The sequence below is a fragment of the Hetaerina americana genome, unplaced genomic scaffold (assembly GCF_022747635.1).
Source record: "Hetaerina americana unplaced genomic scaffold, ioHetAmer1.1.p SCAF_9, whole genome shotgun sequence".
In the NCBI taxonomy this organism is placed as follows: Eukaryota; Metazoa; Arthropoda; class Insecta; order Odonata; family Calopterygidae; genus Hetaerina; species Hetaerina americana.
The window spans coordinates 52,699,027-52,771,115 of record NW_027287538.1 but is presented as its reverse complement, the minus strand read 5'-3'; positions in this window follow the sequence as shown (position 1 = coordinate 52,771,115).

Below are 72,089 nucleotides of genomic sequence, written 5' to 3'. Positions count from 1 at the left end.
GCATTGAACGATACCTCTTGAAACTTAGGGCAAAAACCCTCGATCCCCAAGAAGTAAAAGATTCGCATAGTAAACTCCTTCTAAGTAATTTTTGGCCTTCGTTAAATAAGTGCCATTGGGTGCAAGTTAGGAAACCAATTAGGTAAAGAGGCATTAATGTATAAACCGTTTGTGGAATAAAAATGTACGTTTAGGGCGCAGATGGAAACTCCTAAAAAGTGCGACCAATGATTTGACTTTTGTCACTTGAAAATTGAATTGTAAGTAATTATTAAATTAGCCTTCTTCAGAAACATAGCTCAGTTTTTGTAATAATGGAATATATCGTAGGTGCAGTCAACGAGGTATCCGTAAAAATTCCTTTGTTTAATTAATGAAATTCTAGTTTAGGTGTCATGCTTTTAAATACTATCAACTTATACTATTTTCTTAAATGGGATAAATTTTATACAACTCAATAATTTACTGTGCCGTCCAATGACGATCAAGTATTTTAAATTTAGCCAGATCAGATATTACAAGGATTAAATCTCAACAGTAACATGGAAACGTGTTCATAGGGCAGAGAAGGCCCTTTTTAACGATCCATTATTCAGCGGAACCGTAAACTTAATGTCCTTTTTATTGAGTGTATATCATTTCCACCCAGGAAAACATTTCATCAACTCGTCGCAACTGGTGTGACTTTGGTGTTATACCGAAACGCTATAGCAGTGTTTATTGTGAAATTCGCAAGTGCTGGGTTAGATGACATATTTTTTCCGAGTGTCGATGCGCGATCAACTTCAATTTATCGCAATTATCCACCAATTTCTAATAAAAAAGTGAGCAGGAAATTTGAAAATACTCTTAGAACACAAGGCGAAGAAAATGCAATGCAGCGGTGTTGACTTGCATTTTCCTAAGTGAGAATAATATTTATGAAATATTTTATTTTTTATTTTGTTTAAATATTATCCAACAGAAAACTAACCTGTATTCGTTTTTTAAGTCTGTTAAAGACTTTCTTGAAATTTATTTTTTCTTGAAAAGGATTTATCTCTTTTATGAGAAAAACACTTCCTTGTTTTGCATATGAAAGGAAGAGTTTTTTTTAATGCGAGCCCGATTTGAAATTCCTTTCGTGAAAATGTGATCACTGATGCGAAAAGAGTAAAACTTCTGCATGAACTTTGATGAACGGTATTCATATTCATTTTACTTGCAAAGCTGTTTGTAACGACAACAGAAGACTGTAAAATTTAAGCACTTAAAATGACCCCAGTAAGAGCAATTGGGTGATCATGAGCATCACTACCGTTTTCTGATTTAAAAAATTGTTATTGATGCCACAATAGAATTACTAACATTACATACGTATGTAAGTGAGGCGGTAGTGGAATATGAAATTTGCACTCATTTTATCAGAATACGAGACATGCATAGACAATGAGCTATAGCTCATTACGTTAAAAGAACATTAGGCGCTTATATATACAGATGTTATATGCCGTGAAAATATAACTCACGATTACCAAAACTTTCCTACAAAAATTACGTAAATATGATAGTGGTGGTGATATTAATGAAAATAAATATGTGGTCCTTTAGTATTCCACGTGAAGTCAACATACCTTTTAACGAATTTATAGCTGCATCATTTATTAATTTTTTTAAAGTTAGCATAGAAGTGTCCCCCGATTCGAACTTACCAAAATGTATTAAAATAACTCAAAAACTTTGGTAATTGCTCATAAAAATATTCCACATTTATTTGTTGAGTTAATAAAGGTTTTGAGTTCTTTAAAATCATGAAGCAGTTCCACAAAGTCACCCTTGAAACAATTTCCCTAATCAAAATGAGTTAATTTTTTTTATTCACCCTGAATTATTTCATTGTCATTTTCTGTATCTTACGCGTGATTATTGCTGCTGCTTATTTTACTGAAGTTTATATATATATTATATATATATATATATATATATATATATATATATATATATATATATATATATATATAGAGCTTGGTTGAATGAGCCTGAATATATTTTAATGGAATCAGTGAGCCTGACATGATTTCTATTTCCATCCATGTTCGTACACAAGTCCTTTATTTTAATAAAGTGTCGGTTTAGTAAATATAAAAATTGTTTAAGCGCATTGCGATCTGGAGATGACAGAAAATACGATTCCTCGCATTTATAAGTATGCGAAATTCTCCGACTCAAACTTAGTTGAAATCCACCCTATATTAAAAAATGTTTTGAGTAACCAACGATATTAAACTGGTACGCCCATGAATATTGAAAGTGAAATAACGATTAGCCATATCGGAGTTGAGGACAAGTTTCAGTTTCATTTCTTAGATTCTTGTATTTCTTCGTACCTCTCCGGGGCCTCTGCTTTGAAATATTATCCATGGCCACTTAGAGTTCGCCGCTCAACTCAAAAGTTGCTTATCTGCTACTTCGGTCATTATATTGAAATATAAGTGAATAATCGTATAAGCATTGCCACAGGTGTGACGATAGTACAAAGCCCCAAAAACGCGCTAGCAATTTTGTTTTTAGAATACGTATTTCGGTGGCATAACCACCTTGCTCTTTAGGGGGTACCCTCCCACTTCCCGTTGACTCTCCCTCCAAATATTCGCCCCCTGAAACGCCCCTCCGCTTCTGCTACATCTATCCTCCCCTTTTACCCATTGCTTAGTCTCATTCCTTCCAGTATTATATACATATATATATATATATATATATATATATATATATATATATATATGTATATATTTTATTAGGTAATCTACCAGTTAAGGTAGGTTTTTTGGATGGACACAGCTACTAAATAATACGTTTTGTGACTCCTAACAAAACACAAAATCCTGAATCCTACTCGACATCAGGTCCTTCTTCATCTCTGAGTACTTTCTTCCTCCCTTCATCCCGTCCAACATCCCAATCCTGTTCCTTTCCTTTCCTCGTTTGCCTAACATTCTCCCCTCAGTCATAGTCTTCAACATCCCACTGCCGGTCAATACCCCCTTCATCCACTTTTCCTGCCTCCATAGGATTCCTCTCAACAAACCCCTCTCTTCGCCCACCATACCAAGTACTTCCTCATTTGTTTTCTTCTCTGTCCATTTCACTTTCTCCATTCTTCTCCACAACCACATTTCAAAAGCCTCCATACTACGTCTATCCTCCTGCTTCAATGACCACGTTTCCGCGCCGTACAAGCTGCGCTCCATATCAAAGTTTTTACGAGTCTTTTTTTAATATCCTTACTCAACGTCCCTGTCATCAACTCCCTCCTTGTGAAAGCCTCTTTGCCTAGCGCAATTCTTCTCCTTATGTCCCTACTGCTTTGACCGTGCTAGTGCTAAACACTTTCGATATCCGTAAACTGTTCTACCTGCTCTAGTTTTTGTCCTCCTATTTTAATGTTAAGCTTAGCCTTTTTCTTTCTAGAAAATCGCATAACCTTTGTTTTATTAATATTGATTCTCGTCCCATACCTGTCGCACTGAATTTCCAATTCACTCAGCAATGCTTGCAGACCCTTGGCTGACTTACAAACTAAAGCTTGGTCGTCAGCAAACCTAACTGATTTTACGAATTCCCCACCTACCTTCATTCCTACTTCCAGTTCTTCCCATGCCTCTTCAATCATTTCCTCTACATAGAGGTTCAACAGAAACATTGATATGGGCAACCCTGCCTTACACCTCTTCCTAACACTGCCCAGCTGGACTCCCCGTTCCCCACTCGCACCTGAGCAGTCTGAGACATGTACAGGTTGCAGATTAGCCTCCTTTCCCTCCAATCTATTCCTATTTTCTGCAATATACTCATTAGTTTTTCCCAATTCACTCTATCAAACGCTTTTTCGAAATCTACGAAACAGGCAAATACCTCCTGGTTGTGTTCTATATTCCTCTCGATTAATAATCTCATTACTGCAATGGCATCACGCGTACCTCTCCCCTTCCTAAACTCAAACTGATAATTCCCTAAGTAATCATTTGCCCTACTCCCTATCCTTTTGTTTATAATCCTGAGAACAACTTTAGCTGCGTGGGATATCAAACTTATATTCCTGTAGTCCTCACATGATATAGGCTTTACCTTTTTCGGAATAGAAACTAAAACTGATCTCACAAAGTCTTCCGGCCAAAATCCTTCCTCATAGATATTACGAATCAGCCCACATAGCTACTTCCTCCCGCAGCTGCCTAAACATTTCAGTAGCTCCGCAGGACTGTTGTCTACCCCCACGGCCTCATTTAGCTTCATCTCCCTTAATTCCCTTTCTATCTCATCGTCGAGTATGCCTGGACCCAAGCTGTCTTCCTCTACGTCATGTTCCTTTTCTATGTCTAACTTTGTTGGTCAGAGTTCTTTACTATAAAGTTCTTCTAAATGTTCCTTCCATCTCTCTTGGATCTTGCCTGTGTCAACTATTATGTTACCCTCCTCATCTCTAACTGTTAGCATAGATCTTCCTTTCCTTCTTCCCGATAAATATATAACTTTGCTGTACGGCGCACCAATTGCACCCTTCCTCTGCCCACTTTCCATATCCTTACACTGCGTCTTCAATCATGCTTCCTTTGCCCTATTTGTTGCCCGCCTCAATTTAGTGTTTATTTTTTGTACTTCATTATGCCTATCTCTGTATGTACATTCTTCCATTTTCTCCTCTCATCCATCTTTGTAATCATCTCATCCGTGAGCCATGGTTTCCTAGTCCTTGGATACTCCTTCCTCATCAAACCATTTAATGCTTCTGCATTCCATTTTCTAACCCGCCCCCCCTGCCTTTCTTTGCCTATCTTTTTGAAAGGGACGCTACATTTCATAACAACTAAATTGTGGTCAGAATCCGCCTCCGCTCCCGGTAAGCTGTGCGAATTTATCACACTTTTCCTAGACGTGTGTGTAACCAGGATATAAGCTGATACCTTTCTGAGTCACCTGACATTTTCCATGTATACCTGCGTCTTTTGTGCTGTCTAAACCAAGTGTTGGTGATGACTAACCCCTGTCTCCTGCAGAACTCAACTGCTTTCTCCCCGCGGTCATTTCTCGTGCCTAAACCGTAGTCCCCCACCTCATCACCATCTCTTCCTTCGCCTATTGTCGCATTCCAATCCCTCATCACTATCAAATGTTTCCCTGCAGGAACACACGCTATATATTATTTTATTCTATAATTATCACTCCAGTAATCCCCGCTATCCTTCCATATCACCTCGAATAGACCTAAAATATATATTTTTCCCCTCCCCATCTCTCGCTTAACATTCTTCAGTTTCCCTGTCCTCATCATTGTCCTAACATTCCACGTTCCTATTCTAACTAATTTGGTCCTCTTCTCCTTCGTCCTCTGTCCTGCTGCTGCTGGTTTTCCCTTGCAAGGGTTTCGTGGGAAGACGGCCGCGGAAGTCTTGCCTCCCCCGCTACCGGGCACGACACACGGCCGATTGGGCCGAGCCCCGTAGTTGCCAGGACTCAAAATCTCTTTTGTGACCATCATATTTATCTTGGGGATGATAATTGAGGTGGTTTCCCGTTGCCTTCCTCAAGTGTTTTTAACGTGACACCATCACTTACTGGCCGCCCCACTGGGGTCAGACCCCATTGCAGGCGCCTCACGGAGGATCAGACGCTGCGTGGACTGCCTTCCGTCTGGCTTCTAACCTTGGACCTGTCCGGCATGGGTGGCCATATTAGGAGCAATTATTATTACTCCCGCCAGCACAGCTCTAGTGGTCATCGGAACGCGCAAGCCCTTCCACCCACGTCAAGGTTGTAGTCCGGGGAGGGATATATATATATATATATATATATATATATATATATATATATATATATATATATATATATATATCCCTCCCCGGACTACAATATATATATATATATATATATATATATGTATATTTAACATATGTATGTGTATATATATATGCACATAGTACATTAAAATAATTCAAACGAAGGAGCGAGTTGGCATTGGTCCACAAAAATAAAGAAAAACACGTAATAAAAGGACACTTACACGTATTCTGAAATTTTCGGAGGCAAGACCACCTTTCACTGCGGCAAGGATGGACAGGTTTTTCAGCAAATGCATCACGAAACCTTAGCTCTCCCGCCAGCCATGGTGTCATAACTCGATGCCCTATATGTTCTTTTTTCAAGAGTTTATTTCTCAATTGCTTTTGAGTTACAAGTTTTTATAAGTCATAACAATTGCTTCTATTTCATCTCCCAAACCCCTACGGCTTTCTTGTTCATTCTCGACGCTGAATTTCGACAAGCTACAATATCATCCTTTAATTTTTAAACGTGGTTAATTTTTCCATCACTCCAAAGATTTTGATGCAGCACGACTTATTGAGTTAGAACGCTTTTCTAGGTAATGTGCGTGGCTGAGTCCCGGGATATAAAACGTCCCTTTGGAGGCTTCCTCCGAGGAGGAGTTGGATCGATATATTTTCAGTTCAACTCTTCTGGAAATTCCCTTGAAGTCACGAGTGTGTCCTGGGGCGTGGGCCGTAGAACCCAACTATAGGACGCAAGGGAAAGGTTAGCTAGGCGGGTGCCACAGTTGAGCAGTGTCGTTGTAGTTAATGTTTACCCATAGAATGTTACCCTGAAATCCACCGCAGAGGAACGTTATCCAGACTGTGTGCGACTTAAGTGGGGGTGTTATCACGGAAAAACAAGTGGGGGTGAAGGAATCCATAAGGTAGAAAGTGCGCGGAGTCTCAAAACAAAATCTCTCCACTTCGAGTCCTATTGGTGGTTGCTCATGGCCCATTATACTCCAGGTCAGTGGTATTTGGTAGAAAAATATCCATCGTGGAATAAAGAATGCAACACGATTGAACATCTTGCAATAAGACTAGGTATAGGTCGATAAAATTACGTTAGAAACACTTTGAGCTGTTTTGCGCGAAAACTAAATACAAATCATACTCGTTACACACTGATGTATGCGGAATATCCTCGGATTAAATATGCTGGTGAGACCACAAAGTCATATTTATCATTTTTCACTCGCACAATTAGTGGCAGCCGTAGGAAAAATCATGGACGACAATTCGGTTCACCCTAAAGTAAAATGCTAAGGACCTGTCACTCTGAACGGTTTGTAACCTAGAACCTGCCACATGCCTTCTTAGTTACTTGCAATGTAACATGTCGACAAAGATGAAGCTACTTGTAATATTAGGAATTAACGATTATTACAAATGTTGTCATTAAAACTTGAACCAGCCATTAATCACATTAAAGGAAAAGTTACTGGAAATACGAAGAATATTATTTTCAAGGTTTAGATTTATAGACTATTTGAAGTAAATCATCAGAAGATATAAAACTGGACGTTGGAATTAATTATTCAAAATAGGAAAATGTGGGAAAAAATCGAGTTAGGGCGATTGCTGAAGTAAATCGTGGTTTTTGCCCTTCGTTTCATCAAATGGCGAGAATTTGATGTTGTAGAATAAATCTGATAGTCTACGTTTTAAAGTAGGTTTTGGATGTACCGCGACTGTGCACTCCTACATGTCTTAGCCTCACATAAGAAAAAAAAAACCTGACATCCCACACCAGTCCATGCCTCCATCTCATGCATAATAGTTGAAGCATCAAAAAGGACCACATGAATCAAAGAAAAAAGGTTGGTGGCAGAGGTCAACAAATTTCTCTGCTTTCTATCACCAATTCAATTCCACTGAGTCGATCTTTTCTGCCATCCTTGGATTTCTACCAATAACGTTGTCTTCTCCCTACCATGTCTAGCACTTCCTCTTTGTTTTCCTTACTTTCTGCGTCATCTTTTCAATCCTTCGCCACACCCACAAAGCAAAAGTCTCCAATCTACTCTTATCATCTTTTTTTGAAGAACAAGTTTCCGCGCTTCACAATGCCACCTTCTATACTAAAGTTTTAACGAACTTTTTATTAACATCCTTACTCAGCATCTTTGTCATAAATTCCTTCCTTTTTTTTTGAAAGCTTCTTTGCCTACCGCAATTCTTTTTCTAATGTTCCTACGACTTTGACCATTTGTCCAAAACCCTTACGAGATAGGTAAACTGATGCAACACCTGATCTAGCTTTTGTCCTCGTATTTTAAGGTTTTAACATAGCTTTTACATTTCTCAAAGACTTCAAAACCTTGGTTTTCTTGCGTTGATTCTCATCCCCACAAGCCCACCGATTTTTTAATGCGCTTGCAACCCTGTAGGCTGGCTGTCAAACTAAAGGTTGATGATCCGCTTTCATTTTCTGACTTCTACTCGACTTTCCTATGCTATCTTCAGTTCTTCCCATTCTTCTTTACCATTTCGTCTTCAGATACTTTGAAAAGCACGGGTAGTAATGGGAATCCCTTTCTAATCCCTTTTCCTAACACTGCCCATCCTTACTTTCCATCTGCCACACGCACCTCAGAAATTCGACGCATGCACAATCATCCCTTTTACTGCTATCTTCCATAATTAATTTATTAGTGGTTTTATCATATATTCTATAGTTTTAATTTTTCTTCTTCTTAATGATAATTCTCTTTATTCCGGATGTTATGTTTATTTTATTGAAGTAATTTTCTTTCCTTGAGATTACGTTTCTTTAATTTTGGTTCATATGCTTTCCATCCCTTAATTCCCAGATTTTCTTTCAGCCTTTCCTGATAATTTTTTATATGATGCGGCACTTATACCCATTTAAAAATGTCCTATCTTCCCTTCACTTGGCCAGATTCTTCCTCTGCAAGTCCTAGATTACTATTGACCTTCTACCCTGATGTTCCTCATTTTCTTCATGATCTTCCGAATTCATCTGCTATTTCAGTGTTAAGTTAGTTAAATCTGGTCATTTGTATTTCCTACTGTTTTTATCACCTCCGCTCTCAATATTTTTCCGCCAAGGATTCTTCAATACCCTTTCAACCTTAAAAATGCAAATGACACGTATCATTAACAAGTTAAATATATGTCCATATCTTCTCCATACATAATTTTGGCGTCTCTAATTATTTTAAACGATATTTAGTTTGAAGCCACTGACAATCTCCATGTGTTCCTTTTAATGCTGCTTTCCCAAAACTGTGCTTTCCTCTAAAAACAACAATTGTTAGCGGAATTGAATTCCATCTTCAGTTTCATTTTGTTTAATCAGTCTCGATTTTATGCTGTCTCTCGTTCTAGTCCTCTTGTTTTAACCCCACCAAGGTCATCTATTCTTATCCTGCTTTTTCGTAGTCAACATATACTATATATCTAGACGTCTGCACCACTCGCAATTCCATCAACTCACTTGGTAACTATAATTGTATGTTGAAAAAACAGTCAAATCACGCAATTGCGCGGAATCAGTGAAGTCAGGGAAATCTGAGTGATCTCAAAACGTTGAATAAGTTATGGAAAAATGTGAGAATTCACTTAAAATCACTGGCCCTCGAAATGTACGGTGTAGGATCGGTCTGAACGATCGATTATTGTGATTAGCCAGTGATTCTAATACGAGTGGAGAGTAAATGCAGCAACTGCGCATTTTTACTATACTGTGATGCTTGCTTTATTTTGTAAGTATTTTTTATTGAATTCCATGGCATTTTACATTTAATAATAACTTTACTCGAATGTTAAATGATATGTCGACATTACTGGAGGCTGCCATTCCATTGCCACAGGCTTTTTCTCGAGTCCCTACATATACTGCAGTAGATAGCGGCATTTCATATCTATTTGGATTCAGCATCAGCTAAAACGTCGATTGCTTTTATTTTTTTACCAACTCAATAAAAGTATTTTCATGTTTTTTAGACTTCCACTTAAATCTATCGTCTTATAACATATTCTACCTAATATAGTCATATTGTTGCACTTCATTAGTAATTTAAAAAATTAATATAGTATGCGGATATTCCAAGCATACGAAGTTTATTCATGGTTGGAGGCGATTGGAACTACATTGAGTATGAGTGAATAAAGACGCAAGTAAATTTGGTGATAATACTTTCCGAATTACGCAAATTTCTGGTGATTTTAATTTTCAGTTTCATCACCATGGTATAAGCCGCAAAATATTCAATTTTTGAGCCAACTAAAGTAATTATACTTCATGTGTAGTTCTTTTAAGTAAAAGAATCATGTAAATTTGAATTATCTACAAAGTAAACTGAATGATGACCTTTTTCAATTCGCACAAGGATGTTCAAACATATGCATCTGAATACTATGTAATTAATTGGAAATCCTATCAAAAAGGAGAAGAGATATTTTTGAAGAAAGTAAAACGGATGACAGCGTTGCACTTATTGAGTGTGAAATTTCGGAACTTTGAGGTGCATGTAAGACACCATTGCAGACACGACGCGAGAGGCTCGACACGAACTCGATCCATCACCACAAGTGATTCTAACAGTCTCTAATTGTAGTGAGCTGCCATATTTGACTCTTTCACCTCCCCTTCGACTTTTTCCGCATCTGTTGATGCGAATGGCTTCAAACATCATCCAACAAGAACGGGTATAGCCGTTTGAGATGAGCTCGGAAAAATTAGACGGAGGTTATGGAGAACGTCAAGAGACTGGTCATTTTCCCACCGTTCCTCCAAATGCACATTTTCAGAAGATGGGAGGGTGATGCTATTTACGACTTCACAAATTTTCTCATGAGGTGGAAGACATGGAAACTAGTGCGAGCCTGAGTAGATCGATCCATTGCCAGGCAGAGAGTACCAGTGAGTGACAGCGCATGTATCATATTTGTATATGTAACAGATATAACCATTTACGACTATCAGGAGCAGTGGTCTTTGGCCACTTGCAGCCCGTTATAACTGAGTTTGGCTATATCTATTTGGCCATCTTTGAACTTAATCTAATTCTTCAACTAACTCTTTCTTCAATGAATCCCAATTATCAGCTATTAGCATATTTCAAATATGATCTTACCTGTACAAAATAATACCTCTCATTTAATGTCTCATCAAATGTCCATAATAGCACAAAGAAACTGAGTTCCTTCAGGGCGGACCCCCATATATTTCTAACGTGTCCGCTCCAATAGGTTGTGGTTTGGGATGATACCCAATTACTAGTTGAGAATTGGTTAATTTAATCCTTCCTATTTTCTATCTAGATTCATGTTTTCCATTTATTTTTCCCCAAAAATGCATAACTTATACGACATTATTATATATAATATTTCCCACGAGACATTTTGCTGAAATTCAAATTGAAATTAAATGAATTTAAAAGGTTACTTCTCGGATTGGAATCAGTTCCCTTACGGACGGTTAGTATTCGACTATGAACATCAAATTTAAAACTTCTCTTGAGCTCCAAATGTTCATCTCCGTGAACTTTGAAATCAAAAATCACGTTGATATTTCCATATTAACCATAATTATAATATGGTCTTATGATTTGGGGCCAAGAATAATATGCCGAGGATAACATTGTACGACGTAAGGAACTCTAAAGCAAAAATAAAACCACTAGATTTTTCACGAGAAATTTCAGAAAGCATAATTATTTTTTTAAACATTGGCACTAAAATCGATATTCAGATTACGTATTATCAATAGTCTACCGGTTAAGGTAGTATTTTGATGAATCCACTGCTACACCAAGATCCACTTAACACGGCACTAAATATTTTAAAATCTTACATTACAACGAAGCATCTTTTGGGTACACATACTTTCTTATTTTCGTCGAATATACCTAAGCTTTTATCATCGTCCCTTTTTTATTCATCCCTCTGCCATGCTTATCCAACAGTCTCCCCTCAGTAACATCTCTGACACTCTTATTGCCATTCATTAGAGGGTTATTCCATGCGTACGAGGGCGCTCTCAGTAGACCGCGAGTTGGTTCACTCATTTGGGTTTAGCTGTTTTTATGCCTCGCTCTCGATCTTCTATGGGTAAATAAATGCTGAAATGCGAATTTAGTCATCGAAGCATTAAAAAAAATAAATTATGAAAACTTTTGAAATCTACAAATGTACATATAATAATTTACCGGAATATTTGAAGTAAACACTTACTAGGCTATATTTTACGACTGAAGTCATTTAGTACTTTTACAATTACTGCTAACCCCCTTGCTTTTAAAATATTATGACACGTAAATTCATTTATTGATAGCTGTCACTTTTGATCGAATGACCTTCCCTCAACGCCCTTATGTAAGCCCTCTTCTCTGTGTCGGGATAGTCACTTCTAGTGGAGTTTACAAAGATATGTAAGCTTGCCATCAGTGACTGCAGACAAGCCTAACTACTGGGACATGCTGGCATACCGCGTAATATTTTTTGTCACGAAAAGGCTCTGTCTTCAATGGAGTACTTAAAGATCAAAAATGAAGGAATAGGTTATCAAATTACGTCCTTCAACAATTTATCTTTACGACTGATAAATATTTGTAGTAATTAAAAACGATTGCATTTCATTTCACTTTCAAAGTACACGCATATTTACACCGGGAGAAATTTCTTTCATAGGTCATTACTTTAAATCGATGAAGAGATATTTAACTCCCGTAGTAATGAATTCAGGGTACTAGAAAAGTGTAATAAAAGAAGATCCAAAGGTAGATTCCAGAAATAAACTACAGTATCGTTTATTTTTGTGTCAAGCAATCGTTTTAGTTCTATAAAGCAAGTTTTTTATCCGTCTATTCCTATCTACTATTGACCCTACGCCTACATGATCTATCCGTTTTCCAATATGTTAACTCTGTCCAGCCTTACGTAGACATAAGAATGGCCTCGCGAAAGAGCTAATGTCGGATTTCTGTAGCTTGGTAAAACTGCTTTGCTCTTCTATTGCGTAAATAATTATAGTTCTAGCTCTTGGTATGAAGTGCTATAAAACTGACTGAGACCATTTCCACCGAGTATGTTAATGCAGCTATTCTTGGCGTTAATCATGTGAGCGAAAGAGTAATATTTATCTACCATGTTGATTTCCCAAACCATCTAGGTTTGCTTTGGGTCAGAATTTTTGACCTTGGTGGGCAATAAACGTGGCAGTAATTTACTATATTAGTTATTTTTTGTAATAAATGTGTCTGAAGTTAACATTTTGACTTGTAAACATGTATACTTTATATTTACTTTATTTTGCCCTTCAATTATTCCAGTAATATATTGTCATAATATCAAAAAACATGTGTGGCATTCCTCATTATTCCGGTGGGGGTCATTAAGATGTGGTATAATACTTTTAAAATGATATTTACATAATGACTGAGTCCACTTATTTTTCCCATACATGTACAGTCATTATTTTAATTAGTGAATATATTGAGTGGATTCCGTAATCTACTTCGCAGTAACCTAGAGGGTAAGTGTTCGGTTGCTGACCGGTGGTTCTAGGACTGAAATCTAGGTTTCTCTTCGTACCAAAATTTTCTTTGGAAATGGCAAATAGGGGGGAGGGGGAGGGGACTGCCCCCAGCAAAGAATGAGTGAATTTGTTGAGCTCCAAATTCACTACTTAAAATCATCTTCCAGTTGACAATTGTAATTTTCAGTAACAAAATGCTAATTTCTCCCTATGCTTGAAGAACTCGGTATTTTTAATGTTTTATCAGTCTCTAACACTGGTGATTTCACTCTGATTTACATTTAACACTGCTGTTTTATGGAAAACAGTTAAAACTGTGTGGATTAAGTAACACTCCCAACTTTTTCGCGGTTTTATCAATTATGCAACAATGTCGAAGAAGAAAATATTATTTTGGTTGGCGAATTTCTTAAATACCGCTTTTTATTTAATTAAAATATATGTTCCTTCACGAATACTTGACAGCAACGTCCACGGGTGAGAGCTATTGTAATTATCATTAAATTGCCTACTGCCTATCGGCAGGGTAGTTTTAAATGGTTCGTGAACACTATTGCAACGCAACAAGAGCCTTTTAAACACTTTTTCAAAAAGTAAGCACTAAATATCCATACATAAGTTCCAGCTCGAGTTCCTTATCTCGCCACTTCCCTTCATCCTGCCCAAAATACGAGTATTTCCCCAGACTCTTCCCATCGCATCTCAATTTTGCAACGAATGCGTAAAATAACAAATCATGTGACACGGGAAATATTATGGACGTAAAATTTTTAAGTCTGAAAGACTGAAGGTATTATTAGACGGCTGAAATTCGCATTCATTATCAGTAATTTCTACATTAATAGGCGGCACAGGGAAAGGATATAGCCCCCTACCCTGATGTGTGAATATTCACACGCCGTATAGGGCTTAGTACTGGGTGAATTCTACCATCACCTACTAAACCGACCTTCGGGTTGATTACTGTGTTTATGGTTTATGGTTTTATATATATATATATGTATATATATATATATATATATATATTTATATATGTATAATTATAAAAATTATATATATATATGTATATATATATTTATATATGTATAATTATAAAAATTATATATATATATATATATATATATATATATATATATATATATATATATATATATATATATATATATATTAGAGGATTTCGTCGACGTAACACGGAAGTGCCGAATAATAAATTGGACAGCAACAAACAATATAGAAACACATAAAAAGATCACTCACACGTTATTTCTTGATCATTTCGACGGAATTGTGAGTGATCTTTATGTGTTTCTATATTGTTTGTTGCTGTCCAATTTATTATGCATACATATTTATGTATATAATTATAAAAATATATTATATATAATATTATACACATAGTATTCCCAAATGTTTTGAAGGATGGGATAAAAAATTTTACATACCAAATAGGGGGTTCATATATTTATTAAATAGGACATTAAACTTATGCCAATTGCACTGGCACACTCGAAGGAGTTAAGGTGAGCGTTGATGTAAAACACTTGGGCATCTTGGGTCATTTCATATCGCACCCTACCAACGGCGATGACTCCTACTTAGTTCATGGGGTACAACCTCGGAGAAGCTAACGAATTAGTGAAACGCAGAGTTGGAAAATAGGGCGACGAATAAGTGAAGGAATCGTGTTGTAATATCGTTATTAGACATCAAACAAAAGTACTGTGACAATTTGCAACAATGCCATTGATGCGAGAATTTAATAACATGTAGGGAAAATTTGTTCAGGTCGTGAAATAACTCCATCAGATAGATAGATAATGTCCGACACACAATTAGTTCTTGACCTGGTAGGTGAGACCCCTACTAGGGAGACTCGGAAGGCTCTGCGTTAGATTGCTGTCCACACACAACCATCAAACGTGCGATTTTACTCACGATATCAAAAACATAAACAACGCCCAGTACTATGTGGGTAGGTCAGATGATCAAGGCAAAATAGAAAATATACGAGTACACTTTTGAGCAGGTGGATTCATTGTTTCGTTGTTCCCTTGCACAATTCACAACCTCGGCCTAGCAGCAATGCAGTAACAAATAACATAAATCTCTCCTGTAAAGAAGTCTCTTGCTAGTAATATCTCTCTCTAAATTTTCGTGGTTGGCTTCCAGGCACCCTATGCTGTACGTTTTCCCGATGGATCGCTACGTATTAACATATGTTTATCGCATATGACTTGCGGAAAACTCAATTAGGAGGTTTGTGAATCAAAAATGCTTGTTTCTCATAAAAGTAATGCCCACACATTTTCTCTCTCAATCGAAACTTAAATGTAATTTTTCTTAGTACTTATATTTGGAAGAGGGATACCAAATATGAGAAAGTATTCCAATGTCGGTTAAATGAGATTGATATAATTAGTTGATGAAGGGAAAAAGCACGCTGGTTCGGGCATCTTAATCGTCCCATCAGGTTTGGTCCTGAGCATAGAATTTCTCATGGCATTAAGTATTGTAAAAATTAATTTTGAAATATTTACATAATATTATTCAAAATTTAGAGACTTCGATTTATTGGCGTTTCTAATTTCTTGATGAATAAAATTTGTCGGCTTTAAGATGGCGAAATAATGAATTATGATTTCGTAATCTGCCAAGCGTCTATTACATTTTAAGTAATTTTATCCCGAGACCATGGTTTCGGAACATTTCATCATCAACAGACTATCGAAACCATGGTTGCGGAATAAAATGATTTCCAAACATATTTTTCATGATTCCGTGATGAAGAAATTGTACAAAATTATAGGAGGATCTGATTTATTTATTTGGGGTTTGTTCTTCGGTCATGTCTAGGGGTCAACTAATCCGTGACATAACCCACTCTTGGCTCGCCTAAGGGCCACGTTTCCTAAAGTAAGACTCAACCAATAAACCCTCAGATATCAACTGTAAGTGTAAGAATACGCATTATACGAGTAGATCACGACTTATCTGTATAAAAGTGGACGCGATAAGTGATGGAGCATATTTATTTCCATCCTCCACGGGCAAACTACGACGCCCAATAAATGGAATTGTAGCTTTGAGAAGCGAGCTCTCTTTGCTCGTTACTATGGCTCGATACTGTAGCTCGTTAAAATATGTTATAGCGAACTTGTTCAGTTCGCTATCTTTCTTAACGACTTGCTAACTAGTTCGCTTGCTCGTTTTTATTCGGAACTTTGTTAATGTCGAATGCAATGGCATATAGCGATGGTCTGTTGTCACAACATCCTAGAACAGAATGACGTTCTCGATAAGAGATTCGCAACGTGCGAAGATTTTCGCTACCGAGCACCGCTTCTTAACGAGTTAAAGAATAAGGCGCTAATTGCTCTCCCAGGCGCCATTGCATAATATATTATTTCCTAACCTTTCATGCTCGATTTGCCGAATTATTTCACAATGGTTAAAGGACTCGTGATATTAAAATACATTTCAATGGAGTCAGTTAAATCTGTCGTTTCGTGCAAGGAAAATGCAGCGTCGCGATGGGAGTATGTTAAATGCCATACGGGGAGGCGTGTATATACCTACACATACCTACCTACTATTGTCCGGCTGCTCTTGAGTCGAGAGATGGAGAAGGCGCTCCGTCCCGAGGAAGGAGCGGTGGGCACTGAGCGAGGGAGGGAGCGCCGCGCGGAAAGAGGTAGAGAGCGAGCGGGTGGGCGAGAATCCGAGGTAACGATGGGGGCCGGGGAGCGTAGCGGGGGCCACCCGACCACGCATACCTCTCGACCTCGGACGGGGATGTGGCGGGGCGGGAGGGAGGAAAGGGAGGGAGGGGCAAGGCTCTCGGGGCATCTCCCGCCCCCTCCACCCACCCACCCACCAGCCGTCCCCCGTCGGTTCACCCCCCCCCCCCCGCCCCTCCTTCCCTCACACTTCCCGCCCCCCGGCGGCCGCCCTCGGCCGTACCCACCGCCCCCGCTGTACTCGTACCGCTGGGAGTTCGATGACTCCTCTACCTCTCTCAGAAAGAGGTTGGATTTCCCCCACCCCACCCCTCAAACTCCTCCCTCCCGCCCCTCTCACCCGCAGCCGCTCCCACCCTGAATTCTCATTACCATCTCTCCAGTTCCCTTCCCCCTGTCCGCCCACCGTCCCACCCCACGGCCTCCCTCCTTCGCCTGCCTTTATAATTTTCTCCTCTCTCCTCTGTCCACATATTCTATTTCCCCTCGCTACTTCTCTCTCCCGCCTCTCCCTACCAATTTATACACTCTTCCTCATTCGAGTCCTGTGTGTTCCTCACCTTCAGTTCCAACCTCCTCTCTTCTCGCTCTCTTCCCTCATTTCTACTCCCTTTTCCTTCAATCTCCTCTTCCCTCTCTCCCTGACCTCCTCCTTTTTTCCTATTTACGCTCAAGGAATAATTACCCTCACGCTGTGATCGCCTCCTCTCACTTTCTTCCACCCCATGTTTGTCCGACTTTCATCCCACTTTTCTCTCTAGAATCCATCCCATTCTATAGCTGCTCGTGTTCTTTTTACATCTCTTTCCTCGTTTCATTTTCGCAAATTCAATTGCTTTTCAATTTCACTTTGAAACCATATTGAATTCAGTGCGCATTGATTCTTCTTTAGAAAATTAGTGCACATCCGCAGGGTGTCGTTTATTACTAAAAACTTCACTATTATTCAAAATATATTCTGTGGCTTGAAAATGGGATGTATTAGTTTTAGTCCAAGATTTAAAACGGAGTTGCATTGGAATAGGTTTTTCCTTGAATTATTTGTTTATTTTCTCCTAACAATATATTTCCCCTTCTCAGTATTACTGGTACTACCAGTTCTCCGTCATTTTGGAGCTTCATCTTCCAAAGTATTTATTCGCAGTCTCCTTTCAACATTTTTTCGTCTTTCTGTATCCGCCGCAAATTTTAGTTCTGAAATTATCTGTTTGCACGTTTCTACCATGCACATGTTACCTTCTTTCATTTGTTTAAGTTCATTAGAATATGCAGAAGGACGAATAAAAGAAGAAGAGACTCCAGTATTTATGATTTTTAATCTAAAGGAATATTTCACAGCATTCCCCTTTCCCTTGATTTTATAACAATTTCTATTCCACAAATTCACCTTACTTATTTTCAACCTCTCTTATTCCTTCTCTGCGTGTCTTCTCCATCTTTTCTCTCTTCTTCGTCCTTTTCTTATCTCCCCTGATTTTTGTCCGTGTTTTCACAGCAGTGGGAAACGTTTAAGTTTTCCTTAGGGAAAACAAACTCTCTTTACGCAACGAAAAAACTTTCCTTTTAGCTCATTACATTCTGTGTTTAGCTTCTTATAATTGGATATTTGAGTATTTCAACCGACCCCTTAAAAACTACGAGTTCTACTAATGTTTTACTATATGTTCAATTGTCCTTGCAGTACGTACATGCAATTACACGTAAAAATATTGAAGGATTTTACGATTGAGAGATACCCTCTTTTAGTTAAAATAATTTTGTGGTGTTATTAACGAGAATGTTTGCATCTGTTGGAGTTGACTTCGTTGACGGTGTTACAATGGCGCTTCGAGATCGGCTTTCATTCTCGGCGGCGGCAGCATTCCCACTGTGGCGCTCCGACTGAGGGCTGCGCGTAGATAACTTGATGAACGGTTCACAGCCCGTCGTTGAGATGACCCGGCCGCCGGCCTCTGCGCGCTACTTCGTTTGTGGTATGCCTGAGGGTTTCGTACGTAAACGCTCTAGCCCTCCTTTTACCTCTCTTTCTTATTTATACCCTCTCAGAATTATCCACCAACGCTTGGGGGGCACTAAATCCTATTGTCCTGCATAACGTTTTTGTCATGTTCCTTTGAGCACTTAGGTTTCCCCATTCCTCCGCAATTCGGCCGGAATTCATCTACGTTAATTTAATCGCAATCTAAAATGAAGTTCCGTTCTTTACGTATAATGAAAAATTCTACTATTTAGTATCCGCACTAAGTCACATGAAGCGTACTGGTTGGAGGATGGGTTGTAGCCCCCGGCCAATCAGCGTTCGCTTTTGAAACGGGCTGGGAAAAACACTTGTAGTCGACTACATGAGATCCATTTTTCGTCAGCTCCGGTGAAAATTGATCGTTCACTGACCAGTGTCAACGCTCCTTATGCTCTGGTATTTTTTTGACTGCGAACCTAAGTTATTTGATCCATATCTGCTGTAGTTAAGCAGGCATGATAGTAAATTCTTTTGAATCAATCGTATAACAATGAAATAACTTTGACGCTCTCTCTTTATAAAGTACATATTTCTTTTTTGTACTGTTGTCGGTTATTCCCTTTTTCTATTTATTTTCTTTTGATGCTGCATTGTTTCATTCTACAGTTTTTTTCGAGAAAATAAAATGTCCATTTCATTATCCATTTTGGGCATTCTTTGGACCTCAGAATGCAGTAACGATAATTAAGAGCATTGATTATGATTATGATAAATGTCTCCATCTTCTTACATTTAATACCTAGTTATTTTCCCCGAATATCCACCATCATCCCATATTTTATTTCTTCCTTTTCCCCTCGTTTGCTTTCATTCCTTCATCTTCCTCGCAAGTCAACTGACCCGTAAGCCTGCCACATGTCTACTCGCTTTCTTAGTAATCGTTGTTATGGTTTTTCGTATCTTTATATTTCTTTAATATGTAGTCGAGTTATTGTCGCCTTTCAATTGATAATAGCTTTGTACAATGGGCGTTCTCCAGTAGTGCCTCACTCAGTATTTCTCTTTTTCACCATTTCCTGCTTCACCTGAAGTTCGCAGAACTTCATGTTAATGTCTCTTCTTCTTCCAGCTCTCCCCCTTATCAGACATTGAGGCACCCTTACTTTACCCACGCATTATATTTCGCTCTGTTTAAAAATATTTTTTAATGTTGCAGCAATGTGGAAATGACTGGACGCTTAGGAAGTTTACTGATTGGAGTTAAGTTTTCAACAGCCCTGACAACTATGGCATGGATTAAATATTTTTGAAGGCATCACAGAATTCAGTAACCTGAGCAGCCGACTGGAATACTGGCGAAGCTGTTGCTTTTGCAAACATCATACGCGGATGAAATCTGTAGTAGAAATGTTTTCATTCTTCAGCTATTGCATTGGCTTCCTACGACCTAAAATTTTGTTTTCCTCATTTTTTTTCATTTTAACTTTTCCTTGCCTCTTACCAGACTTCGTGGCGTCCAGAAAACCTATCCTCTTTCATAGACCTCTCCGCCCGTCTAATTTTCCCTTTTCTATCACAGCCGTAACTACGTGGATATTCCGCTGTCATTATTCCTACTATATACCAAGTCACTCGTTGTTTTCGAATTACACTGAGTAATTTCCTAGTATAAGATGTTGTCGCAGGCCTCATTTTGTGCAAATATTATATTTCATTATAATTAAAAAGTACATTTCTATACTTTATATGTTTACCGTGATTAAAAAATTTTGTCATTATAAGTCTATAGAACCTTGATATAAACAAAATGTGTTGAAACAATGGTCGGCATATTTAGTGTTCAAATTGATTTGTTTAAAACTTCTATTATAATAAACAGAAATTGCTTCTCTTTTCTTACCACGTCTAAAACTTAATTTCTCCTCCTCTCTAAATTCACATTTCAAATATTTTCATGCTCATGCTCTTTCTGCTTTAGGTTTGCGAATTATATGGTATATCTCTTCCCTCCGTATTGGTCTTCACCGATATTTTATCAATGAACGTATTTATTTAGCATGCCTGTCATAAATGAATCAATCGTATGACATAGGAACATGAGGCGAGGAATTGCGTCGTCAATTCCTCGCTTTATGTTCCTATTTCACGATCATTTTCTTCCACAATTTCACAAGTAATCATGATGGCCACAAATTTAAAGGACCATCCATTCTTAAATTCGCCCGGAAGTTGGGCCGAATCTGAAGCACGAAACTGCTCATCTTGTATACTTTCGAGGACTTATTTTATCTTATCAATATCCACAGGCCACTCTGCCAGCCACTGCTAGGGTGTGTGGTAGTAGGCGATGCCACAACAAACCATTAAACAACCAACATTTAGAGATCCTTACATGTTAGTCACTTAAAAGTAATGTTAATTAATTCAAATAATGCCAACCGTTTTTGCAATGACATATAGTATGCAAGGTTAAAACACTTCTCCATGCATCTAGGCAAGCAACCAGTAGGGGGACCATTAATAGGTTACTTAGGGTAATTATTTTACAGCTATCGTCAATATCGGTACCATTTATTGGTTGCATGATCCCGTATCATTTGTATGAAAAATTGGGTCTTAAACCTGTTGGTTTTGCAGTTGATCTCACCAATTTATTTTCATGAACTCTCGTAGAGCGACAGAGAAATTTGTATCATCGCCATGTATTTGTTTTGTTCTCTGTTCTCTCTCGTGCTCTATGTTGTCCTCCTTGACATATGCATGCACTTATCCTATTCTAATTGATTAGACCTACCGTTGAAATCCCCAAGTCTCATTTATTCACTCAATAATACTGCACTAAGTTCGTTCTTGGCCTCTGGACGTGCTAAAGCCAAACGCAAGTTTTAACTATAATTACTTGAATTTGAGGTTTTTTCCATGATTTAGAATACAGCATTACTAGTTTTGATCGGGGCTACAGAGCCCATATGGTGAACATACAATTACTACTTTCTTGATGTCAGCTAATCTTTTGTCACTTTTCCAACTTTGCAATATGAAGTGAGAACTCGAATTAATGTTCGTTGAAGAAATGCAGATATTATTACTCTTCGTGTGCGTTATTTTCGTTTGCGTTTGGACAGCAGACTATGAATTTGTAGGATGTCTCTTAAATCAGACCGTCATAGGAAAAGAGGATGAGAAGGGCCAAAGCGTGGGCAAAAATGGTGTTCATAAATATTATTCGGGGGCGGAGGATTTTCTGAGTTTTCTTCAGATTTAATTCGACGCAATGAAAAGCGTTTATGTCACTAAGCGCGGGTCTTTATCTACAGGCAAAACTTTACAATTTTCTTGGGTCATCGTAAGCTTCCGGCCGAATTTCATTCTAAAACAGGAAGTTATTACTTTTCTTATGGAAAGAGGAATGAAACGTTTGGTCTCCATTGAAAAGGTAGTTGTCATTTTTAATTTTACCCATCATCACCTTCTAGCTTAAGGCCTTTTCACTGTCTATCCAACCATCGTTAACTATCCCACGGCAACTCCACGTCATAGAATGAGTCGCATTTCATCCGGTGCATAAAATTCCGAAGCATAAGAATTCGGGGATGTTCTCGAGTTAGTTTAGCTAAGATTCATCAGTCATACTTTCTGCTTATTAGGCCATTTTGTGTAATTAAATAGACAAAAAGCTTTGTTTAACTCTTTCCAATTGCATTTAATAGGGTTCTCATTTTCCTTACTTCCTTCAGTACTCGTTCGTTAGATTTTCTTCAGCTCATATTGGTTTCTATGATTTTTCTCCGATTGTACATTTCAGCACTGGTATTTTGCTTGTATCATTTTCTTACTTCCCTAGCGGCCATGACTCGCAACCATAAGTTAGAAAATTCTATATTAATATTTTTACAAACCTCTTTCAGGTATCCATGGAGAGGTGTTGGATCGTTTTTATGCTCCTGTTTTTCTTGAAAAGCCTGTTTTTCCTTGGCTATTATTCTTTCAACATCAATGAATCTTTTGTCTGCATTTGTTATTTGACTTCCCACGCGACAAAACGTCTTTACTTGTTCTATCTTTGAGCTCTTTATGCTGGCGTTTGCACTAATATCACAGCTTCTTTAATCTATCAACAAAGTTTCAGTTTCTTTGTCTTAATGCCAAGTTTCACTATTATTAACACATTTTTTAATACGTCGAGCATAGGGTTCATTTCTTTCTCGAAGTCTGATAAACCTATCGAGATGCTTTCGGCAAAGCAAATACTGTGAATGGGTTTACGAATTTTTAAAATTCCATTTGCTTGCTTTTCATTCCTTTTAAGGCATTATATAGGAACATTTTGGATAAGTGGAGTGAAAGAGGGCAACCCTCTCGGAGACCTTTCCTTATTTTTACTTCTTTTTTGCTCCTGTGATACCTATGTCGGAAATTGACAATGATTCAGAATCAGTATTTCATCTCTCTATTAATATTTCCTTCATTTTCCGAGAAAGTAGTTTCCAATCTACCCAGACATAATTTATTCAATTAAATTTGTCTTCTATCTAGTATTTGTCTAAGTGTTAAAATTGCTTCCCTTGCATCTCTACCTTTTCTTAATCCGAAATAATCTTCATCTGCTAGTTTTTGAAAATGTTAATGTCTTTATTTAAATCTTTGATTGGCACCAGTGAGAATAAGTTCTTCTGAAAATTCGTCTCTGTATTTTATTTGCCTCATTTAATTGCACCTCTCTATATCTGTCTGTATCTTGCCATTACGTATTTCAGCTTGGAATTGGGAATGGAATTTGGTGTTCGTCTCTTCGATTCGGCCGGTGTTACTATATGTAGAGTTGTGCCCAATGCGTGTTCGCTGACACTCCATGGAATGGAAACAGTCATCGCGGGAAAACCACCCGGATGCATGCGTGCATCCACGCACAAAATGTTGGGGCGCCGGCGTTCGTTTCAATAGGCTATGACACCCCCGCGCCATGCATTGATGAATGAAATCGTCCGCAAAGAACATGGAACCAGGGCAGGGATGTGGGGGAGTGCTCGCGCGTGACAGGGAATCTCGGAGCCGGTACGACTTCAATTTAAAAGCGATTTTTAAACTTTGGCCGGCTTGCTGAAAAATATTTGGTAGTGGCTCAGTTTATCTTTAGGAAAGTTCCAATAGCGTGTGTTAAAATGGTTAGTGAGATGTGACGTACTTTATGGACGAGAGCATAATGGCCCTACTACATTCTTTGCGCTGGTTGATAGCGGAACCACCCAGACATGGCGGCTTTTGCAATCCGAATAGCTTTTAAATACTGCACCCGTGCGAAAAGTTCGCGATGCCATAATGAAGGTACATTACGGAGGAAATTACTTCGCTTTATCATAGAATGAGTTTCTTTTGCTAACTAATGATTGATGCACGTTAACATCACTAGGCTTCGGGTGGCAGATTTAACTAGATCACCATGCAACAATTTTTTCATGCATTTCTTCCTGATTATTTTCCTTCTCATGAGTACATTTTTGGCAATAAACATAATCGCAGTCGTAACAGATTTTGTAATTAGATTAATCAAGTAATTAGTAAAAGAGGATTTTGGAGGGCTAGAGTTAAAAGGTCAATTGTTGCATTCAATTTTTTCAGGCTCAATTCAGTGGAAGTTCATGTTCATTAAATGAAGAACACAATGTATTTTTCCACTGTTCTTTATTTTTGTACTACAAGTTTCAACGCTTCAAACCCTGATGATGACGCTTAAGTGTTGAAACAAGTAGTACGAGAATAAAGAACAGCGAAAAATACATTGTGTTCTTTATTTAAAGAGGCCAATTTTTGTTGGCCTTATTCGTAAATTTTGACTACCTGAAATTGAAAATAAGATAATCATCAGAATAAACGGGTATGAATGTGACCCCTTAATGTACTTGACTAATGTAATTGTAATTAACTGTATTATGAGTAATAATATATGTGTGCGTATATCTATATATATATATATATATATATATATATATATATATATATATATATATATATATATATTATAAGGTAATCTACCGGTTAAGGTAGGTTTTTGGATGGACACATCTACCAAATAAATATTTTGTGACTCCTAACAAAACGCAAAATCAAGCAACCTACTCTATATCAGGTCCCTCTTCATCTCTGACTACTACCTTCCTCCCTTCATCCCGTTCAACATCCCTATCCTGTTCCTGCCCTTTCCTCGTTTGCCTAACATTTTTCCCTCTATTACAGTCTTCAACATCCCACTGCCGATCAATCCGCCCTTCATCCATTTTTCCTGCCTCCTTAGGATTTCTCCCTACAAACCCCTCTCCTCGCCCACTAAGCCGAGCACCTCATTTGTTCTCATTTTAAGATTAATTTCGCCGTCTCTATTCTTCTCCACACCCATATTTAAAAAGCCTCAAATCTACGTATATCCTCCTGCTTCAATGACCACGCTTCCGCGACGTACATACCTACATACCATATCAAAGTTTTTACGAGTCTTTTCTTAATATCCTTACTCAACGTCCCTCTCATCAACTCCCTCCTCTTTGTAAAAGCCTCTTTCCCAATTAAAAAACTTCACCTTACGTCCCCGCTATTTTGACCGAGTTGGTCCAAAACACGTCCGAGATACGTAAACTATTCTACCTGCTCTATTTTTTGTCCTCCTAATGTTTAGCTCAGCCTTTTTCTTTCTGGAACATCGCATAACCTTTGTTTTATTGATATTGACTCTCATCCCATACCTGTCGCACTGAATTTCCAATTCACTCAGCAATGCTTGACCCCCCTTGGCTGGCTGAAAAACCTAAGCTTGGTCATCAGCAAACCTAACTGATTTTATGAATTCCCCGCCCATTTTCATTCCTACCTCCAGTTCTTCCCATGCCTCTTTAATCATTTCCTCTACATACAGGTTCAACAGAAATAGTGATAATGGGCAACCCTGCCTTACACCTCTTCCTAACATTGCCCATCCGGACTCCCCGTTCCCGACTCCCACCTGAGCAGTCTGAGACATGTACAGGTTTCGGATTAGCCTCCATTCCCTCCAATCCTTTCCTATTTTCTTCAATATGCTCAAGAGTTTTCCCCAATTCACTTTATCAAACGCTTTTTCTAAATCTACGAAACAGGCAAATACACCCTGATTTTATTCTATATTCCTCTCGATTAGTGATCTCATTACTGCAATGGCATCACGCGTACCGCTCCCCTTACTAAACCCAAACTGATCATCCCTTCCTCAGTAGTTCCTTTTGCCTAACTCTTGTGTTTACATTCTTCCATTTTCTTCTCTCATTTATCTTTGCAATCATCTCGTCCGTGATCCACGGTTTCCTTGTCCTTTTTCCGTTAACGGTTCCTATAGGGACTTTTGTGACTTTCAATATCCCCTTCTCTACAGCCTGCTGGTACTCCTTCCTTGTCAATCCATTTAAAGGTTCTAAATTCAATTTTATACCCCGCCGTTCTTCCCTTAACGTTTTGAAGCGGACGCTTCATTTAATAATAACTAAATTGTGGTCAGGGTCCGCATCTTTTCCTTATCCTTTCTGCGTCACCTGGCATTTTCCATGCATACCTGACCCTTTTGTGGTGTCTAAACCAAGTGTTAGTGATGACTAACCCATGTCACCTGCGGAACTCAATTGCTTTCTACCCGCGATCATTCCTTGTTCCTAAACCATAGTCCCCCACCTCATTACCATCTCTTCCTTCGCCTACCATTGCATTCAAATCCCCCATCACTATCAAATGTTTCCCTGCAGGAACACACGCAATTATGTCCTCTAACTGATTTTATATCCTATCGACCTCTTCCTCCTTATTGTTGCTCGGTGGCATGTACACCTGAATAAAAGCCAAGTTCGTCGGTTCTGCTTTTTTCTCTACTAGTAATATTCTATTTTTGCTTGTTCTAATAAGCACCAAATAATTCTCAGAATAGCGTTTCTCACAAGTATTTTATAAGCTGTGCTAGGTAGAGGGCCATAGATTCATCCAATCTACCTGAGTAGTACCAACCAGGAGTATCACCAACAAGCGATGTAGATCAAGGTTTTTTTCGTTATACGAGAACTCAACCCATTTCGTGGGTGAAACAGACATCACCTCATCATACATCCACTTTTAAAAGCAACTCAATTTTATTTGGCTTTCGTGTCGCCGTGGCATCCTCAGGTACGCGTCACAGCTTGACGGAACCAGGGTCGTTCATATTTGATAAATTTTTTCATAGAAAGTTGTGGGTTTGATTCCAATATGGAGCAATTTCGATAAGTGAAGATAGAAGCTATTATGTTTACATTTAATTGTGATTATACCCGCGAATTACTTTTTATCCGAGGTGTGTAATTTTCATAAGGATTGACAAATATCTCTCTCTTTGATGCGATATCGCCCATTGTTATCGCTGTACAATCCGGTCACCCATGCATTTTTATTGCAAGACAAATAAGTGAATTCCAGTATCAAAAATGCCTCTTGATAGTTACTTCTGGTGGAAAATGTGGAAGGGAATAAGAATTTTTAGGCGAGTGCGACTGTGGGTATCGTTTCACATTCGAGCAGCAATCCTGCGCTCTCGATTTGGCGTTTGGTTTCTTTTTCTTCCCTGCTCTCCAACTTGTCCGGTGCTTGTAACGGCTTATAATTAAGATTTCCAGAAGTGAAATTCAAATGTTTGTTCTTCATAAGCGCGACGCGACCCCAATAGGAAGTGACCAAAAAACTATGAACATTGATAAGCATGCTCTGAGAATTGTCTAATTTAATAGTTATTACATTCTAATTCTCAAAATTTGTTTCAACTATAACTGCCACTTACACGCTTACACATTTTTCAAGTAAGATGAAACTTTATATTTATTTTTCTCCTACTCACCTCATGTAGGGTATTTTAATGTATCTTGTTCTTTTCTTGATCTTACTCACTACCTTCTTTCAGTGTTTTAAAAATACGTGTATTTTTTAGAATTTTCTGGTAATAATTTGAAGAGGACATTATGAGGGAAAGGCCGCATGGAATACACATCTACACCAAACCCCGTAAGAGGGTGTGGTGGGGAATGTTAGAGCACGAGCCAGTCGTGTTTAAAAATGAATTTTTATTTTCGAATATGCATGAACACACACATATAAATATGCAAAATGATAATAAATATAAAAAAATGTATAATACTTATTATTGGAGTAAAAAGCATAGTGTTAAACTCAAAGGTTGATTTGAAAGGTGAGTGTAGACCTCATCTATTACTAGGCTTAATGGCATGTGAAATTTACAAATAAGGGTATCTAAGTGGGGTTTTAACAGTTCTTTTCACTCTGCCGCCTGTTGTTTCCTAAGATCCCTACCAAAAAAATAACACATTCAGACTCGTCACCTGGAATCAAACCCCGACCTTCCGGTGACTAGCCCAGTGCTCAATCCATTGGACTACCACGCTCCGTATTAATTTTGTCAATATTTAATTAAAAAGTATTTTAATATATAAAAAATATATATCTCAGCCAGACATCGCCAGACGATCATCTGATTCGCGAAAGACTTGGAGCCGTCCTGTTTTCTGGGAAGTAAGTCAGTTTTAGGCAAAGTTGAAAGGTTTTTGCATGGCATCGTCGTGTATACTGAAGATAGACGGCAGAAAGGGTAGAATTCACATATGAAACGCCCCAGCCGCCAGGCGATAACTAAAACCGAGACGGTCGCATTCAGCCAGGGCTGGGGTCGGGAGGGCACGACGACCGGGACGAAATCGCGGGCACGGAGCGCTTCAAAAGAATAGTTCTCATCATGGGAAGCAGTTCGTAAGAGCCATTCCCACCTCCCCAATTCCCTCCCATCTCTTCCTCCACTTTCTATCGCACCCTCTCATGCCACCCCTCCCACCCTCCTCCATTTCCCCTCCCAACCCAAGACCGCTCCCAACCAGAACTTTATCCGCTTCCTACCGTTCGTTATCGCTCGTTGCCCTTCACCTCTCCTTCCTCCTTCCTTCGCCGAACGAGGAGAGGGTGTGTGTCCATGGTCCCGATTCCTCTCCCACCCCTACCTCCCTCCCTCACCCTCCCCTCTCTCTCTCCCTCTTCTCCTCGCCATTCCTTTCGATTGTGGTCGACCGGGGGCATGCTTGTGGTGCCCATGGAACTGCTACCAAATAAATTTTCTGCTGTTGCGCGATAGTTTGTCTTAGTTATCCCTTTAAATATTACGAAAGGGCTACATTTTGTGTGCAAATTTTGTTTGGTGGGTGAATTCGTTGAATTAATTGAAATTACAGTGGGTGTGATGTGAGGCGGAATCATGGTTCTTCATAAAATTTCGCTCTTGGTATTGCTGCCGCTATTTACTCGACGGAGAATGAATAATCTATCACTGTGTTAACATGTACCTGCTCGTAGGACAGCAGCTATTCAAAAGTAGTGTCGGGTATATAAGTAATATTCATCTTCAATTTTATTTATTTGGAATATATTATCCAAAGTGGGTCCATCTCTGGATTGTGATAACATCCAAAATTTGATCAATGATATCACGCGGGCAGCCGAGATGGTAGAATTTCGTCCGTCGCCGGAGGATTCCGGGATCAAATCTTGAGGGCCACCTCTGATGACACCCTCAACTCACCTTACATAGTAACTTTCGTATCTGATCTTTCGGGAAGGCTGTAGTGAAAAGGGATTGACTCCCACCAGTTTTGGCTCGCTGTAGGATAGGGAGTACGCAAGCTCCCGGTCGCATCAAGGCGGTTTGATTATTATCTACCCAAGTACGATTTTTGCGGTCCCTGAGGACTAGCACTCGTAAGTAAGGGTTTATGACCTGCTTTTTATCAATATATACAATCATTAACCTATTATTTAGAATATAAACAAATGTTTTTTTTCGTAATTTAGAATGAAATAAAACTCATCATAAAATCATCCATCGGCTTAAATTTGAGCTTGCAGCGAAATTCTTTCGTTTCCGCCGGTTATCCAATGCAATAAGATGAATGATAAGTTTGTACGGTATTACTTTTCCAAGCAACTGAAAGAAGCTTTATAATTTTCATGGTACACGTTAAATTACTTTAACCGACTCACTCCATTTACCCTAGTCTAAAGGATGCCTTAAAGTTATTCATTTTATAGAAAATCAAATGTTAACTCACAATTCGATGACGGATGTCTATGCTAAATTGTTTATATTCCGGTGACCTCGAAAAGCAAATATAGAAACTAATCTCCGGCGACACGAACTGTTACGTATTAAGTTACAACCAGAAAAACAAAGTGCAATGTTTATAGTTTGTACAATATGAGTACAATCATTCGCAAAACGCGCGCCATTCCTCGCGTAAGATGTCATTTAGATCCGGAATGACATCGATAAGGGAAGATGAGACATTGGCATTCCTTATTTACTCAGGGAAGAATGCCGTAGGACTTGTTTTGGAAGGGAGAATAACGCCGCCGATATAAAATAAAGGCGGCAATGTGAAACCATGGAACATCCTCTGTGCTCCTCATACAGGACGCCCATCTGTGTTTTGGCTTTCTCCCGAAAAATATGTACCTTCGCGATCTCGTCGGGTGGTTGAAGGTTTGTACGCCTCGCGGCTATTCATCGAAAATACTACCGACAACGGATCAGACGAATGCGTCTGCAGTTTAACACAAGTGTGGGTGATTATAATAAAGATTTGGAAAATTAATATTGATAAAAGGTGTTTCATGTTTGAGCAGAACATATTACCTGTATTGTTCTGTCAGAGCTCCTGAAAATGCCGGTACAATTTGTTCTAGGTGCCCAATACATGTTGGGTACGCTTCATAAATTCAAAAATTACTTTCTTTTTCAAAAAAGCAGTAAAATGTTTTCGGGTCGTGTTTATTTTCTGGCAGGCACTACATATGACCGTATCAACTTCATTTGATTTCAGTTTCTCATACTTCATGTCTCACAGAATGCCTCTGCCCTTTCTCCTAGCCTATTCCCCTCGGGGATATAGATGGTGCGGTGACTAACGTACTGCTTTCCCACCCAGAGGGTTCGGGTTCGAATCCAGGCGTCGTCGAATACTTTTTAGGGGTATCTCGATCCCTACTTGAGGTGCTTTGTGAAGGGCACTTTGAGTTAGTACGCCGTCCGTCGAATGGGACGGAAAGCTGCGGACCCCTTGGCGCCTTTCGTTAAGAGTAGGCTAATGCCAACGCTGGGTTTCTCTCCACCCTTGATCATTTCCTGTCCATCCCTGATGGCGCAAATGACCTTAGCTGTCGCTCGCCTCTCCTAAATATTACTACAACTTACTCCCCTTCATGCAATACATCCAGACTTCTGCATCCCCCTCATTCATCTCCGAAGAAGCCTGCTTGGTGGGTGAAACACATTATGTCAGGTTTTTTGGAGTTTTCTCTCCTTTTGGTGTTTTAATGTTTATTCGCGACTGACGGAATAATACGAGAGGTTGGCAAAGTTTCCCTCTCGAATCCTCTTGGTGCATTTTGCGACTGCATGGACATTGATGATAGGTCATTCTCGTAGGAGCTCTTCGTAAATCCTAATTGCGTGCGTGATTATGAATCGTGAGGGTCACTAAAGCTCCACAAACCTGGGTGGGAGAGTGTGTACAATTGTAGCCGATGATTGTTTCTTCCAACACCCTCTGTTTTCCTTATTTCACAATTCTTTGAAACCCTCTTCCCCAAAGATTACTGGCTAAGTATTTCATAACAATCTTTGGTACCCCATCTCTCGATGCTTCCTCCATTTACGTTTTCTTCATTCTGCCAATTAATTCGCCCATACACTTTCCCTGTCACCCACTCAACCTCCCAGTTTGTCTTCTCAATGAAACCAACTATTTTCAACCCCTTATAAAGGAGCAGATTCCTGAGAAATTTCTAATTGATTAGAAAAATGTATTGCATATCTGCTATGTGTAATTAATTTTTCCCGGGTTGTGTGTTATGAAGGACGAATTTTAGTTCTCGAAGGAGATGCTGAAGGTAGTGGTGAGACGGTAGCTTGACACTTAATACTAGAATGACAGCATTAGCTGAGCTAACTGTTCTTATGATAATTAGAAGTAAATATTTTTTAATACTCGGTGAATTATCGGTGATTAATTCATTATGAAAGCGAAAAATTAGAGAAATATTTGAAAAGTAAAAAAAAACAGTGTTGGATGAAACGCGTTCATATTTTGGAGCTGTCGTCACCCTCGAAAAATATGAAATATCTTTGTATTTTACTGGCTTGCTTAAGTATATTTGCGTGTTTCAGATAGTCCCTTCCACAGCGTTGAACACCTGCAAGCAAGAGGCGCATCAGGTTGAAGCGGTGCGAAATGACATCGACCAAATTGATTAAGGAATGCGTGGAGTTGTCTTTTTCATTTGGATTTGCTTTCGTCCCCCCGCCTCAGCCATTTAGTGCCACAGGGGTTAGAGCTTACTTACTGCCTGTTAATGAGGAATATGATCCTTTTTCAAGAATGATCATGGCGTTCAAATCCGTCAAAACATTTCTCGTGATCGGTCGACCTATATGCATTTCCTATATTTTGATGGAAGAGGACCATCATAGTGCGCACCTAAAATTTGTTTTAAATTTAAGGTAATGAATACAAATCTTATATTAATGGCGATGCATTACTGCTCTCTTTGACATTCTATTCCTTCGTGGTACTTTCAAATTTTTCGAGTTTAATCTGAATGTATAATTTTATTTTCATTTATCTGAATATAATTTATTTATTTACTATCTGCAGTTTACTGTGGCTATGTGAAGGTTTTAACAGGAGGTTTTTTGTCCGGTGTACCTTAATGTCATCGTGAATTCAGGCTGCAAAAACATAAATGCTAAATAGATCGATGAAGGAAAATACGGGAGTGTAAAAATTATCAAAATGTTATAAATATGTTCGTGAGTTTTCTGTGTACTTCACAAAAATATTGAATATGACCGTGAGATGATTTCTTATTCACAAGGCGTGCTAAAGTGGTCCCGAGTTTAGGACAGGAAAACATTAATTCTGCCCGCATATTACAGTATTGATACCTTGTAAAAGAATGCTTGGCGTTAATGAGACTTGGGCTTTTATTCTTAACTACAGAAATTTCTCGAACCACCTTCCGAATCATCAGTAAAGTACGAGGGGCAGGCTGAATGACACTGCTGGAGCTCCTACAGTTCACTTTTTATCTCCCGTCCGGTATTGCTCGTATTTCAAAATATTGTTATATTCTTGTTTTAAGTTTGACAGGCACAAATTTGAGGCGCTTAGTTTGCCTATTATATCAAACCAGCCGGATTACACGGCCTCCTACCGTTCATCATTTATTCATTTTAATCACAATTATAAAAAAGTATTGGCATGTGACTTTTGATTGAAATACTGTTAAAACTGAAATATTTTGCAGAACAAGATCTTAATCAGGCTTTGGAGACGGCCGTCATGGCCACAACCCGAATTTATATCATCTCCACAAAATTCGTACAATTATTCAACTCGTGTATTTTTAGAGCTCTGAAATTTATGAAATGGTTATGCCAGGACGGTATACAAAGAATACTAGAATAATGGAAATGTAAATAGACTTTTTGGAAAATCTACAATTATTATTACTTACAAGAAGGACGTAAATCTCATCAATATATGATGGCGTCATTCCCCAAACCATACAATTTCAGGAGGTCGAATCATGACTCTACGAGTCAAATGTGTCACCATAGTCCAGTCCATGTATTAATGGTTAGTTGAGAAATTAATGTAATATCCATTCATGTGTATTTCGTGAAGTGGTATGATGTGTATGTAAAGTTTTTAAGCACAAAAATTGGTCCTAATTGTGTAAAAACAAATTTTAAACTAAAATAACTGAACTAAGTAACTAAAACTTATTTTGGGCTGGTTCTAAGGCGCAAAAGTTTTGTAACTATGCGATTTTGGCGGTTTTTCCCCAAAAATTAGTTAATGCCATTAAAGAAGGAGGGTAAGCCCTGTTAGTTTAATGCTATAACAAAAATTATATACTTAAACACTAGATACCAGTTTTTCAGGAAGAACGACATGTTTTCATCATTATTTGTCCATATTTATTATGGTGATAGTCCTCCTCTGCCATGATAAACTCTGTGAAATCTTGAATTTTCAAATTCAAATCTAATTAAAACCAGCATGGCAAGGCCCCATTTTATGATCCATTTGATAGAGTGAACATAAGACGGTGCATTGATAGAATTTTATCAAAATAACGAATACACGACATCTCGATACAACCACCTCAATCGCCACCATTTCTACTATCTCACTGTTCTTTTCTCATTTCTGCTTCTGTAAAAACGACTCTTTTTTTTTGTGGCTATCTATACCGGAATACCATTACTGCTGTTACTTCTTGCCTCCTTGTCGATGCCGAGGACTATATACGTACGCGGGTGGGGAGTCGCGAACGCTTCTTTGATCCCCGGCAATCCCGCGCTCGTACCCTTATCTGCACCCTCACTCTGTCCCTCACGCTTTCATTCGATATCTTTCACGCCAACTCTTCCCTAATTTTGCAACCAGTTCGGCCGTGCAAATCCAGTACTTCGCCACTCTGAGTTTATCTACTACTACCATCGCCACAATCGCCTTTATCGGGATCTTATTTAGCGGCTGAACGTCGTTGATTGTTTAGTCACTATTTCTGTTGTCACTAGCTTTTTTCTTCCCTTGACGCGCGCGTCCAGATACCTTTTTCGTAGCGTTAAATGAGCCGAGTTTAGAAGCGAATATTTTAAGCTCCACGGCTGAGCCTGCCAACCTAGAGGTCGCGGGTTCCACTTCAGCTTTGGTGAGTTTTCCTCCACCAAGGATTTGGGTGTTTGTGATTGTCTTCAATGTAACCCACAAGGGTTACGTGAAAGAAGAGACTATAAAGTCTCAATCTCGCTCCAATAAAACTCATTATATAACTAAATAAAATATTTCTATGGCATTATCGCTGTAATTGTAGCCCGAGACATTGTAGGAATATAAGACCCACGGAGGTCCTAATTGTTAAGTTAAGACAAAGGGATTACCCAAATGAAGTATGTTGTCAGTAAATTTTATTTATATGTTTACAGAATTTTTTTGGTTCAAGAATTAATTTCTATAAATACATGTCGAGATACAGAATGAATCGATATTGATAGGCTGTAGTCCTAAGAAATAGGCAGACTCTGAAAAACTGATTTGGATTTTGAAGCTATCAGCATCAACAGATATTCTACTTCATCGTTCGCTCATTGTTATATACATACATGTACGAGATCATTTTGAAAAGTTCTCGGAATGGAATAGAAATAAACGGCTTACCTCAGTGATGTTTTTATTTTTCAAAGTAGTCCTCCTTGATACTAATGCACTTGATCCAACGATAAACCAATGTCTTGATCCCATCTCGAAAATTAGATTCCTTCAGGACTGCAAAACAGCAGTCTACTTCGGCTGTTAGTTCTTTGTTTGATGAGAATCTCCGTCCACCAAGGAAAATTTTGAGCTTGGGGGAGAGATGGAAATCAGATGGAGCCAAATCAGGCGAATAAGGCGGGTAAGGCAACAATTCGTACCTTAGTTCTCGTATTTTTGCCATGGCAACGACAATTGTGTGTGGGCTGCATTATCTTGATGGAAGATGACTTTCTTCCTTGCCAAACCTGGCTTTTTTCGCGTATCTTTTACTTTAGTTGGTCCAGGAGGTTAGCGTAGTATTGCCCAGTCATTTTTTGACTAAAGGGAAGATAATCTATGAGCAGAATCCGTTTCGCCTCCCAGAAAACTGAAGCCATCACCTTTCCGGTCGACCGCATTGCCTTTGCTTTCTTTGGTGGTGGTGTTACATGTTTCCACTGATTTGATTGCTCTTTTGTCTCTGCGGTATTGAAGTGGACCCGGTTTCACCTATGGTCACAAACTGGCGCAGAAAATCTTGTTAGTTGCTCTTGAAACGGGTCAAACATTGTTCAGAAATGTCCATTCTGATGCATTTGGGGTCCAGCATCAAGAGTCGCGTCACCCATCTAGCAGATAATGTTCTCATATCCATTGCACTCTTTCAAAATGTGGTATGCCCGTTCGGATGAGATCCCTACAGCTTCAGCGATTTCTCGTACTTTCAGACGGTGATCCTCCATGACCATTTTATGCACATTTGTGATAATATCTGTGATAGTGCCACATTTTGACCGACCACTATGCGGGACATCACCTAAGCTGTCCCGAGCAAACTTAAACTCGTTTGTTCAGTTGAATATGAAAGAGCAGAGTCACATGGGGTGTTCCGGAAGTCGGCATGAATTTCCTTTGCTTTTATACCTATCTTTAAGAAGTACAGGGTCACACCCAAAAGTGGTAGGACTGATTTTCTCTGGCGCGAATGGAGCGGTGGAGGGGGGTCTGCCTGGCAGGGTAAGGTGGAGGGGGCTCTTAGCAACAGACCGACACCAACCTCATTGCCTGCGGGCTGTCGTTGAGTGAGGACACCGTTTTTAGTGAAGCAAATTTTGTCCGCGTCGAAAAACAAAATGAATCTGAATTTAGAGCAACGTTATTCCATGAAGTTTTGTGCGAAACTCGGGAAGACGGCAACTGAGACCCTCGATATGATCAAGCAGGCTTATGGGGACACTGACTTAAGCCGTTCCACAGGATTTGAGTGGCACAAGTTATTTAAAGAGGGTAGGGAGCTCGTTGAAGGCGACCATCGCTCCGGACGGCCGTCGACGGCAAGAACCGACACGAATGTGGACAGAGTGAGGACACTGCTGAACACATACCGACGCTTAACCAGTGAAGAAATTGCAGACCAGTTGGGTCTGTCTGCATCCAACGTCCAACGCATTATTTCACAGAATTTGGCCATGCGCAAGGTGTGCGCCAAGATGGTGCGGAAAATTCTGCCATGGCGCGCTCGTCGTCAGACAGCTCCTGGCCAAATATGGCGTTGCCACGTTGCCGCAGCCGCCCTATTCTCCCAATCTGGCACCACCGGACTTCTTCTTCTTCCCCCTGATGAAAAGACAGCTCAAGGGACGACGTTTTGAGGCCGTAAAGGCCGTTCAAGAGGCTTAGACGAGGGTCATCAACGGTATCCCCAAAGAAAATTTCCAGCGGGCGTACGGGGAATGGGAGGAACGTTATATTAAGTGTGTAGCAGCTCAAGGAGCATACTTTGAAGGTTATTAAGTCGATGTAAGTATATCGTCAATAAAATTCTTGTAAAAAAATCAGTCCTACCACTTTTGGGGGCGACCCTGTATTTAACCACTGCTCGAAAGTCAAGTTTTTCCATCTTCAAAAATCACTACCCGGGAACAAAAACAGAGAGGTGTCCGCACCATAGATTTCTTCCCAGAGCACTCTCGTGTTTACACATAACGATTACCTATTACTGCGCGGGACGGACAGTCAAAAAAAAAGGATCAAATTATGAGTGACTTTGAATTCATCACTCGAGTCTTTTTTTTTACCAAAACGTTCAAGTGCATGTGTAAGTGTTAATGCTATTTTATCTTACCATTTTGTCCCATAATCTCTGCAATTTGTAAATGAATTACTGGACCATTTTGTCATTATGTTCCTAAAAATCAACCAATTTAATAATTAGTGAGATAAACTTTATTGCCTTTGTACCTAAATACTAAGTAAGTATAGTCTGCTCGCATGGATATGACAAATTCTTTAACTGAGAAGGGAAATATGAGCAAGACAAGAGGAAAGTTTGAGGGGAACGTTTAGGCCAGGCGTCATGCAAAATGACTGATTTGGTTCGGGCGAGTCTAAGTTTAGAATTCTGCCCATCTAGGGGACTAGAGTTCGTGTAGGCACATAGAGATGTAAACAAGCGTATAAGATCACCTACTCCGAAGTAGGGTAGGAAACCGGCCTCCCGTACTCTTCCCATCCAATTGTACGTACTCTTATCCCTTTCGGTTGGCTGTTCGCCTATGTCTGCTCTCCAAGGCCCTACTATCATCCCCTTACATCCGAGGCGAAGGATAAACCACCCTCCTGCGCAGTCCGCTACCGCGTGTCGGCCATCTTATCCTCTCCGGACTATTTGTAACAGAGAACTTAAGGAAAGGCAGGGACTAAAGGGAGAAGAAAGTACAATTTCGGGGTCTAAATTAATCCGTTTAGGGCCCTGAGGAACCATTGGCAAGCCCTTTTAATTTATCACTCAAAGGAAGGCTGCATATCGTCTATTTGTCGCTCCTCTTCAATCGATGCATGAATAGGACTGTTTATATTAATAACAGTGCTTTGATGATATTATTATTATTTATTAACACAGAAAAAATAAAACTCAGTTTGGGTAATCGAAACGATTCGCTCGAAACGGAAGGCTGGTTCACAAGTCTGAAGTTTTGAATTCCACTGCTATTCTCAAAAAACTGCTCATCTCCGGGGGGAAATTCCTGCTACCTACAACGTTGGGTCGCATTCCCTGCCTTTTACAGTCTCTTAGGGGGGTAGAGTGTTTTGTGGTGCATGTTCATGTGGTAGTGATGTTTCACATTCTTGCTTGTTGTGTCCTGGGTTGCGTGTTGTAGGATGGCTTTCGTGCTGCATCCTGGGGTGCAGTTTTTTGTTGTTTTGCGGTATATGTGTTTGCATGAGTGTTGGATGAAGGGATTTTTGAATGAGTGTGTGCGCTGCTGTGGGTGTAATTTTCCACGTTGTTGTTTTGCATGTGGTATTGTTCCTTTTTACGGTTGGTGACCTAGCACCCCCCGCCATACGCCCTTGGGGCGGCTTGCGGGGTATTATGTAGATGTAGATCTACTTAGTCAGTAATATGGGGATCTAGTAAGGACGATCACAGAACTTCGAAAACCTTTTCCTAACACTACTCATTTACAAAATAGCGATGGGACAAAATAATTACATGGGAAGCTCAATCAAACATAATGTACAATTAAATGTATAAAATGATAAGGAAATCTCAAAATGTCCTCATGAAAATATCATTAAGAATTGTAAAAAAAAGACTCCTCTTCAGAAGCATAAAATTTTCCGCAATTTATTTAGTAAAAGGTTGGCGTATTCTATTAAGGAGTAAGTTTTCCTTGTGAAGGAATAAAGATTCCCTCCAACTAAGGAATTGCCCAATTTACATCTTAAATATCTGTGACGAAACAGCTATGCCAAAATGCGGAGCAAAAGACATCGAAGAATCAAATATGACTCCTAGTCTCTTTAATTTGATCCTCGTGATTTAACCATATACCTTCCATCCTGTACTCAAAAGTTAATGTTGCTCATATTCCTAGAAATATCATATGGCGACATTTTTCCATACTTAACTTGTAATTATTTTCTTTTGGCCATTTAACCAGATTTTACAAATCCACTTGAATGGATTAATCATTTACTTTAGTTATTATTTTAAACACCGTAATATCGTTGGTGTGCATAAATAACTGTGAATGATGCAAAAACGGAGAAAGATCGTCAACAAAGACTAGAGATAAAAATGGGCCAAGGTTGTAGAAAACCTGAGGTTAAAAGTTACTTATCTTATTTGAGTCTCTTGTGCAGTGCAATCATTTTTTGCATGGTTTTACTGTAATTTAAATATAGGCGTTAGATTGCGCTATTATTCTCGTAAAGAGAATAAGTAGCGATTATTGTAGTAGTTCCTTTCCTATACATGAATGCTCACCTGAGTCCGCAGCTCCACATGATGTCTTTCCTCTGTTCTTCCAGCGAGGGCACAGGGCGACTCCTCCGTAGACTTTCCATCGCGTGGGGGTTAACTCCGATCATATCGCCTTCTATCCATTCCCATCTTCTTATCCACAAGGTCCTTGAATCAGCCGACGAGGTGACACCTCGCTGCGTGTTTCCTTGCGTGCGCAGGGGAAATATGCATCGAGCTCTCTTCCCCGGCGCCATTTTCGACTGAGTTTCACGCAGTCATTCAAATCCCCTTCTTAAGTTTTCGCGAATGCCTTAAAGTGAGTGGTAGCATATTAAAGTAGCATAACTTCCCCTGTGGTTTGGTTTTAGTCATAGTTTTCCGTGAGGTGCCTCATTCACAAGTTCCATCAGGCTCTTGCATCACCTCTTTTCGCTGTAGCTCCTTGCTTATGCTTAGCCTTGCGCTGGTCATGAAAGCGTCACCACTGTTCACCATTGGTTGATGCTCGAATCTGCGTTTTTCATCTCACCGGAAGCATATTCAAATTTTAATGAGCCAAGTCAGTGTTGTGTGTGTCGTTCCGTATGTCAAATGTTGGACTCTTAGTGTCGAAGGAGGAATCGGTATAGTAGATGTTTGTCCGCGTACCTTAACACGATAAGGACACAAATGGGTTTCCTTTGAAGGAACTGGTCAATGAACTAAGCTACTTGGAGCCAAACATTATTTTTGCAATGCAAAAATATGACTATTAGTACTTAACCGATTTTTTGACGGATATCTAAAATCATGTATTTAAAGTTTAGTGTAATTATTGTTTTATATTCATACTTGATGCATTGACATCAATTCGTTTATTCCTTGTAAGCGTGTTCATTCTGAAAGGAATCCTTTCCATTTATTTATACGCTTTATGTCAATTACAGCATTGTGTACTGAATATGCAAAAGGGTGCCCTCATCAATATCTTTATTCGTCAGCTTACCAGAAAATATTCACATCGATACTATTTTAGTTAGGAACGAGCTTTTCTATAAAATGTCAATAATTAAACCAATCAGCAACTAATAGCTCATGATTAAATACAGAAAAGAAAACAGAATCGCATAGGATATATTTCCTATTCAATATATCATTTATATTTATTTTTGGCTGCTCCTTTGATTAGATTCTATAAGTTCTTGTTTTTCAGCACCAACATTTGAAAATCTTACGTAAACTTGTAGAGAAAGAATACGCCTGCCGTTGCTCGTGTCACCAATATGGTCAATTCGTTACAAAATATATCTAATGACGATGGTTCTTCTAAAATATCAACTGAGTAAATACATACTACCTTGATCAAAAAGTTCCCGGAATAACCACCGTGTGGCGCTCCCATCGTTCCGATTTGAGTTCTGTTTTTTTTGTTAAATTGGTACATCTGTTGTTGATATTCCCTTTAAATCTTAGTGTCATAACTTGACATTTGCAAAAGTTACGGTCGGTTTTCGGTATGTCCATCAGTGCTTCCTGCGATTTTTCCATTACTTCCTCTCGGCTGCTAAAACGCGTTCCCCGTAATGGTTTTTTAACTCGATTGAACAGAAAGAAGTCACAGGGAGCCAAATCAGGTGAATTCGGTGGCTGTTGGATGGTATTTGTTGCATTTTTCGTCAAAAAATTACGAATAATGAGAGCACTGTGCGACGGTGCGTTATCATGGTGCAAAATCCACGAGTTTTCTGCCCACATTTCTGGTCTCTTTCGGCGAATTGCTTCACGCAAACGTCTCATAACGCCCAAATAATACTCTTTGTTTACTGTCTGGCCTTCTGGCAAAAATTCATGATGCACTACACCGTTGTAATCCATGAAAACCGTCAGCATTGCCTTCTTTTTTGACTGAAAACGACGTGGTTTTTTTGGTCTCGGCTCATTTGGTGAACGCCATTCACTTGCCTGATGTCTGGATTGCGTGTCGTACTCATAAACCCACGTCTCGTCTCCAGTAATGATCCTTTTGATGAATGTGGGATCGGATTCAGCCTCGCAAATCATGTCTTTTGCGACGTCAACACGGTCTCTTTTTTGCATGAAATTGAGGTCTTTTGGCATCAACTTTGCTGCTACACGACGGAAACCCAAATCATTAACCACAATGTCTTGGGCGGATCCATAGGCAATGTTCAAGTCCTCCGCTATTTCTCTGATGGTTAATTTGCGGTTATTGACCAACATTTCTTTTACTTTATCAATTTTTTCACCGACTTTCGATGTCGATGGTCTGCCACTGCGTTCATCATCTTCGATTGACTCACGACCACTTCTGAACCGCTCGTGCCACTGGTAAACGACCGTTTTTTTTAGAGAATCGTTGCCGAAACACTTTTCCAACATTTCCAACGTCCGTGCGCCACTAAATCCGTTTTTTACGCAAAATTTAATACAAGTTCGTTGTTGCAAATTTAAATCCATTTCTGCAATTGTAAAAAATCGCCAACACACACAGAGATAGATGTACTCTTGGCTACGTAACTTTTGCAAATGTCAAGTTATGACACTAAGATTTAAAGGGAATATCAACAACAGATGTACCAATTTAACAAAAAAAACAGAACTCAAATCGGAACGATGGGAGCGCCACACGGTGGTTATTCCGGGAACTTTTTGTTCAAGGTAGTATACCTGAATTTTCTGACGCAAATGTTAGTGCAAAGAACAGTGTAGAGCCATAGCCCCAAAGCTCTCCTTTAGTTGGTCATCCTGCTTTAAATCTGAAACCTACTATTCTGCAGTATAATATTGGTTATTATTCTTATAACCTGAGGTTATCAGCTCGAGGATTGGTTTAAAGTAGCTCTCCAAATTATCGCATTCCCTATCAATTGCTTAATTCCCTCATAGCTCCTTGCACCCAACTTTTTCATCACCTGCTTCTCATAGTTCATCCTTGGCCTTCCTTTTTAATTCTTCCCGTCCATGTTTCCTTCAGTTACGGTCTTCAGTGAACTATCGTGCCCCAGAAAGTGCACTGTTAATTTTCCTCTTTTTGTAAGTATCCTTTAAAAGCTCCTGCTTTCACCCTTTCTTCGAAATTTTTCTTCATTTGCACTCAGTCCAGCCATTTTCTTGACATTCTTCCGCTGCACCACATTTCTATTGTCTCCAAACGTCTTTTCCCTTCTGATTCTAGGGTCCTTGTCGCACATCTTTAGAAAAGTAAAATCCAAATTTAAGTCTTAAGCAAGCATTTACTAATGTCTGTGCTTGTGCAATTTTCCGTTACTAGCAGTTTCTCTAAATATTAAAAAAACTAGGAATTAATAAGTTTGATGAAAATTTCGTGGGCAATTTAAAAATATTTTCTTATGGTAAATTGCCCTTAATCGCCCCCACCTGATGGAGTTTTCAGTTTCGTGCCGACTGCACGGCTGTATCCCTTGCAGGTCTCACCAGAGCTGTAATTCATCTTATAGTTTAATTAAGTCGTAGGGGGTAACGAGGTTCCGGTTATATTGAGTCACGTTTGCCTCACCGGTTAATGCCTATAATCGGCTTGAAATCGTCTGCGAAAGGAAAGTATTGCATCTGGCTACTTGGGAGTAGCCAAAAGCGTGAGGGAGGTAGGGGGTGTGGGTGCCAAGAGAGGGGATGAGCGGTGTTTTAGGGGGAGGAGGCGCTGTTGAGGAAAGGAATGCAGCTCCGCGTCGAGGCGACCGGAGTGAGGAGGGGGCTGGGGAGGGGTGGGAGCCTGGAGAGGCGAAGGACTTCGAGGGCCTCGCAGGACGCCCTGAACCCCAGTGATTTACGGCCACAACATACTTCATTTTACGGCACCGAGCCTTCCAAATCCAACGCACGCACCGCACCGATCGACTTAAAGCGGCGGCGGGGGGCATTGAACCAAATTCGTCTTCTCCGGGGCTGTTCTCCAGATCTCGCCAAGCATTAAAAAAAATCAAAAAGAAATAAATGTAATTTGAATCGGTTCCCCGCATAAATGTCTTTGGCCTGCCCGTTTGGATTCATATTTTTCGTTACGCCTCTCCAGTCACCGACTCAATTTAAAGTCTTTGGGTTCTTTTTTTCTACGTCGTTCTAAGCATAAATTAATCGCTGTGTAGTTTGCGATAATCCTCCTGCGCAAATGTTTATACTGACCTTGAATTTTAATTTGCCTGAATGGAATGTTCATAAAATTTAATTAAAAATTGAAATGTTTGCCTGACAGGATCTGTAATTTATTGCTCATCTAAAGAGCAAGCTTTCTCTGCCAAACTTACCGCTGATGTTATTTGAAAAGACGATTTTCCTTGTTCTATGAGTATTATCGAGTGTGACTCATGGTCGATACATAAAAGAAAATGTAAAGTTTTGCATTAATTTCCATTGTGATAGTTAAGTTTTACATTGCCTTCCATCCTCATGGGCTTATGATATTCAACTGAAAACTATTAAATATTTTTCTTGGAATCTTACGTTGGTATTCTACCAATTTTCAAGCGCATATGGAGTAATTATCTTGTTTTAGGCTTCATAAAGTTACCCCAATGAGGACCAGTTCAGAAGCTTCACTGCTTGCTACGATTTTGGGAAACAACTCCAAAAATATGTGGTGAAATGCGGAAGGGCTTGTCTACCGTTTTTAGAAGAGTAAACTACCACTTGATGAATCAGCGTTTTACGCATGTTTTGGTAGATTGCAATGTTTTGCTGCATCGAAGGAACCGGTACATATAAGTATGCCAAAAACGTTTCACTGTTTTTTATTTATTCAAGTTTTACTCCGCCTCGAGTGGTGCTATTATCAGTAAGGATATTTTACGATGCAATAATTATCAAAATCAAAATTTCAATTTGTCGCTAGTAGTTCTATCGTGGACTTCAACTTTTTGTAAGGTCATAGTCGTGTAGAATAAATATTAATTGTGGCTTTGTTTGTTTCATTTTGTCTGCATGATGAAAAAAAATCCTTCAGTTTCGGCTAAAGCAGTTTCGTATGAGAACTTGTCACGAAAAGCCCCCTTGAAATCATCTACGATGATATATGGATCAAGTTTTAATTAATTGTCTTCACTGCCCAAACTATTTGATTCATGGATTTCTTCGTAGATCAAATCTACAGTATTATTGCTTCATTGTTAATAATAGTTGAACTAATTAGCGAACTTTTTCAGTTGTTATAGACATTTGGTGTTGTTCCTTTATGTCTAGGTTGGGGAAATTTTCTAACGTTGAAATCATTTAAAGCGACGATGTTCTTTCATCGCATTGCCTCCCTGTTTCACTTATCACAGGACTACTACGAAGGGAATATCCTTAAATCCGCTTTGTTCTAGAAGGCCCCTGACCTTAGTGATTTGGCCTTTACAATGATGTTGTCATGCTAAAAACACTACGGAAGACGGTAACGAGATACCACTGCAATTATTAATCATCAAGAAAAGATGATTCGCTTCGCTGTTCGCCGAGGGACTCGGTCCACGGGATCGAGTGTCGCGGCTGGTAGCGGAGGCAGTCAGGGCTCCACGGCCGCCATCACGTGAAATCCTTGCACAACGAAGCAAATGGTAGCATAAAATAAGAGAAACGCTACCATGAAAGTAGGTATTTGGAATTTTAAGATAATGCGGAGGACAGGGATGATGGAAAACGTATACACATCAAGGGAGAAATGGAGAAACGAGACTTAGACTTGTAAGTCTTAAGCGAGATGAGATGGGAAGATAGCGGAGCGAAAGATGCTGCTAAAGACAGGACGTAAAACAGTGATCTTCAATATCGCCTTTTCTTTTCGATGGGTATATATGCGGGGGAAATGGTTTGGAGAGGCATGAAATGAGCTTAACGCTGGAGTGCAATTAGATTGAAATTCTTCAAACCGGATTTGCGGATGAGAATGATCAAGCGATAGTTAGCCAGTACCCCAAAGGTTTATTCATTAACTAGAGCATTAATCAATGCGATGGGTATGAAATAAGATTAAATCATTAGAAAACAAAGGTAATGAGATTCTCAAGCAGTTGGAAGGCTGATATAGTCATTAAAGTTGAAGAGCAAACTGGAATACATAAAATAGTTCAATCATTTAGGAAGCGTTTTGGATGAGGGTGATGCGGTGGTTTGGGTGATGAGTACATTTAAAGAAGAATTGCTTTAGGCAAAGAAGCGTTTACATAGAGGCGGGATTTATGACAGGCACCTAAAGTAAAGGTGTAGATTATAGCTTAACGAAAACTTAAATGTGGTGCGTAGTTTTGTTTGGTTCAGAAACTTGACCGTTGAAGTAGGGGGATAAGCGTAGGTTTGGAGGCCTTTCATGTGTTGGTGTGGAGAATCATGGAGAAAATAAAGTGGACGGAAAGGAAAATGAACGTCCTAAGTTCTAGGCATGTTAGGGAGAGTCTGGCTGGGAGATTTTCAAAGAAGGCAAGGCAAGTGGAAGCAGGAGATGACGCTAATAGGTAAGCGGTAACAGAGAGGAACAGTGCTGGGAAGACGAGATAGAGGGAGTGAAACAATAGGATTTCGTATAGAATTAAGAGATGTAGAACGTATACAGAGTAAAACAATAACTTAATTTATTACGCGACATGGGGTCTAAGGATATTTTGTGTCATGTTAGTTAGAACATGTCAGTTAGAAAGAGTAACGAAGTGTTTAGTCCTATGGTTCATCAAAAACCTTCTTTAAGTCGGTAGACTACTGCTAATAATAATAATGGTTAAATTTATACCCCTGCCTTGTCCCAACTGTATCCATAATTACATTTATTTCACCAAATATTTTTTGAAATACCCCTATTTCATGCTGCTCAATATTTATCGCATAACTAATATTTATTAAAATGGTGGCATGTGTGGGTCAATTGGCTGAGATACAAATATAAATTTTCAGAAAAATTTTACATTTCTACTATAGGGCTCAAAAACTGTTTGTTATAATGGGCGGAAATATCCGTCCTAACTTTTTCAACCCCCATGACGAAATCTCCAGCATATATATCCTGTAGATTCCCAGCAATCCATTTATCTTTCTTCTATTTTTAAAGTTATCCAACCGTATTTCACTATCATGGAGGAGAGACTGTTAGGCGTGTCCTAAGGACAAAACTGGACATTTCAAGCCCACTGTGGAATCGATTTTGTATGTTGATTTTGAAAGAGTAGATCCCGTCAAAGTTCGCCTACTAGCTTTCACGAAATTTTAAGCCTATAAATTTACCTCTTCCAAACGTTTGAATAACTATTTGAAGTGGCGGAAGTTAAAAATGCTCACGTTGAAGTAATACCAAGTTCTTCTCTTAGCACCACATTCGGAAATGCGACCTATTTCTCCGTAATGCGGCGTCCGGTTCATCACGGCAATCCCTGATGGGACGTGGCCGGGGAGATGGGCAGTCGTCACGGGTGTTGCGGGTGGCAGGGGCCTATGGGAGGAAGAAGGGTGGAATTGGACGAGGTTACCATTCGCCGCTGAGTGCCCAGCTTGTTGTCAGCATTCAGAACGCATCGTTATGTTGCATTGCCCCGCAACCGGCCATGCGGCCCGTCCCTCAATTACGTTAAGACCATGTTTGACTCTTTTTATACCCGTTTGTAAGGATGCGTGAGATACGAATCCCCTCCTCTCCCTACCTTACGTAATTATCGGTGCTATCTTTGATATCTAAAAAAAGAAAAAAGTTCATTTAGGTTTGACGTATGCGTTTTCACTGCGATCACTTCTATCACAGGTTTGTTCTGAAAAGTGCTGAAATAATTATTTTTTTATTTTATTGGTACCAAAGTATATATAGTGAGTGGCGTGAAGAAAGAATTACAAAAATATTTTAACAGGTTGATAAATACTGAAATAATTCTGTACGATAGTTTCATTTATGAACACTTACTGTGCTGGCGCAATACGTTCTAACGCACAATACGTTACTAGCACTGGCACAGTATGTTCCTTCGTGATCTAAGATATTTCTTTCTGCATAAAAATAGCTGAAACAATGAAATTGTAATATCTAATTAGGATCCCGAACCCTCCCTAAGAAAGGTAATGAAAAGACACACCCATCCTCCCTCCCACCAAAAGCCTTAAGTAATTTAAGGACAGCCCCCATGCACCCGAATATAATTTGCGCTTGTTCACTCAGAGGTATTCACGAAAACATGTGTCACCATTCCCTGTATATGGTTAAAACAAAAAAATAACCTTGCGGTAAATAACATTAATTTTTTTCGTCATTTAAAAAAGCTGAATTTGGAATAAAAAATTAAAATGTAGCGAATTTCTCTGAGGAAAAAACCATTTCAGCCACAAAAAAATAGGCATAAAATTTCTATAAATATGAGGTAACGTTGAGGCAACATATGATCCGATGTTCGTCAATAGCCTTTTGTATGAAGTGTTGACATTATACGTGTATATAAATAACTAAAGATGATAATTATAACATATCATCATATGAAATGTTTTCTTTGGATGCTTTTCTATTCACGGTAAAACGAGGTGGTCACTGCCCACAGGTCAGTCAGTTGGAAAATGGGTGAAAAGTTGAGAATAAATCTGTAGTTGCTAGGGGAGGCGACCGCAGATAAGGTTATTTGCCTCATCAGGGGTAGGTGGGTAATTTGGTAAAAGCAGGATTCTCAGGGAATGGGGGAAAGGTGGAGAGGATGCTGGCATCCGTCGGCCTTAGCCTACTCTTGATGAAAAAGGGACCACAGCTTGACATCCCATTCGTTGGACGGCGAACGTGAAGTTTTCTATATGGTATGCATCGTAATATTCTAATTAATAAAAACTGAACCAGAAATTTCTAGCGGCTGTTATTTGTTTTTAATTGCTTAATAATGTTAGCTACAAAATGCAATAACCTTTATTATCCTTTTTCGCCCTACTCTATTTGTATACTATTTTTAAATTAATCCGATTTAGTGAAAATTCGTGAAACTTTCTACTTTAAGCTTGGGCGCTTTCTGAAGGCAATTTATCATAACAATTAGTGCAACAACAAAAATACCTCAAATTTTCGACTTTTGGCCGCCGTTTTTGGACCTCTACACCACTGTGCTGCGTGATATACTTGAATTGCGTTTCACGGAGAACACTGAGTAGGAAGCGGGATACCAGTGAGATATATTCTGCTACGGCTGGGGTTCGAGCCAGGACCCTTGAGGTGGGATATCACTACGTAAGCTACCTGATTCCCTTCGGAATCGATCAAATTCTTCAAAAATTTAGGAAAAATCGGGAAAAGGCCAAGTTTAGCAAAAATAAGAAATACGATTCGTGTATCGGGGATTCCCGTATATGTACCTTTAGTAATGAGATCAGTTCGTGATGTACGTGGGCCAATTAGAAACCACAGTTAAGACTGACTAAGTTGATACCAGTGGAACGCGCAGTAATGATTCACTAAAATACGCACCTAATGAGATTACAAGTATTCGGGAAAAAATGGGGAAAAAGACGCCATGTTTGTCGGGAAAATCGAGAAAAAGTCAGGAATAGGAGTATGGAGACTGAGTGATCACCCTATTCAAGCCTTCTGGTGCGCCTGCACTTGATGTTGCTCTTTTTGATAGGCTCGGTTGGAGCAATTCGTACGATAGATGCAATGACGTGTGCTCGCTTTGCGTTCTGACAGCCACGAAGCGCGCTGATGAGGGAAATGAGAGGTGTAACAAAGCGCTTTGACTTGCTTGAAACGGAAATTCCCTATTTTAAACAACCTTGCTGTTGAAATTGAATTTCAATATAGACGCAAGATGTTAACGTGCACGAAAAAGTTTTTGAAAAAAGAAACTGGAGATTTCGCAAAATGTGTTGTCATAACCATTAATTAAACATCGTGTACTTCCAGATATTTTGATAATAGTTCCGCATATGTGCTGTTAATTCGCACTTTGCGAAATATTTGTGCCCTTAGTTATAAGAAACAACACGATATTATTGGGGTTGAAATGGAAATATCTGGTATCACTAGCACTGAGTTTTATTCATTACAGCCTCACATGTACGGAGAAATTTCATCGCTAATCGCTGGTGCTTACAGTATTATCGCAGGCAAGGGAATGCTTCCCTCGTGCAAAAGTCATCAATTCGCCCGGTCAGTTTGGTGGCAGCGATTGAGTGGAAAAATGTTCTGCTTTCACCGCTACAGCGGTAGGTGACAGCGTCGCGAAACTGTGACTCGACTGTTACTAAATGAACGTTCTGTCTCATCAGGATGAATGGGAATCGTGCAACGGTAATCTCGCCAATGTAGAGGCGGAGACAAAAAATAGTGGTGTGATTCTTCCTCGCCGGCAAACTTAGTTTAAAGAAGCTTTTTTTCCGCGTCCTTTAGATCACGTCAGCAGTGAATCTTTATTCCTTTTTTGTCTATATTCTCGTTCATATAAACCTACTTTTCTGCATTTACTTAATTTGAATAGAGAAAATCACGAAAAAATATATTTATAAGCGTACAAAAGAGGCTTTGAAAAATATTGTTGATATCGTCCTGATTAAAATTTAAAGTTATTTTAAGCATTAAATTACCAACAGGGTAAGAATAAAACTTTGATGAAGATGACTTAAGTTTTGGGAATTTCCGGAAATTTCGGCTGCAACAGTAATGGCATTAATCTTATATTTATAACTAATTATCTATAGGCTTTGATGCGATTTCTCCACGTAGTCCAACCCGCGTTTTTCCGACCTAATAATTTCTCTACGCCCTTCCCTTCTCGATAATGTTCCATCATCGCCGATCCATTCACGTCGGATGGAACGCTGATACTCCCCCTACTTCTTCTCCTTTGCTTCATCATGTCCCCTCCTTTCCCTCGCAGAATACACTGTTTGTTGACGTGTAGGCGTCGCTGTACGAAACAAATGTAACGGGAAACGGGGCAGAAGGAACTGCTCGGAGTTTGGATTCGGAGAGAGGATCTTGATTTTTACATTTCGGTCCTTAATCCTCCTCGTCATTGCCTTACAAATCCGAAACCTCTCTTCTTTCTCTTCCTCTATCCCTGTGTTCATGGGCACATTTTGTGAGCAACGAGCGATATATATATATATATATATATATATATATATATATATATATATATATATATATATATATATATTCTTTTCGCATTGTTTGAATTTTACATCTTCGAAAGGTCATCCCTTTTTGTTGCCCCAGTTTTTTGACCCACCGTTTCTACGTAATGCCGAATTTTGATTCATTTCAGGGGTTCTATGTTAGTGAATTAAACCATCAACAGATATTTAATGCAAAAATAATATTTTAAAACCTTTCGTGGCACTTCATTGAGAAGGGTGTTCATATAACTAAAAGTCATCGCTATTGAAGATTGCCGACGAGGGTTATATTTCTCAGTATTGCCCGTACTCTTAAATTAAATTAATCGGGCTCTTAAGGTAAACATAAATTAGTATGAAGAATTGTAGAATAATAAAGAGTAGAAATGACAGAGGATGTAGCATATTATTTTCATTTCCTATTCTTAAAAAATGAGCTCGAAGGACTTGTAAATTGACTTGTAGTGACGTGATAAATTGATTAATCGGTGTCATATGTTGTTAATGCGGAAGTACTGAGAGCACATTCTCGTGTTTGCTCTCAATGCAGTAAGGATAGTGTATCGATCCGCATTACATAATGTAACGCATAGCCTTTGCTCACTTTCACTGAGAATTTATAATAGCTTACTTAAGTTGTTGGTTAATTATTCTAATGATTGAGGTTGTCTACCTCGCATGCATGCGGTAAATTCCCACTTTCTTTCGTATTTTAGCGTTTAGACTGTATCACGAGGAAATAACGTTTTAATTTTCGGAATGGGTATTTCATTCGTTTCATGGAGTTTGATAACATGTTTATTAATTCAATCAATTTTGACCACCATAAATATATATTAATTTATTTCTCTATTAGTTCGTATTGCGTTATTCCTAATAGGGTTCTGGCAGTGTATTACAGTTTTGTTGAATTAAATTTAAACTACCTCTGATCGAGTTATATGTGCTCGTGAAAAGCGGTTGTAGTGTTATCCCATTTAAGTGAAATCATCTTTCTTTAAGGTAACCTAATGCATTAGATGATATTTTTTTTCGTGGTTTCGAGGGTCACTTAGTAGTTGCGGTGGCTAATAGGTTGATAATCAATATTTTTAGAATCATCCAGTATGCACTTTTTCCGCTTATGAATCTCCACATATATCGATTATGTTGGCCTCATCATTTTCTCGCCGTATTATAAGTCTCTCCATTTCACCTCCCAGATGGCCTCTAACGGTGCCGCCGGGTGCTTGCTGTCCCAACCAAACTTCCCGCCGGAACATGCAGTTCCCCCTGGCGTCGTCACATCACCAAGAATTTTGGATCTACAACTAAAAGAACACACACACCTCACCAGCTCTTCGAATAAGTATTTGTTGCTTCATCGGCGTGATTTGGGCATTTTCCGCGGAGGCGCTTTTCAAGGGCTTCAACAGGTAGGCAAAATCATAAGCATTTTACTAATCACATTGTCTTGGAAAATAGTTTCTATCGCTAATATTCCGTTATGTTTGCTGATTAACGGACGTTGTTACCCTCGATTCAATATGGAACATGCTTTTTTGCCATTGCTTCCATTCGGTTATTTTCATTTTCATTCTGAAATGCTTGCCATCACAAAATTTTGATGTCTTTCGCAGTCATAAAACATAATAGAACTTGCTGCTATCCTATTTACTCGCGTTTTTTAGAAAGAAATTCTCAACGCACCATTTTTCCGTGTTGCTTAGATTGCAGCGAGATGATTAACAGCGCACCATCAAAAATATATATATATATTTTAAAATAAAAATTGAAATTCGCCTTGACCGGGATTTCGGGCAAGGTGAATAATTTTTACAATCTTTAAGTGTTGTATTTTAATACATATTAGCGGATGAATCTGTCAAAAGTTACTGCTGCGGCATCTCCCTTTTCTTGGAGTTTCTTGGAATTTCTTCTAATCCTTGCTGATCCTGTTTTTGTCTTTTGATTATTTTAATAGCTTCACTAATTATTCAAGGCACTCAAGGAAAAAATTGGCTTCCTTAGGAACTACTTTGGCCCTCTTCATTTCTTCGTGTTCTCTTTCTGCCAACAGCGACGATGTAGTGCAGCGAACTCCGCTTCGTTGTGGTTCTTTCGCCGGAAAGATATACTTTAATGCCACATAAGATAGATATACTGTAGTTTTCCACTAAGGAAATACATACACTATTGTGGAGGGTATTGGGTTACCAAGTTTCACAAGTAATTACGTACTTGTGAGACATTTTCATGTTCGTACAAAGAAGAGCATATAATGTTAGTCTTTCAATCTACATTGCCGAGTTGTTTAGCAATTTTTCGTTGTGATCGTTCATTATACGATAAATGAACGAGTGTATATGGCTGCGTAGATTTTCGCGGCGGTGGCTTGAAGAATTCTGCATGTCCGGGTTTTCACCGCGTTGTTGTTTGAAGCCGACAACAGTTTCGCCGAAGTTTCATCCGGCGTCTTCAGGTCGAAGATGAGGGACTCAGATTTTGGCCGTCCTTATATAGGTGGTCCCGTCCAAGTGCTGCTCTCTGATTGGTCCTTTTTCGGAGGACTCTCTTCCACGCGTTGTGGAGATGGTAGCCTTCATCTCTATTGAAATTCGCCGGGTGTTTGGCTATCTCAATAGCTTCTCTGATTAGGCGTGGGTAATATCTACTTTCTTTACTTATGATTGTAGCGTCATGGAATAGAATATCATGGCCGGGTTCACTCCATTTATGCTCGGAGATGGCCGAGAGGTGAAACTGTTTGTTCGTAGTAGCCCGGAGGTGTTCTTTCATCCGAACTTTCATAGCTCGGCATGTTTCCCCGATGTAGGCTTTCCCACATGAACACGGTACTTGATAGACCCCTTCGTATAGGTCTTTCGAGATTTTGTCCTTCGGTCCGGGGAGCGCGTCCGCTATTTTCTTGGTGCAGTTGAATCTTGTCACCACGTCGTGCTTTTTAAGGATTCTGGCTATCTTCTCGGATGTTCCGGATACGAAGGGGATAGTCGCGTATGCCTTTGGGTCCGGTTCCGTCTGCTTGATTGACTTGTCAGAATCTCGTCTTCGCCTTTCTTCCCTGGCGGTCCTTTTTAGGACCATATCGTTCCGATAGCCGTTTTGTTTTAGTGCTCTCAGGAGATGTTTCTTTTCAGTCAGCAAAGAATCGGCGTCAGAGATTTCATACGCTCTGTGAACTAGTGTGTCCACCAAAGATGTCTTTTGGAGCGGATGGTGGTGAGAGGTTGCGTTTAGATAACGGTCGGTGTGCGTCTTCTTTCTGTAAACAGCATGTCCCAGCTTCCCACAACTCTTCTTTTTGACTAAGACGTCCAGGAAAGGTAGTTGGTTGTCCTTTTCTACTTCCATCGTAAATTTGATGGAATGATGTTGTGAGTTGAGAAATTGAAGAAATTTCTGAAGTTCTGTTGCGCCGTGCTGCCAGATGACGAAAGTATCATCCACATATCTTAACCACATCCTAGGTTTTTTCTCGTACTGATTAAGGATCTTTTCTTCAAAATGCTCCATGAACAGGTTAGCCACTACCGGAGACAGCGGCGAACCCATGGCCCTCCTAGGAACCAATAAACTTACACCCTACCGAAACGTTTGTTCTCCTGTGGGAGAATCGCAATAATTCTGTAATTTGTAAATTACACGGGATGTAAAGATTTAACTACCCCATGCGGCACAATTGGGTGCACGTGAAGGCCCCGGAGACAGTCTTAAGATATGTATGGAAGGCCGTGGGGCAGTACTAAGTTGTCATATTACTTCATCCAATCGGAGCAATGGAATATGGCGCCGGCGAGATGAAAAGTTTTAATCCCGTCGATGGCCCCCTCCGCCCTCTTGGAGCGTAATGAAAATCCTCTCCTCCCACACCGCCCGCTATACCCTCCCCACGTATATCCCCTCCTCTTTCTCTGATTTGTTTATCGCCGGAGTTGGTGTGTGCTCTGCGGGCAACAGGTTCCCTCCGTCTCAGCCGTCGCGGATGCCCCCTCTAGCGGGCTCTCTTCGCCCCTCTCCAGACCCCGCTCGACCCCACCCGTCCTCCTTCCTTGCCCCCGCTCCTCACATATGATCCCCTCCCCCCCATCTCTCCCCCCCTCCCAGCTCTAAAATCTCCCTTCCTCCCACTTCGCTCGGTGCATCGCATTCCTCCCTCCAGAGGGAGGAGGAGGACACCCGTCGGTCGCGGTAGAACCAACTCTCTCTCCCCCATGAGCTGAGTCATCGCCTTCCCCATGCGCTCCCTCGAGTTCCTCGCCCAGTTATACAATTGTCGGAAATGTCCCAAGATTTCATTTGTGGACTCGCTAGTTGGGGAGTGGAATGGGTGGGAGTGGCGAGGTCACGCGGTGCATGGTGGTTCGGTGCGATATGATGGTGTCGACAGTATGCCGGTATGAGGTCCTGAGCGGCGGTCGCTCGCAGGAGTTGACTCGTAATTGGTCTATGAATAGAGATGTGTGGCTAAATTCCACAAAGACGGTGAATGGCTCTTAAAAGACTCCTAATTGATTAATTAATATTTCAAACTATCTCTATTGTTCTTGCAGGTCCTTATTTAAAGTCTATTTTGGCATTTTCGTCCTTCTATTTCCTAATCTCGAACCATACTATATACTCATCTTCGTTCGCAGGTTTCCGCGGCGATGAGTAGGTGATTTCCACATTTTTCGGGCTGCGTCCGCGTATGTCGTTTAAATGTACAACAGTTTCGCCAGCTATCCTGCTGGCGTCCTCAGGTCAAGGATGAAAAGAAGCTTGTTGTCCCGTCTTATATAGGGAAAATCCGGCGCCAATACCGGGAAATTTCTTGGCCAATCAGGGAACGTCCTCATATTTGCGCGGAATAATTCTTAATTATTAATAATTAAAACAATAATAATTATTAAGAAATTTCCCGGTATTGGCGCCGGATTTTCCCTATATAAGACGGGACAACAAGCTTCTTTTCATCCTTGACCTGAGGACGCCAGCAGGATAACTGGCGAAACTGTTGTACATTTAAACGACATACGCGGACGCAGTCCGAAAAATGTGGAAATCACATATACTCATCTGACTGGGATTTCTACTTGTTGAATTACTTTATCCATTCGATGTGACCGAATAAGCGAAACGCACTTGTTTCACTTTTGCCTATCACTAATGTACACAATCAACATTCTTTCATGAGCCACCTATTCCTCACACTAACCCTCCTATTTTTTTCGCTAATACTTCTCACTCATTCCGTATTAACAACATTTATTCGACATTTATGTTAATGACAGGTTTCGTTTCGCTACAATACCTAATGTGGGGACAAGTGCATATTGCGCATTGCAATTTCTTCTCTTGTCTTGTCTTCGATGAGTTTATTTGTTGATTCAGTCCAGATTCTACCGATAATCTTTCTTCTGGCCATCTCTTTTAATCTTTACATCTTCCCTACTATTTTTGCAAATTTTCTGCCAAGATGTGAAAAATCATCCACTTTTACTTTTATTTCTTCATTCATCCTCACTATACTCTCGTTCTTCCCATTTCAATATTAACAGGACTAATTTCGTTTTGGACGCTTGTACCCTCAATCTTGATCTCTCTCATCACTGACGATGTTCAGGGCTCCCTGCAGATTTTGTGGTATCTCTGTCAGTAATGCGCACCGTCGGGTTAGGAAAGAATGGGAATATTTACACTTCCAAACCATAAAATTAATTTATCCTTGCATTAATCTCTCACCTAATTATACATAAAATGCATGGGACATAAAGTATCCTTGTTTAACTCAATTCTTCGCTTGAAACTAGTGGCTCAAAGTGACATTCACTCTTACGCTTGCTTTTTTAATATTCCTTTTCCCTTGCCCTTTCTCTCTCATCTTAATTTTCATTTTAATAGCAAGAGGAGTAAGAAAGGGGGTCCATTATCACAGGTGCTGTTCAGCGTGTATATGGAGGAAATGTTTAAAGATGCATGGGGAGAACCGGAAATAGGAATGAATGTCGGTGAGAAATTCATTAAATCAGTTATATGTGCGGATGATCAAGCTTTAGTGTGTCAGTCAGCCAAGGGGTCGCAAACGCTAATGAGTGGATACAAGAGTCGGTATGATAGGCATGGGATGAGAAGAAATGTAAATAAAACAAGGGTTATATTGTTTTCGAGGACAAGAAAGACTAAGTTAAACGTTAACTCAGTAGGGAGAAAATTAGTAAAACGTAGGAGGGCTCCAAAACAGGAAATACGAAGGAACTGATATGATCAAGTGAAATGAACAGTAAGATATGTATGAGCACTTAAAGCCAGCGCATGGCTGAAGGACCACGCAGAAAATGAACAGTTTGCAATTCGACTATCAATAACATATATCCCAGGAACTTCGGCAAGAAACTGTGTGCGTTCAACGTCAGGTGGAGATACTCGTATTCCCGCCGTCCCCTTCGCAGTCGGCGCGAAGGTGCCCATCAGCCACGGTCGCCTCACGCCCAGGACCCTGGCAGTATTTACACCCCCCCCCCTCTCCTCGCCGTGGAGAGCCGTCAATGGAATTGTACGGGCGCGCGTGTGAAGTAGCTGGCGGAAAATAACGGCGTGGTAATTGAAGAGGAGCACCCTCCCACACCCAGCGCAATAAAAGACCCTTTGGGGAGGGATGGGTGGGGTGAGGGAATTGAGGGTGATTGGAAACAATCAGCTATTGGCGGGGGCGCGAGGGGTGCCCACCCGACGTGGCGGCCCGCCCGAGCGTGAACGGTTTAACCCCTCCCTCCCCCCTTCAATGGGATCGATAGAGGTTCAACAGTTTGTGGTGCTAAAGGGCCATTCTCGGTGAAGATCTCGCGACACTCATTCGGATCGCGGTACCCCTCACGCGCGGGACGGTGTGACCACCGATGGGGTACGATCCCGCATGCGTGTTGGGGAGGCATCCCGGATGGTCAGGAAATATTATCCAGGAGTTTGCATCTCTTCGACAGGATATTTACCGTAATAGTTATTAGGGGAGTTGACCGACAACTTAAGTTATTTTAACTCTTCAACTTAAGTTAAGGGATAGGTGGGTAATATGGTTGGATTGAGTGGGTGAAGTAAGTATGCGAAATCAAGAATTGTGAATCATCTTGCAGAGTTTTAAAGTATTTATTTAATGTATTGTTAAGTTGGGCCGATAAGAGTAAAATTGCTCTGTTAATTGTTCCATCGAAAACCAATCTTGACCAGTAGCCTACTCTAAATAAAAGTACACGAAGTGTAAGGAGTTACGGCGCGTATCCACACTTTACCTGTATCAATGCGGGAATTTGGCGAACCATTAGACTATGAATGAAATTGTCCTTCCCTTCGAAACATTCCGTTACGCCGCGGGCTATTTGGTGAAGTAACAGTTGCGGACAAGCGAATGCATATTACTACACGACGGCGCCAAATACAAGAGTATTAGGCGGTGGAGTCTCGGGCTCTATACTTCCGATAGGTGCCCTCATGAACCGAAATTTCCCTGGTCATAAAAAACGACCCTAGTTAGCAAGTATGTGGGAATATTATTGGACCTAGATTTAATTAGTACTGAATTTGGACTCACGAAAAACTCCTCTTCTTGGCAATTCCTTCTGGACTAGACTCAATGGCGGTTGAGTTCGGCGGAAGGTGGTCGGAAATTAACGAAGAGACATGAAATTAGTTACGGACCATGCAATCCTCTCCTTCTGTACGTGGGGAATGTAGAAGTCCAAGGATAGAGCGTTGGACTACTGACCTGAGGGCCCGGGTTCGATTCACGGGCGAGTTCCTCTTGGCACCCCCTGCTTCACTTGAGAGTGTATTTTTCGGCTACCAGAACTTCTTGGGCAACCAAAGGTGGCACAGTGAAAGGATCTGGCTTCTCTACTTAGATTCATAAATTTCACACGCCGCTGGCCTTAGTATTGCATGGACTCCATCACTTGCATTCCTTCGGGGTGATTGCTGTGCTTGTAGATTTTTATAAAATAGAAATAACAATAATATGACGATCCTTAATTAAATGGAAAGTTTGCAGAGAAAGGGTGAAATAGGGGCGCTATACCACAAGGTTAATTCACTATCAGGAAGTTAGAAGGCAAGATCTGTGCTAACAGTTAGAGATAAGTCGGGTGAGATAATAGTTCACAAAGAAAAGATCCAAGATAGATGGAAGTAATATGTGGTAGAACTGTACGGTAAAGAACTTAGTCCAACAACGCTAGACATAGAAAACGAACATGACGGAGAGGAACATAGCCTAGGTAGAGTTACAATCGACGATGAGATAGAAAAGGCATTAAGGGAGATGAAATCAAATAATACCGTGGGAGTAGACAACATACCAGTGGTACTACTAAAAGGTTTCAGAAAATGTGGGAGGAAGAGGCTATATGGGCTGATTCGTAGTATCTATGAGGAAGGAATCTGGCCGGAAGACTTTGTGAGATCAGTTTTAGTTCCTATTCCGAAAAAGGTAAAAAGCACGTCATGTGAGGACTACTGGACAAAAAGTTTGAATTCCACGCAGCTAAAGTGGTTCTGAGGATCATAAACAAAAGGATAGAAAGTAGGGCAAATGTTTACTTAGGGGATGATAAGTTTGGGTTTAGGAAGGGGAGAGGTACGCGTGATGCCATTGCAGTAATGAGATTATTAATCGAGAGGAATATAGAATACAATCAGGATGTATAGTATTTGCCTGTTTCGTAGATTTAGAAAAAGCGTTTGATGGAGTTAATTGGAAAAAACTCTTGAGTGTATTGCAGAAAATAGGAATAAATTAGAGGGGCAGGAGGCTAATCCACAACCTGTACATGTCTCAGACTGCTCAGGTGCGAGTGGTAAACGGGGAGTCCGGATAGGCAATGATAGGAGGTGTAAGGCAGGGTTGCCCATTATCACCGTTTCTGTTCAACGTATATGTGGGGAAATGATTAAAGAGGCATGGGAAGAACTTGAGGTAGGAATGAAAGTTGCAGTGGACTTCGTAAAATCAGTTAGGTTTGTTGATGACCTAGCTCTAGTTTGTCAGTCAGCCAAGGGGTTTCAAGCATTTCTGAGTGAATTGGAAACTCAGGATGATAGATATGGGACGAGAATCAATATTGATTAAAAAAGGTTATGCGATTTTCCAGAAAGAAAGAGGCTAAGCTGAACATTAAAACAGGAGGGTAACAACAGGAGCAGGTAGAATAGTTTATGTATCTCGGAAGGATTTTGGACCAAGACGGTCCAAGTAGCAGGGACGTAATGAGAAGAATTGCGTTAGGCAAAGAGGGTTTCACTAGGAGAACGGAGATGATGACAGGGACGTTGAGTAGGGATACTAAGAAAAGACTTGTTAAAACTTGTAATGGAGCGTAGTTTTGTACGACGCGGAAACGCGGTCGCTGAGGCAGGATTAGAAGTAAATTGGAGGTTTTTGAAATGTGGTTGTAGAGGAGGTTGGAGAAGGCGAAATGGACCGAAAGGAAAACAAATGAGGAAGTGCTAGGTTTGGTGGGCGAGGAGAAGGGTTTTTTGGGAGAAATCCTATGGAGGCAGGAAAAATGGATGAAGGGCGTATTGATCTGCAGTGGGATGTTGGAGACGGATAGAGGGGATAATGTTAGGCAAACGAGGAAAGGCCAGGAAGAGGGTATGAATGTTGGACGGGATGAAGGGAGGAAGGTAGAATGCAGAGATGAAGAGGGACTTGGTGTAGAGTAGGCTGCTGGATTGTGTTTTGTTAGTAGACACAAAGTATTTATTTGGTGGTTGTTTCCATCCAAAAACTACCTTGACCGTTAGATTACTCAAAACTTATGTTTTTATGTCTACGGGGAACACTGAGTTCACTGGATAATTTATTTATTTTCTTCTTCGATACAAGGAATGGTAGACCAGGTATTGGAATGATGGATGTTAACAGAGAGAAAGATGACCTTTCGCACCCACAAATATGTACTATTTTCTATTCTATGCAACGTTTGCGTGTAGTCTCCGGATGAGAGGAAAATTTTGCAAGGATTACGATGGATTCGGGAAAAGCTTTGTTGCCTGTTCCTACGCACTGGGACTTTGGCTAAGTTCATCGCGCTTCGGAATCACACTCTGGCCCAGTTCACTCAATCACGTCTCTCCCGCCCGAGGCACCGGAGATCCTGCAGCTTCCCGCTGAGGTGGCCAGCCAATCCCCGGCCATCGAGGAACATCCGGCCGTATGCGCATATTTTGCGACGTTAATATTCTGTTTGAAATTAAATTTCAAGTCCCAGATCGGTTCTTAAATTTATCTGCGAGAGTCGATGAGTGTCTGCTGTTCGTTTCACGTTTGCCTTAATAATCACAGAATAGAAAAAAAGAAATACACTAAGTATAGATCCGAAATAAATGTGTATTATATATATATATATATTTCTTTATATATACATATAAATATTTCTTTATATATATATTTCTTTATATATACATATAAATATTTCTTTATATATATATATATATAGTATACCATAAAGACAGTAATCAACCCGAAGGTCCGTTTGGTAGGTGATGGTAGAGTTCACCCAGAATTAAGCCCGACGGCGAGTGAATTTCACACATCAGGGTAAGGGGGCATGTTCCTTTCCCTGTGCCGGTTAGGGTTTCCCAGGAAGATCTGTTACCCGAGCTGCAGGTGCCCAGAGACTTGTCCGTGAATCGGACCCGGGACCCTACGGTAAGTAGTCGAACACTCTACCCCCTGGACTACCAGCAAAGACCGTGGACTATTAGCGAAGTGAAAGTTCTTTGCCACATTTATTTTCGCCAATGGTTTATACTTGTGAATTCAACTTATTTTCATGTTCGTGAAGTTCTCTTTTGAAAAATGTATTAGCAGAATCACAGTCGTTTTTAAGCGCTATTAGTTCAGTAACTATATGTAAGGGTACTCTGAATTGTGCGCAATTATTTTAATGGATAAATAATCCTTACCAACTCTGAAATTATGATATCGTTTCCGCATGCTATTTTCGTATTTCGCGGCGATTAAAAATAGCTTCAAATTTAGCATTGCTTTTTGCAGGCCATATGCGTCTACATCCTATGAGCATTTTAAACGATATCAGGCGAAACATGACGAAATACTTTATCGCAGACGATTAGATAAAACTACTGTTCTGATTAGATAAGTTCATACGACGTGTGGATATAAGGTCTATAATACTACCTGATACAAATTTAATGAAAGTTTCGCCGTATTTTTTTACACTTTGAAATAAATATCTTCATTTCCTTAAATTTATTTCATCAATAAAGAATAGCCCGCAAATGATCCAAACGCGTTGCAGAAATTGGGCGTGCAGAAATGTAAAAATCATTCACCTTGACCGGGGCTCGAACCGGAATCACTTCGATTTCCATATAATTCCTTTAGCCCGGTTAGAGCGACCGGCCGGAAATTTAGGAAATTCAGGTTCGAATCCTAGTCTAGGTGAATGATTTTTATTGTGACAGTACTGTATTTCGATGCTCTTGGCGGAAGACTCGGTTAAAATAACTGTCGCAACATCTTTCGCGGTTTTTTGAATTTAATGCCTCAACCTATCTTACTACAAATTGCACTGTGGATTAAAGCCGAATCGCGACCATCATCCAGGTGTTAGTGTACCAGTAATTGGCACTCAGAGTCATTGATCGCAATGATGAATAGTGTCGTTAATGAATTTGAATGCTTATTAATATTTTTACGCATTCAATCGATATGAACATGTGAGATAAAAGGAGATCAGTATGGTGCAATGGCTAATGTACTGGCTACATACTCCGAGGCCCCGGGTTCGAAACCATGAGGTGGCAAAATTTTTCAGTGGTATTCCAATCCTTATTTGTGGTACTTTGTAGAGAGCACTTTAAGTGAGTACACCGTCTGTCAGATGGGACGTTAAATTGCCTGGCTAATGCCGACGTCGGGTTTCTCTCCACCCTTCCTTCATTTCCTGGACATCCTACCCCTATCAAACTACTCATCTATCCCTAATGGCGAAAATGGCCTCAACTGTTTGTTGCCTCACCTAATGTCTCGTATTACTAGATAAAATCGAGGAGATAAAGTTTTCTGTTTATATTTGTCACTAAAGAAATGGATGAGGAATGAAAATCGCTGAGGTTAAAGGCTTTGGTCGACGAGAATCATCGCTGCTAATTGTGAGGTTATTCCGCGGAATAACTCGGCATGTTTTCATGTTTATTATGTATCCATAGACGACGAATCTGAGGCGATTACTCGCGACGTGATTCGCTCGCAAAATTCTGTGTTCGCATTCGTTCAATATAGTTCGTGTACAATTGGACTATCTCCCCAAAAATCAACTTGGTTCTGGACGGATGCGGCGTAGAGCTCATTTTTGGGAGCTTTTTTCATTGGAAGCGTGACTGTCTCCAACTTATGTATTTCCTCCAGCTGTATGAATCTCACATGCCTCACTTTCCACCACTGATGTTGATAAGAGCATGGTCGGCTTTGAATGCATGTTTGTTTACCGTTCTTTATGCAGGGTGTTTGCGTTATTAGAATTAGGGAGATCGAGCGGTGTTTCCACATCCTGAGTTTGAGTTTAATTTTCAATTGGGAGCTCAATCTAGGAGGTGGCAATTATTTTTCAGTAGTATCCCGATCCCTATTTGGGGTGCTTTTTGGAGAGCACTTTGAGTTAGTACGTCATCTGTTGGATGGACATTTAACTGTGGCCCCCTTGGCGTCTTTCGTCTGGAGTTGGCTGATATCGACGCCGGGTTTATCTCCATCCTCCCTACTTTCCCATCCATCCCTAAAGGCGAAAATGACCTCAGCTGTCGGTCGCCTCCCATAAACCACCACTGCTTAAATTTACACGAATGATGGTGTTTCCATTGAAGTTGATACAAAGGACCTAATGTTTACAATTTGCTGAAGCTTGCGAGAGAATTGTGAACGCGTAATGGTTTTGCCTGAATTTCTCCTTTGGCTGATAAGTTCAGCTTTGGACTCCCTGTGGTGAATTAGAAATTCATTGAATATCATTATAAAATTTTATATAAAATAAATGTAATATATATATATATATATATATATATATATATATATATATATAATGTAGTTATGAGTGGAACACTTCTAACACCCCACTGCAGTGGTTTCCAATGCACTGGACCCTCATAACTTATGGTCATATTTTACTTAATTAACCCTTAAATAATTTAGATTTCAAGAAGAAGCTTAGCAGAGTTAATTGGGAGCAATTGATGGTCATGTTGCAGAAGAAAGGATTAGACTGGAGGCAACTTATTTGAAACTTGCACGTCTTAAATTATGCTGCACAAGTATGAATCCTACACAAGTAGGAATTAAAAATCATGGTGTGCATTATAGGGAGAGTTTTAGACAAGGTTTTCAGATTTCAACCACGCTTTTCAACGGATACGCAGATGAAATTGTAATAGAGGCGGGGGAGGGGATGGAGGAAAGAATAAAGGGAGATGAGGAACTAATAAAGAAAGAATTAGGGATGGTTAAACTCTGGTTAGACAGTCATTAACAGGATTGGAATAATTGCTGAGTCGAGTAGAAAATCAGTGTGCTAGGCATGGGATAAGACCAACTAATAGGAAAAGAAGATAAGTTCTCAAGATATTGGAAGGCTAAGATAATCTCTAATGCATGGGTATTAAATTGGAAAAGGTAGAGCATTCCGCGTATTTAGGAGGTGTTCAAGGCGGAGGAAAGCAAAGTCGTAAGATTACAAGAAGAATTGCATTGGGTAAAGAAACTTTTACGAAGAGGAAGGGGTCGATGACAAGGCCATAAGTAAAGATATGAGGAAAATACTACTGCAAACTTCGGTATGGAGCATAGTTTTGTACGGCTCGGAAACCTAGTCGTTAAAGCAAGATATGATGGGTTTATATCGGAGGTTTCTCGAAGAGAGTTTGGAGAAGAATGGAAAATATATATAATGGGTATAAAGAAAAAGAGTGAAAAAGTAGGTGTGTGCGAGGTGAGAGGACTGCTGGGAGGGATTCCAAATAGCTAGGAAAAGTATATTGCTGGCATATAGAGTGGTAATAGAATGTTGAAGAATTAATACTCGTATTGAAGGGAGCGTAGCGTGTTGGTTCTATGCAGTAGAGGGAGGAAAAGATTAGGCATGTTGGACGGATTGAAGGAATTCCAAGAAACTGCGGGAGATACAGCAACAGTAACTTTTAACGGAGTCATCCACTAATATGCATTTCAATGCAACAATTTCAGGAATATCGGTCAATGCGAATGATTTTTACACATTGAAATTGTTGCGTTGGATTGAAGGAAGGCAGAAAGTATGCTGAATTGAATAAAACAAGGTATACTGGTGCTTACAGTGTGTGTAGTTGAAGGATAGGGCTTTGTCTTAGGTTTCACGATATTTATCGTAGTGCCGTTTTAGCTGAGGTTAGGAAGTGTAGTATTGACTAATCTTTGTGTCCATGAAACTTCTTTAACCGATAAACTACCACTTATAATGATCGTAGATCGGAGGCTTTCGCAGCTGTTGAGAGATGCAGAGGTGGTTCTCGGGAAGACGCTCCCTGCAACGGGAGATAAACGTTGAGCCAAAAATGTTTCTCACGCAGTCTAACTCGAGAACCACCTATGTACCATTTATAATGTCTATTGCTCAACATTGGCAACACAAATTTCGAGAGATCCCTTTTGATTTTGTGCGATTTCTCAGATGAGAGCTCATAAAACTACAGATTCATAAACCCAGTGGGAATAAATGCGAGATTTTTCACCCTGGAAAAATTTTACTTTTTGGGTTGGAATTGGGGTAATACGGGAGTGAAATGTGAAAGAACAAGGGGCATAGTCCCCGAGAGAATTCAAAACAAAGCTCTAAGCCTAGAATCAAAGGTTTCGTCCAAACGATTTTCCCTCTTCCGTGATCGAGGTTAAACATTCGACAATATCAGTTACTGCGAGTAAGCAGCACTAAAACACCTTACATTGAGAAATCTCGCTTACACTCTTCTATGTAACCAGATTTAACCCATGCGAATTAAAATGCTTCAGGATTGCTCATGTTATTTGAGTTTGAACGCCGTTAATTCTGTCTCTGCATTGGCACTGCATCTCATGCCTTCAGTCGTTGTTTTCCGTTGGTAACTACATACATTTACATAAAATCCTGCGAACTGTTTGGGGACTGAGGGAGAGGGTGTGAGGACATGTCTTTGTTATGCACAGGATGGTGGGGGAGAGGAATATTTTGGTACAAGGATTATAGAATATAAAAAGGTTTTTGATCACAATTCTTGGGACGCTTAAAAATTACTTTTCTATGACCGCCAGTTGTGTGAGGAAAGGAATAATATTGAAATGTGTTCTCTCATTTTATCTGGGTGGTCTGATTTGACGATAGGTTTTGGACCCCGATTGATCCCTATACTTTAAAGGACACTCGACTATCCTGTTTATTTCTATACGTGTTGCCCTAGCCTGATTTGAGCGTGGAAGACTCACATCTAGTACTCCATATTCTCTAGGAACCCCATCACACATGATTTAGGAAACTAATTGAGGTGTGTTCAATTAAAATTGGTCTCTTATTATTTGCTTCTTTTATTGTGCAAATATTAATTAAGTTAATATTTAGCTTAATATGAGGGAATTGGAAAAAAACTAATCAGTACATCGCAAACAATAGGAATAGATTGGAGGAAAAGGAGGCATTAAATTAAAAATGTTAAATTAAAAACAGGAAGGCAGAAACTAGAGCAGATGGAACAGTTTACAAATCTCGGAAGTTTTTTGCACCAAAATGGTCCAAGTATTAGGGGTTTAAAGAGAAGAATTGCGCTAGGCAAAAAGGCTATCACAAGGAGGAGAGAATTGATGACAGGGTTGTTGAGTAAAGACATTAAGAAAAGGCTCGTGAAAACTTTGAAATGGAGTGTAGTTAAGTATGGGGCGGAAATATGGTCACTGAAGCAGCATGATATACACGTAGACGTAGATTAGAGGCTTTTAAAATGAGGTTGTGGAGAAGGATGGAGAAGGTGAAGTAGACGGAGAGGAAAACAACTGAGGATGTGCTGTGTATGGTGGGGGGAGAGGCATTTGTTGGGAGAAATCCTAAGGAGGCTGGAAAAATGGATGAAAAACATATTGAATAGCAGTGAGATGTTGAAGACTGTGAAAGAGGGGAGAATGTTAGGCAAACGAGGAAGGAGAAGGAATAGGATTGGGATGTTGGACGGGATGAAGGGAAGAAGGAAGTATACGGATATGAATAGGAGATAGTTGTAGAGTAGGATGTCAGGTTTTTTTTGTTAGGAGAAACAAAATATTTATTTGGTAGCTGTATCTACCCAAAATCTATTATAACCGGTAGATTACCTAATAATAATATGATGCATATGTTGTACAATATTCATCTATTTGACTCATTTGTTAAGTCAGCTGCAGCCGTTACAAGTTAAAACGTTTTCAGCTTGCCCTCGTCAACGATGAAGGTAACACATGACGCTGCACTGAAATTTTCCTTTCGTCTGAATTAATATCCAACTGAAGCTTATGTAATTCTGGTGGATAATTAGGGAGGGTCCGTTCTTCAAAATTGTTAGAAAATTGTGAAAAATGATTCTCCGGTTACTAATTTTACAATGCTGCCATTGTAGGACAAGATCGCTGAATAATTTTGAGAACCCTTTCAGAAATATTGACGATTTCATTGGCTGCTAGCCATAGAGCCAGAAATATTGCTCATGAGACGTGCTTGATAGGATCCACGAAATCCGCCGCGAACTAGCAATTATCTCGAAAATAAATGTGAAATTGGTTTCCCATCTCACCCCCTTTAATCCAGATATATCACCCATGTGATCTTTTTCATTTTCCTCAAGTTCCAGAAACACCTTCGTCGAAAGTTTTATTCATCCTCAGAAGCTGTAGGCGAACTGAACATGTCTCAATCCTGCTTAGCTTAGTCTCTAACCTAATTTCCCTACCAGTGACGCAACACTGGAGTCATCTCAACGAAATTTGTCGTAAATTGCATTAAAAATCAGGCTAACAATATAATGTAAAATTAAGTTTGCTATAAATTGTGCAAATGAAACATTTTATTCCTTTAAATTGAACAGTCCTAATATTTCTGGATCTTCTTGAAAATTCATCCGATTCTTTAGTTATCATTTTCGTCGATAGTTTCCTAATACCCGCCTTATTTTATAAAGTTAACCATGTGAAGGCGGATGGACACTTCTTAATTATTTGATGTGTTCCTAGAATCTTAATGAAGTCGTCAAGGTATAATTAAACTAGCTACTTTCGTGAAATAAAAGTACTTAATGCATCTCGTACCGGAGAGGCAACGCCTTGAAAATATTCTGTGACTGCAGCCGTGAGAAGTTACAAAATATATCTTGAATCTCTCGATAGTTTTTGCATAAAAAATACACGTGTAACTGAATTTTTAATGAGAAAATTCTGCTCCTTCATCCGCTAACCCAGTGTCTGAATTCGAAATTTTCAATTTAGCTTGTAATGGAGGTGACAACTCGTATCGGTTAAATAATTCTAAATTCTGAAGGAAGTAGTCTATAAGCACGGTGGCATTTTCCAAATAATTTACCATTTCTAAGTGAGGAAGTTGAATTATGATTTGAATTAGAAATTTCGTTGAAATTTCAATTATCTTTACATTCGCCGCCTTAGATCTCTTTTTGATTCTGGCGTGCGTGATCGAAAGATTTCGTGGCTGATGCTTCGTGTTCGGATAATCAGAATTTATCGCTTTCGGTTGGTATACGCTCTTCACAAAGGTGATATACACATGCTGCAAATATGAAATCAATTAGAGAATGGGAGGTCATGAGAGAATCTGCGATGGGTGTGTTTCTTTGGTTGACATGAGGTCGCTCCCATCTGAAAAGAAACCCATGATGCTAAGGTTGAATACCCCACGATAATTTGCTTCAGCGTTGCTCGAAGGAACGTGACCGTGGCTAACCAACCGCTCAGAAGGAGCGTGAGCCGTGTAGCCTCCTCGATGGTTTACCACCTGCCCACCGTATTGCGCTGAATATTGAATCATACCAGGCTCTTCCTTACTCTGTCAAGTCTCCCCTCTTCCTATCCCACGAAGAAGGCCCAAGTTTATACACATTCTTCCTCGCCTTTGATGAAGCTATCCCAAATTCAAGATACCGAACTGATAACAAGTGATTACTCTTCTCCCTTCTCTTCGCTCGCGCGCGGGTTTTAGCTGCGTCGTGGTCACCCCGTCGTATCAATGCGCCTGTGCTTATCTAGCAAAGCAATAACTTGACGGGTGGAAGTTTAGAGCTGCAGTAAGCGAGTCGCTCTGATTAATAACTGTAGTAGGCCCTGCGCTGATTGCTGATTTCATCGTGAATCTTTTTTTCAACACTTTCGTCATGCGGTATGAATATCTATTCGTAAGAGGTGACTCAAGCCTGACTATTGAAAAGGACAAATCCTCGCTTCTGTCAAATGCGCTTTGTGCATGACTCCATCGGCTATCACATTTCGTTTTGGCGTGCGCATGCCCCCAGTCATATTCTGGTGTGATCGAAATATTCGTGTTCTAGTTTTCATAGGAGTTCAACTTCAGTGCGAGGGACTCCTTTTTAAATAAGAAGTGAAAGAGAAAATATCAATAATGCGTTTGGAATTTAAGAAGACCTTATAGAAGTTTTTATGGCTAATTGTAATTAAGATTGCCATTTTCAAAAGGGTTCTATATGGAAATGAAATGTAATTTGGTCAGTCGGAACTTATATTGGCTCATTCACTGGTGTTCGGTAATTTAATTGTCCGTGCCATTATGTCCATCTCCGGATTCACCTCTCCATCTTCGCTTGATTCAGTTAATTTACTGGACGATGCTTCAAATTACTCAACATTAAAAAATAAATTTAAAGTACGACCCCTCGTATGAGTCAAGAGAGCTTCATCATAACTCGACTATATTGCGCCTGTGAGAATGTTCATTGAACTCCTACTAAAAAATAGCAAATATACAAATTTTTGCTCTTACCGTTAATAATGTGTATTGGGGAGTAAGTATTACTTATGAGAAGGGGTTTGGGGAGTAAATATTACATGTGAGAGTATCGGCTTCACATTTTTGCTCTAACCGTTAATAATGTGTATTGGGGAGTAAGTATTACTTATGAGAAGGGGTTTGGGGAGTAAATATTACATGTGAGAGTATCGGCTTCACAACCTTCGGTTTACCTCGGTGAAAAAGGGGGATACCTGTCGTAGTTCACGTGATGACGCATTTTCACGCAGCTGAACTGAACTGAATTGAACGTGAATACCTGCAGTGTTCTAGAATAGATCCAAAGTTTTGCGGGAGGAAGAACACACTGCTGACAACCGGAATCCTCTTGAGGCTGGTTCAATTACTTTTCCACAATTTCTTGATTGTGCCTGGTACCTTCAAGTTCTCAGGTTTCCTTATTGTTTTCTGAAAAACTGTGGACATCAGATAGTTGAAACTTCTGTAACTTCTGGAGATAATATCTCTACCGACGAGCACATTTTTAAAAAGTAAACGCTATTATCCCATGACCATCAAAAATTCTTCTTTACAATGTAACCCCTATTGCCGACTGGAAAATTGCTGATGGCCCATGGCCGAAGCGTCATGGGTTTATTTTCACATAGCGTTGGGCTTTGAATTATCACACCCACGAACATACATTCACCACATCCATAACACCATCGCCGCATCCCCTACTCGATCGACGATGCATTTGATGGGTATACTCGTATTAAGCAGCGAAGGTGGAGTAAACGCATGATTACAGGCCCTTCATGTACACCACTACGTCATTTTAAGCATTGGAAACGCTTTTTGCGATAGCTGCAGCCGTCAAAACCTTATGGGGCAGACATTTGTGCGTTGTATCAATTATGATTGCCCGTTTTAAGCTCAATCCCATCCTTCTATCTGTTTCCTATTCTAAGAAAAATGTCGTTATACCTCAGAACTTAAACGCATCTCGCACGACGAGTAATTGTGAGGAAAAGGAATGGAAAATGAAAGTCGAACCCGTGCCGCTTACGAATGGTGGTGATATAGTTAAAGAAAGAATATGAAACCATTTCAAAATCTTGTGCAGAAAGAGGATTTTCACCGAAACTCAACCCGTCGCGTAGGTGAGAGGAACATCCACCGGCTTAGAAACATTAGACTCAAGGTGCTGGCGGGATATGTTTGAGGGAAATGGACCAACTTTATTCGACATCATAGCTTAGTGGGATTAGTGTCGGAGTACCGACCTTTAGAGTTTTACTTTTCAGCCTGCCTCGTGCCAAATTTCCGAAAGAGGGCAATCGAATTAGCGGAAAAGTCCGTCAGTGATCCGTTATGTCATACATGGTATGTCACGAATGCAATTACAAGCCAATTTCGCACGCTCCGGGTGACGATGGTGAGGAATCCTTTGACTGGTTGCCATCCATCCGAGTGAATGAGCCCCATTTTGGAGGCTATTCCTTTCGATCCTTCCTCCCTTCATGGTTGTGATCTGCATGACATTCATTCCGCTCTATCCTGACACCGAGTGGCAACCTAAAATTGATAAGAAATCCCTCCGTAAATTTGGATTCCTCCAGTTTAAAGTTACGCCACGATTTTGACTCGCGGGTCAATGAGCGAGAAAGTATAATCCTTTGGATTTTAATTGGAATGATCACCTAATGCGATACTTTAAGTGGAGAGGAAAGGAAGTATACTTTTCAGATGATAATAATTTGTAATGGTATTCACTTGATCTTATATCCTCGAAGTTTCTCAATAAATAATCATGCATCAAGAAGTCGGAAGGCTAAAAGGTGTAACAAAAAAAAGACAGGACTGATTTTATCACTAGTTTTTTTTGACGGATACAGCTTAATTGAACTTGTCGCCCTCAAAGGACATGACTTGGCTGACGGCACACCTTTGCCAACGTTTCTTCCAGCTCTCGAACCCTGCCTGGTAAGCCGCCTTAGGGAAAATTTCACGCCCACACGGTGTTCCTCTAGCTCCTTCATTGCTGCCGTTGCACGCGGCGACGAACAGGTCAAGACACGAACCGCTGCTGCTACGCAACGACTCGACGTAAACAAACGCAACACCTTTCATTTTAGTCGTCAAATGTGTCGCTAGATGGCGCATTCTGTCTCGTTTTGATCCGTTGAACGGTTTCCGCAGAATAAAATCAGTCCGGTCTTTTTTTGATCACACCTAGTAAGTTAAACTTTAGATTAGGAGGGCATAAAAACTACAATAGGTAGAACCGTATATTGATTTGGATAATATTCTGCATAAAATTGGGCGTAGCAGTGGAGACAT